Here is a 66306-nt window from a genome sequence, read left to right as displayed (position 1 = left end):
GGCAGAAAAATGGGATATAAATGACTTGGAGGCAAGGTGGGGAGTTTAAGAACAATGTGGCAGATTTTAGTAACTGCTACATCTATTTCTATTCTTTCCATTACTTCTACTAACAACCATCATTTGTTGAAATTCTGCTCTTCATTAGCCACTTCCTAAACATTATCTCCAATGGTGTCAGTGACCCTGAAAGGGAAGTCTTAGTGCTTTTTGTAGATGAGGAAACCAGAATATGGACATTTTTTCAATTACATATTTTTTATTTGTTCTTTTTAGTTATACATGACAGTAGAATGTATTTGGACGTATCATACACACATGGAGTATAACTTTCCATTTTTTTTAAAGAGAGAGAGAGAGAGAGAATTTTTTAATATTTATTTTTCAGTTTTTGGTGGACACAACATCTTTATTTTATTTTTATGTGGTGCTGGGGATCGAACCCAGTGCCCCGCGCATGCCAGGCGAGCGCGTTACCGCTTGAGCCACATCCCCAGGCCCAACTTCCCATTCTTGTGGTTGTATATGATGTGGAGTTATACTGGTCATGTGTTCATATATGAACATGGGAAAGTTACGTCCAATTCGTTTTACTGTCTTTCATATTCTCATCCCCCACTTCCTTTCGTTCCCCTTTGTCTATCCAATGAGCTTCTATCCTGCCCCCCCCACCCCTTATTGTGTATTAGCGTACATAACAGAGGGATTTTTTGGGATTGGCTTATTTCACTTAGCATGACAGTCTCCAAGAACATGAGATTTTAAACAACTTGCCAGAGCAACCAAGTTTCATTGCTAGAATTTAAACACTGTCCTTAAAGGCTAGCAGATGTTCTTACCATGAACTTGTCTTGTAGTCTGGGTTACTCTGTGGAAACCATCAACCAGACCAGAAGAGCTTAGGAGCTGCTGGTCGCTGGGGATAGATAATAGGTCCAATTGGGCTGGTGCCATGTGTCCTTCACAGTTATGTAATGTCAGTCTTTCACAATGTGGGGGTAGAACAAGGTGCAGAAGGGAATGGAGGTAAGAGATTGAGGATCAATGAGAAAGAAAAGAACAGCCCAGATAGCCAGGCCTGGAACACTAGGAGCTGGCTCAGCCTTCTCCTCTTGCACGTAAACAGTTTCCCAGAATGTTAACATCTGACCACACCACTCTGTGACCAGGACAGGTCAACACTAAAGCAACAGCTCTCCAGCATTGATCTGAATGCACGTGAGAAACACAAACAATATCTGTTCAAAATGAAAGTTTAGTCTGGGCTGGGGTAGAGCTCAGTGGTAGAACGCTTGCCTAGTATACACAGGACCTTGGGTCCCATCCCCAGAAGCTGCCCACCACAGAAAACCCTGATTTAGACAAATCATTAGACAAATTAAATCAGCAGAGTGTCATTGAGCAAAGAATCATTTCTTTATCAGGCAGCCTTAGAACCAGAATGTATTCAGAGAAATTCTGGTCTGCAGTGTGGTCTGGCAGCATTTATGCCCAGAAAATGGAAACCGGGTGCAGAACATGGAAGTGAGGTACAGAGGCAGCATGATTGGTGGCTACTTGGCCTGTGCCTTACTTGAATATGATGTCAACAGCCGGTCTCCTGTGATTGACCCAAGCTCAGCTGCTGTGATTTTCAGAGACTCAGCAATTGGTTACCGTTACTGTACACACCTAAGTCAGAATTTTAATTGTTTTACTTACTAAGTGAAGTCACAGTGTGTTAAGTAAGGACATGGAGGACTTTGAAGTCTTAGGCCCTGTAGCTACAGCAAGAATTAAACAAACCTCCAATTCTAGCCAGATTTTCATAAATCTTCACACTTAAGGTCTATTTACCTCAGTTCTTATTTTACCCAGTACAATATTTTAGCTTAAACAAACAAGCAAACAAACAAAACATACAAGTCATGCCAAAAGGCAAGAAAGAAAAGTCTGAAAAGACAAACCAAGAATCAGACCTAGATATGACACAGATGTTGGAATTACCAGACAGGAAATTCTAAATAACTCAGATTAGTACATTCAGGGCTCTCTTGGGAAAACAAGACAACCAACAAGATGGAGCAATGTAAGCAGAGAGGACATTCTAAAATAGAATCAAAGGAAATGTTAGAAATAAACAACAACAACAACAACAACACTGAAACAGAAATGAAGAATGATTATAATGCAATCAATGAACTGGACATAAAGGATCAGTGAACTGGAAGACAGGTGCATAGAAATTTCCCAAACTGCAATTCAAAGAGAAACAAGCAAAAAAGAACAATGAAACAAAGTGTAGCATACATGAAATTGTTTTTTTTTAATTGATTTTTTAAAAAAATAAATGACAACAGAATGCATCCCAATTCTTATTACATGTATAGAGCACATTTTTTCATGAAATTGGACTACCAGAAGGAGAAAAAAAGAAATGAACTAAAATAATTATTTGGAATAATAATAACCATAACTTTCTGAAACACAGACTTCGGACTACAGATCCAGGAGGCTCAGATAACTCTGAATGGCAGAATCAGCAGCAAAAACACAAAAGATAAAAACTCCCCAAACTGCACCTGGGCATGTTCTATTCTAATTGCAGAAATCTGAAAACCTGGAAAAAAGCCAGAGAGCAGAACATGTTTGACCTCTTAGGTGATGAACCGACCTTGATCACACCCTCAGCCACTTAGGCACCACCTTCCTCCTTTCAGTTCCTGGCAACTCTAGCCTTGTGGTCATTCAGGCCAAAAAACCTCAGCCCCTCCCTTTTTCATACTTGATATCCAACCTGGTACCTGTTCAGAGCGCATCCACACCTAGCCGTGACCTCAACCTCCCCCAGTTCTGCCCCGTGCAAGCCACCTGGGTGCTTCCCTGCACTACTGCATGGCCTCCGAGTGTCTCTGTTTCTACCTCTTTTTTATTTATTCTTTTCACAGCACCCCGAGTGACCCTTTGAAAATATCACTCTGATCAAGTCACTGTACTGTTTAAAGACTGGCAATGGGTCCATATTTCACACAGTAAAAACATGGCATCCTCTCCATGGGCTTTTGAAGCACTCCGATATCTCTTCTTTATGCTTCTTCTTGCATCTCTGAATCTTCTCTATGTCACCCACTGGGCTCCAGCCAGGCATGGCTCCTTGCTGTCCCTTGAATAAATCAGCCATTCTGGTACCTTAAGGCCCTGGTACACACACTCTGCCTCGCCTGGAATGCTCTTCCCTCTGACCTATTAGTGGCCTCCTTCTTCCCCTCTTCCAAGTCTTAACTGAAATGTCCCCTTCTCAGTGAGGTCTACTCTGACCACCTGTTTTATGTCACCATCTCTCCCTTCCTCACCAAGGGTCCCAAATCCTCAGGATACCCCCCCCAAAGCTTTTTTCCGCATGTTGCTGTGTATCTTCTAATTTACTATAAAATTCTTTTAGCTGTTGCTGGAAAAGGAAATTTATCCTTTCTGCACCATAGACTTTTTTTTTTTTTTTAAATTGCAACTTGTGCCAGATTTTTTAAAAGTTCTATTTTGGGCTCACAAAATGGCATCCCTCTGCATCACAGTTGTATGTGCTCTGATGCACAGCAGACAAAATGTCCAGATAATGACTCCATAAAGCATGGAACTTGTGGTTCTGTGGACACAATCCCTGTTTTTGTAAACAAATGACACAACAGTGCCCGAGAAGACCATATTTGGGGGCATGATGATAAACTACTGACAAATGTCACCCATTAAGGCTCTTCTTGTATCCTCAAGGACAGGAACATAGAGATTTAATACATCAACATTCTTCAAAGAAAACAGAATTGTTTTAAACAGACACATAAATCAAAACTAGACACAGCCCAAGTCCCACTCTTAGGCTAGGTCAGGACTCTTGGAGAGAGATTCCAGGGTGTGGAGGCTGGTGTAGGTCAGTGATATCCAACTGGCAAAGATTATTGGAGTGAAATAAGGTGTCAGGCTTAATGAAGAAAAGTGTACCAGAAAAAAAAAATTGTCTTCTTTGTCCCCCAATCACGAGGCATTTCTAACTGTCACTGTACTTGCAGGTGATGGTTCTAGAGAGTCAGGTCTTGATTTAGGTATTCAACACATCTTTGACATTCGGTGGATGTTGGAGGGTTTCTCTGTGCCCACTCTTCTGCAATTGCTAAAGAAGGAATGAGGTTTACTTATTGAAAAGGTGGTATAATGAGCACAGAGGGCCTGCACAACTCTGAACAGTCACAAGTAAGTATGGACAGGCGAATCTCCTTCTTACCGGGACCTTCTTAATTCCCAGCTTGCTGACATGTGGATTTCTAAACCAACCCCATATTCAGTGTGTGAACATTGGCCATCTTGGAAGGAAGTCAAAAGAATTGTTGCCCCAGAATTTCAGGGCAAGTCCAGAAGGAGACCCAGCAATGGTTAGAAGCTACGACCCCACAGCTAAAATGTCTGTGTGACCTCCCAGGGAGATGACTAAGGACATCTACATTTACCTGCAGGGCTTATTCTGCTGCCTCTTAAACAGTCATCATACGTATGTCATAGTTGCAGCTCTCAGCACAGGCAGCTTAAAAAAAAAAAAAGTAGGTGAACTGCAAAACTTAATCTGCAATTCATCAATTCATCGTTTGGACCTGAAATAACTCTTCTCCACCGACAGCATGCTGTAGCAATTGATGGCCTTTCCTCTTTGGCCCTCCAAATGCCAACAAAGGTAAAATAACCAGGGATACAAATATCGGAAAATAGTCACTTCAAGTGACTCCACTTGAAATCAGAAGCAAAGTAAAATATTTTATTGGGACTTTATTATCAGAAGTAAAATCAGTTAAGAAAATACGCTTATATTAGTTTAAACTTTACTTTTTGACTTATAAAAATGACAAATCTGCATGGTTCCATCTCATATTTAACATGATTTTGATTAGGCTGTGAGTCTGCACCAATACTTAGAATGAACCAAGAATTAATCAAGTGTCATTTGAATTTGAAAGCTACAATTTTTCCCCCCTGTGGACAAAGCTTTAGGAGAATACGATATGAAAACATGAAGGCCTTTTGATTTTTTACAGCACCTTCATAAATAAGGTCTTCTTGCCTAAACTTTAGATATTTTGCCTAAACTTTTCCCAGATTATCTTCTTGACATACATAGCCCCCAACATTCTGCTTTACTTTCTTTTCTTCAAATGTTTACTGATGTAGCCAGATCTTTATTTGCCAGAACTTTGTGTAATTTGAGGACTTCCTCCCTTTTGGTAACATTGAATAGACATTTTCTTTACACCTTGAGAGTTAGGAACATATCTACACAGTAAATAAAGATGTTTGTGGAACCTGGAAAGACTTGTTTGAATGAGGACTAATATCCTGAGAGGCCCTTCAAACAAAAACCAGATTCTCATCCATTTAAATTATAAGAAAAGGGTAGAAGGCAATGCAATTCAACTCTAACAACTAAAAAAAAAAGTTTAGTTTAGTTTCAGAAATCTTAAACATTGAAACTTTTTTTTTTTTTAAGGAATCTTTAATTAGAGAAAATTCAGCATAGGCTTAGTGATCCAGAAAGAGCCCTTTTAAGGACTGTACAAGCCAGCTGGACATTGGCCTTAGAGGTTAATGAATCAATTTTTTATTATGTGCAGTTCATTTGAAAAACATATTTTCCTCTTCTTCTTGAAAGTGCTCTTTCAATGGGATATACTTAGACATGTCACTTCAGAGCTGGGGATGTGGCTCAGTGGGAGAGTGAGGCCCTGGGTTCCATCTCAACCACCCCAGCACTAAGGGAAAAAAAAGTTACTCCATAGAGCTGTTTGAGCCTTTTATGAAAGCAATTTTCAAAGCCACATTGCCAAGTCTCTTGATTTGTAAATAGTCTATGCATTTTTATATTTTAAAGATTCTTCCTTGGTCCCATCTGACATTTTAGCTGAAAGTTCAAAATACAAAAAAAAAAAAAAAAAAAAAACTTGCAGAAAATTAATACTATGAATACTTATATCCCCTAGCTCTGTTTACCAATAATTTTGCTGCATTTTCTTTGTCTCTACATATTTACTTTTCCCTCTGAATCATTTAGAAGTAAATTGTAAATATGTCTCTCCTGATGTTTCAGCATGCATCTCCTAAGAATAAGGACGTTCTCATATGTGACCATGATGTCATTATCACAACAAAGAAATTCAACACCAACACTAAAAATTTGTGTAATTTATAGTCCATAATCAAATTTCAGCAATTATCTCAATGTTGTCCTTTATGGATGTTTTTCTTCTCTGCTCTGATCTGGGGTCCAGTCAGAGAAGGTGCTTGCATAGGCTTGCCATGTTTCTTTCACTCCTTTATTTTAGAACAGTTTCTCCACCATTTTTGATCTCTATTGCATTTGCGTTTTGAAGAGCATAGACCAAATATTTTGTGGAATGTTACACCATGTGGATCTGTCCAGCCTCAGGCTAGACCTTCTTTGGCAAGAAAACTATATAAATATTGGGTGTCCACTGCAGGGCATCTGGAAGCATATGCTCTCCACGCACACCTGTGCTGGTGATGTTAGGAGTCTTTTTTTTTTCTCCCAAAAAGCAGACCCTGAGACAAAGAGTTTAGTACAAGTGGTTTATTTGGGACATGATCTCAGGAAGCACGTGGGAGTGAGGAAGCAGGGCAGGAAGTGGAAAAGTCCACTTGAGATGGGGTGACTGCTATGAGCACGTGGGGCCAGCCCAGCTGGGGACTCTGAGCAACTGAGCCACACCACCGTCAGAGTGACCTTGCTGATGATGTAGGACAGATGAGGCTGGACACCCGAGGAATTGAGGCTCATACTGAATAAAATCCTCTGGACCACTGCAGCCAACAATCTGCTTCCTGCTAATTCCTTGGGTGCCCAGCACTAACTGTCCTACATCATTTGGTGACCCAGATGGGATGGTGGAGGTGAAGATGGCTTTTCTGCCTTTCTTGTCTAGGGGTCTGGCTTTTCTGGGACAGTAGAGGACAACACTTCTCTTTGGTGTGACACAGGTGACTCTTTGCCTGCAGGTGAAGTGACTTACCCAGTGCCCTGGAGTGGCTGCCCCAGCACAAGGGAGCCCAGGAGGAACAGGAAGCAAGACTAGGGAACTTGGAGCACCGCCCGACTGAGCAGGTAAGACCCAGGTCCATTAGTGGTAGCCCACCCGACTTCCCCATAGAGGCCTAAGCCGGTGGAAGATAGGCTCGATCACCCTTTGAGGGTCCTGAGTAACTTCCAAAAGGAGTTGGAGCAGAAAAGGACCCAGGGAGTCGCCTGAGTAGTCTCTGTTTGGGGTCAGCCTGCAGAAGGGAAACCATGACTCCTTCTTTGGTTTTGGAATTTGTGGAATTTTGGGGATTTGGGCAGTATAGAAATTTTGCTCTGATCACGTCTGTGTGAAGGTGTGTGAAACGTGTGAAGAGACAGATGAAGGAAGGGCTCCAACCTGACCCGAGGGCCAAGCGAGTGTGAAGTTTCAATCTGTGGTTCTGTGGTGCCACGTACAGTCTGTGGTGGACCCCACCAATCAACGTCCAGGTGAAAGCTCCAGGTTGGGGGTTGATGCCAACCCTCAAGGCTGAGAGGACCTTAAGTCCCTGGGAGGGGAATGGCCCAAGAGGGCCAGAGTGAGTCTTGTCCTAATTGTGAGACTCCATGCAGGGTGGAACATGGGAGGCGCACAAAGGAAACTGAGTCCCTTAAACCCCTTGGAATGTATGTTGAGAAACTTTAAGAAAGGTTTTAATGGAGACTGTGGAATGAAACTCACTCCGCAAAGGTTGCATACTCTCTGTGAATTAGAATGGCCCATCGTAGGTGTGGGCTGGCCACCAGAAGGATCTTTAGATAAGCCTATCAATGCTGAGATCTTGGGCTGGGGATGTGGCTCAAGCGGTAGTGCGCTCACCTGGCATGCGTGCGGCCCAGGTTCCATCCTCAGCACCACATACAAACAAAGATGTTGTGTCCGCCGGTAATTAAAATATTTTTATTAAAAAAAATTCTCTCTCTCACTCTCTCTTTAAAAAAAAAATGCTGAGATCTTTTAAATAGTTGTTGGAACCCCCAGACTAGCTCCCTTACATTGATTGCTCCCACGAGATAGTACAGAAACAGCCCCCTTGGTTAAGAGTCTGTCTAGATGGACAGTCCAGGTTGATGTTAGCTTGGACTATAGCGGTCTGTAAGACCTCCCCAAAATGCAACTAAGCAGAGAATACCTGACAAAGAAAAGGAACCAGTTTTGCCCAGTGAGCCAGAAGAGAACCCATCAACTTACATGCCACACTACGGGACCTTTCCAGGACCACCAAGACAACAGGCTGGCCCCTCAGACCCTTTGTCCCCAAAGACAGCAGATGATGGCCTTTTGACACAGGCTACTCCTTCCTCCTTGATGTCCGTAGGGCCAGAGTCTTCCCCAGGGCCAAAGATTCCTCCTCTGCCCCCCAAGACCAAGATGGGAACCTGTCCCAAGACCAGAGTCACGACCCAGTTAAGAGCTCTCCAGATGCTCCTACGAGACACAAGAGGACCTGCCAATGTTGACCAGGAGGGAAATGTCTGCGGAGGACAATGCATTTTTGTGTACCAGCCTTTCATCATCACTGATCTCTTGAATTGGAAAAATCATACTTGCTCCTACACAGAGAAGCCCCAGGCCATGATTGATCTGTGCAATCCATTGTCCAAACACATCAGCCTACCTGGGCTGACCGCTGCCAGCTCCTTCTGATTATTCAATATGGAGGAGCATAGATGGGTGATCCAAGCAGTTCCATGTGAGGCCTTCCAACTCTTCACTCCCTTTGATCCCGAGGCACCAGACATCAACAGATAATCAAGGCTGCCTTTGTGGGACAGGTTCAGGGTGACATTTGCTGAAAACTACAAAAACTAGAGGGTTTTTCTGGGAAGAATGCCAGTGAGCTGGTTGAAGTGGCCACCACAGTGTTTGTCAACCAAGACCAAGAGGCCCAGCAAGAAGCAGACCAAAAGATGAAGAAGAGGATGGGTCTCTCCTTGCACTTGCCCTTACTGCAAACCTGAGAGCCACCCAAGCCGGGGGAGGGGGTGTCCCACCAGGACAAAGCCAAAACAAATATCAAAATTGGGGCCAGATGCAGGGTGGGAGGAAGGTCTGGATGGAGGGACCACCTCACCAGGGGAATAGGCTGAGACTAAACCAATGTGCCTGCTGCCATCTAGAGAGCCACTGGGAAAATGAATGCCCCAACTGAAGGGAGACAACTGGTTGCTACTACTCCTTACCAGGATGAGAGGCAAAGCCATTCAAGGGTAATACCAGGCCTAAATCTGTCCCCCATGAAGCTCAACACCGCAGACACCCCATGATAAAATCACCCGAGGAAAGATTTTGTGGGACTGGCAGCCATGGAAAATTATGATGAGTGCTAGGACTGACTGGGCTCCATCCCTCTGGGGTACGAATGCTTATAGGGGGCCAACCTATGGAGAGTGAGGCCCTCCATTCTGTGGTGACCCAACCTGTGGGCCTACTTTCAAAGAAGCAGACCACAGTTGTGGGATCCCTGGGCAACAAAGCTTGTCATCCTTTCCTGTTGTCTCAGTGTTGCAATTTAGCAGGTCACGAAGTGGTCCATGAGTTCCTGTACCCGGTGCCGCTGATGGGTTGAGACCTGCTAGGAAAGCTCTGAGCCCAGATAATTTTTGATGCAAAAGGCCAGGCAGCCTTACCATTGGGAAAACCTGAGCAAGAATTTTAACCCTCACAATTCCCTAGGAAGAAGAGTGGTGCCTCCTCAACCTTGTACAGACACCATAACATGGACCAGAGCTCCCTTGCCAAGTACTGGGAGTATGGGCAGAGGACAATCCACCTGGACTAGCCCAGAACATTCCCCCAGTGGTGGTGAATTTAAAACCAGGAGCCATACTGGTACACCTGAGATACTACCATATTCCTCATAAGACACAAGTTGGAATTCTCAGGCCTTGCCAATCACTAGCCAATCAACCTTTTGTGCCTGTCCAGAAACCAGGAACTGATGATTACTGGCCAGTCCCAAGATTTATACGCAGTAAGTCAAGCCACAGTCACCTTATATCCTGTGGTCCCCAATCCACAAACTCTCCTAAGTCTTCCCTAGCTGAAGCAACCTATTTCACATGCCTGGACCTTAAAGATGCCTTCTCTGCATTCAACTGGCACCACAGAGTCACCACCCTTTGCCTTCCAATGGGAAGACGCCAATGAGAACAGAGGCCAGTGGACCTGGAATAGGCTATGACAAGTTTTCAAAAACTCACCAACCACCTTTGGGATAGCGCTGGCCTCTGACTTTCCTGAAAAGCAATGTGCGTATACATGGCTGCCATACATAGACGATCCGTTGCTACCCAGAACAACCAGAGAGGACTGCATGAAAGGGACACAGCTGCTTCTCACTCTCCTATATAAGCCTGGATACAAAGTTTCAAAGAAGGAAGCCCAGATCTTGTCAAGAAAAAGTCAAGTACCTTGGTTTCTATCTGACTTAGGGTCAATGGCAACTGGGCCCCAAGAGGAAATAGGCGATCTGCTAAATTCTGGTCCCTTCAACCTGCTGTCAAATCAAAGAGTTCTTAGTACTGCTGGATTCTGTCACATATGGATCCCCAACTTTTTATTTATGGCAAAACCCCTCTCTGAAGCCACAAAGAGGGGAGAATGGGAGCCTCTGATGTGGGGGCCCAGTGCAACAAAAGGCCTTTGAGGATATTAAACAAGCCCTCACCAGTGCACCTGGACTAGGGAATCCCTGACCTCCCAAAGCCCTTTTCTCTGTATGTCCATGAGCAGTCTGAAATAGCTGTAGGAGTCCTGACTCAAATGCCAGGGACGTGGCATGGTCCAGTGGAATATCTTTCTAAACAGCTGGACTCTGTAGCCCAAGGTTGGCCATCTTGTTTATGGGCCTTTGCAGCCAGAGCCCTTCTGATGTTGGAAGCTGATAAACTGGCTATGGGACAAAAACTGATTGTCAGAGTTCCTCATTCAATTTTGGCATTGTTAGAGTATAAAGGATAATATTGGCTGACTAATGAGAGGATGGTCAAATACCAGGGCTTGCTATGTGAAAATCTATATATCCGTGGTGAAGTTGTCCCAATTCTAGACCTAGCAACTCTGCTGCCTGTGGAACTGAACAACCTGATCACAACTGTATTGAGGTCAGTGCAATAGGCCTCCAGCAGACCAGACCTGGCAGATCACCCCCTCAAGGACTCTGATGCAGAGTACTTCACAAATGAAAGCAGTTTCATAAAGGATGGGATATGTCTTGCTAGATATGCAGTGGTCACTCTGGACTCCATTGTTGAGGCAGAACATATTGCTCTGACCTGAGCACTCCAATTGGCAGCAGGAATCTCTGAAAATATCTACACAGACTAAAAATATGGTTTCACCACCCTTAATGTTCATGGGGCCTTATATAAAGAGAAGGGGCTGATTAACTCAGGAGGGAAAGGCCCAAAATATAGACAGGAAATTCCTAATCTTCTAGGTACAGTACGGGCACTCAGAAATGTGCAGTTATAAGTGCCAGACCACCAAAGGGGAAACACCATGGTTGCTCAGGGCAACCCAAAGAGCAGACAAAAAGGCCAGCTTAGCTGCCTGCAGGAAACAGGAAGGAAATCTAGTCTCAGGCTTAAATGCCATTTCTTCTGTCTGACCCTCGAAGAAAATGGAAACCCAAATACTCCCAACATGGAAGTAATTGGTTTAAGACTGAAAAAGAAAGATATCTCCCAGGCAGATGGTAGAGATTTTCGCAAGCATCTCCTGGGTGTTCTGTGAACAATGTGAGATTTGTGCCCACAACAACCCCTTGCCAGGGGCCAAGGCTTCCACCAGAAATCCAAATTACAGGAGGATCACCTTGTGAGGACCTGGAAGTAGACTTCACTGAACTGGTTTTTGTGTGCTTACTCTGGCTGGGTTGAAGCCTTTCCAACCTGCACAGAGAAGGCTAGAGATTTTTCCCAGATTTGGCATCCCAATAACCATTGGCTCAGACAATGGGCCAGATTTCGTGGAAGAGGTGATACAATTATTGGCCAAGAGTTTAAATATCAGATGGCAATTGGGTCGTGGCTCAGGAGTCGTGCACTTACTTGGTATGTGTGAGGCACTGAGTTCAATTCTCAGCACCACATATAAATATATAAAATAAAAGTCTACCAATTAATTAAAAAATAGATCAGATGGAAGCCACATACTGGCCATAGGTCACAGAGTTCTGGTAAAGTTGAAAAGATAAATTGGACTTTAAAGGCTCAACTGGGTAAACTGTGTCAGAAAACTCACCTGCATTGGGATGAACTCCTCCCTATTGCACTGTTAAGAATTAGATCCACTCCCACTAGGAGTACTGAATTCTCTCCTTATGAGATAATGTGTGGGAGCCCCCCCCCCCCGCCCCACATACCAGGGGATTACAGGGAGACTTAAGAGACAAAGGAGAATTAACATTGAGACAACAGCTTCTGGCTTTAGGGAAAACCTTACAGACTCTCAATCAATGAATCAGGGGAAGATTGCTAGTAAGTTTGACCACAGATGCACACTCCTTCAAGCCTGGAGATTTGGTCTGAATCAAAGAATGAAACGCTCAGCCCCTGAAACCTCTTTGGAAAGGTCTTTTCACTGTTATTTTATCTACCCCAACTGCAGGAAAAGTTCCGAGTTGGTCCCTGGATTCATAACACCAGGCTCAAGCCCGCAGCTGTGGACTGAGTTGCTCTCCAGACCCTGCTGCATCCCTGAAGCTGACCATCCAGAGGAAGGAAGCTCTGGAGAAGCTTGAGGATCAGAAGGACAACAGCCCTGTTCTAGTCACTCCGCAAGCTGACTAGACTGCGCACGGTCGAAGCTCGAGAAGACCACAACCCTGCTTTGGCCACTCAGAGGCTGGCTGATCAACACACAGAGGAAGATAGACTTACCATCAGGACAAATAGACTCTTTCAGCCGCCAAGATAGTTCTTATACTGAAATTCATTGACACCCCTTACTTCTATCCCTATATATAGTTTTCTGCTACAGGTTTGATAACAGTGACTCCTACTGACTGGACTCTTGGTAACAAAATTTTATTTGTCCTTTTTTACCTTGCTTTATAGGTTTACTCGGGTTTGTTTGGTGTTCTTAGTTTGGCTTTGTTAACTTACACTGTTTAGCCTATCCTAACCAAAATGTTGGTCTACCATTTAGTTTGGTTTCCTTTGATAATCTTAGGAAGCTCTACCCCACTCCTGCCCCAAGAGTGGAAATCATGTGAACCATGTGTCAAATCAATCTATTATAATGAAGGGGTGATTCAAACTATATATTTAGGATCTGCCCCACCAGAAAGATGCTATAAGAGGATGACTGTTTGTCTCTGGGAAAGAAAAAGAGTCTACATGGCTTGGATTGAATCCCAATATAAGGGGGATATAATTTGCCCAGGGAATTTCCCCCCTACCAATGGAATTTGGTATTGCTGGCCGCTGGATCCTCAGCCTCTGACATGGGAAAACTTTATAAAAAGTGATTCAAGTTCGATTGCTCTAAGACCCACCGTAAGTCCTAGCCCTGCTGCTAAACTATATGGGGGATTAAGTCCAAATCTCAACCTTCCTTCTTTGGGGAAAAATCTCTTTCTGGACCTAGCAGAAAGAATAGCTAAAAGCCTTGGGGTTAAAAACTGTTGGGTGTGTGGAGGGGCCCTGATGAGTGAAGAATGGCCCTGGACCGGAACAAGTCTAGATGCTTACTCCTTACTACTGTGGAATAAGACTCATGTGGAACTAAAAATTGAAAGGCCCCAGGGCTGGGTCCTCACTTCAGAAGTACTTGGTAAGGAATGTATTGGAAGGTTTGGACCTCACCATACCCAGTGGGTAGGTGAAACCCCGTGTAACAGAATATTGTTCTGGAATTCCACCTGGTGGCCTAAAAAACCTACTTGGTTTTGGGCAGATAAACCACATTGGCTGGGGATTAGCGGTCTTATATGCAAAAAGCCCTTAAAGAAAAGAGTTCTTTTTAACTGTACCAGTTCAGACACTAACCAAATCAGTTCTTTTCGGAGCATCCCTGAGATCCACAAATTCTGGAGCAATCCAGCCTCCTCTAATTGGAAAGCACCTGATGGACTATTTTGGATCTGTGGAAAAAAGGCCTATACCCACCTCCCAACAAACTGGAGGGGAACCTGCACTATTGGTACTATTAAACCTGGATTTTTCCTATTGCCAAATACAACTGGAAAAGACCTAGGGATCCCCTTGTATGAGGACCTAGGGCCAAGGAAAAAGAGGTCCATTGGGAAAGGACTTGATCTAGGAGGTCAACAAACTTGGGCTGAGGATGACTGGCCACCTCAGAGAATTATTGCCACTTATGGTCCCGCTACCTGGGCACAGGATGGCAGTTGGGGCTATAGAACTCCTATTTACATGCTAAACAGGATCATTCGCCTACAAGCTGTACTAGAAATTATTACTAATCAGACTGCCACAGCCTTTGACCTCCTAGCCACACAACAAACACAGATGAGAGCAGCTATCTATCAAAACCGCTTGGCATTAGATTACCTACTGGCTGAGGAAGGGGGAGTGTGTGGAAAGTTCAACAGCTCAGACTGTTGCATCCAAATAGATGACAATGGACAGGCAGTCAAAGACATAGCCAGCAACATAAGAAAACTAGCACATGTGCCAGTTCAAACCTGGAAGGGTTTTAAAGCTTGGGATCCAAGCTCACTGTTTGGAGGATGGTTTTCAACTCTTGGTGGATTTAAAAGCTTAATTGGTATAGTAGGTCTTCTGCTATTAACTTGTTTATTGCTCCCATGTTTGGCTCCCCTGTGCATTAAAACTATTGGGTCTACTATGGAAGCAGCTATTGAAAGAAGGACAACAAATAAGATTTTGGCATTATATAAGACTTTAAGGCAAGAAGGTGATAATGATGCTCTTTAATTTAAAAAATTAAATTGTGGAGCACAATATTAAAGGGGGGGATTGTTGTGACACCCCCCCCCCCACTAAAAATCTCAATTAAGCTTCTCTAGAGACCCTCACCACAATTGTTCTGTTTTTTTTTTTTTTTTTTTTTTTTTCTCTTTTGTGGTGCTAGAGATTGAACCCAGGGCCTTGTGCATGTGAGGCAAGCACTTTACCAACTGAACTACATCCTCAGCCCACAACTGTTCTTATTAACAGAATTGCAGCAAAAATCTCTGTTAAAAAATTCCATACGGGTTAGGACTTCCTATTTTTTGTGAGGACAAAGTTGTTCTGTCTTGCAAAGCTAAGTTTGGCTGAAGACTTGATGAGGTTACTTCTGCTTTTGTGATAAACCTGTAAAACCTGTCTAATCTAAAAAAAAAAAAAACTGGGACGAAAAACACTTTCTGTGAATTAAAATTTTATGTAGATTCCTACAAATATGTAAACCTCCAAGCCCCCACTCCCCACCCCCAACTGGGTATGAAGTTCCAAGAATTTCCAGACTCGGGGTCCAGAGGACTTTCCTGCACACGGGCCTCACTCTGAATCACTGTATCCAATAAACCTGCTTCTTGCTGATTCCTCCGGTGTCCAGTTTCATCTGTCCTACATCACCCAGAGGCACGGAAGTCATGGGATTTATCCAATAACACTCACTGGTCGAACCACATGCTCCCATCTCCAGAGAGTTTCTTCAGGAACAGAGATGCAGAAGTTGTCTGCCTATTCTGGAACAGTCTGGAGAGGCCCTGTGTGATGGAACAAGGGAAATTGGAGGAGGATCCAAGGGTCTGCTATGCTCAACTTGGTCTCTTGGGAAAGGTGGTGTCTACTAGGTCTCTCCATTGCAAAGGTAACATTTACCTTTGTGATTGAGAAGTCATTCTCAAAGATGAAGCTTGAGATCAAATGAGCATCTTATTCCCCAAAGACACTTTAAAAAAATGATTTAGTATGACTCACCCAGAACTCCTCTTAACATGAAGAATCTGCTGTGGTTTCCATATGGTTTGAGAGTGTTCCCCAAGAGTTCAGGCCCTTGAAGCTAGGTCCCAGTGTGATGATATCATGGTAGGACCTTTAAGAGCTGGGATCTCATGGAAGGTGATTAGGTCATTAGGGCTATGCTCTCAGAGGAGGTTAATATAGACATAGATTGTTATAAAGACCAAGCCTCAGCCCTGAATGCTTCTGGCTTCCTGCCTCTTGGTGTGATGTCCTGCTCTCATATGTTCCTGCCTTGATGCCATCTGCCATGTTGCCAAAAGGCCTTTACCAGAGGCTAAAGCAATGGGGCTACCTGATCTTGGACTTGCAGCTTCCAAACCAGTGAGCTATTTAAATAAGCCCCCTTTCTTTATAAAGTACCCAGCTCCCCATATTCTGTCATAGCAACAGAAAATGAACTAATTACAGGAGCAATCTCTATTTCTGGTCCCTGAGCTCCAATAGCCTATAATTAATGGAGTTTAATGATACCTGGCCCCTGAATTCTTTGAGTGAGCCTCATTCTGCCCCTTGCTGTCCTCTTATGTCTTCAGGTCCACAGGGACTTGTCCTTAGTGGTTTCCTGCTATTATAGTCTGACTCAAGACAGGAACTGCTTCCAGAATTCTTGTAAATACTCCCCTTCAATCTCATCTCCTCTACTCTTAGGGTTGGTTCTAACCACCTCTCTGCCAAAGTAGATGAAAAGGAGAGGCTCAGGGCTCAAAGTCAGAGCAAAGAGACTTGCTTTCTCATAGCCAAGAGCATCAAGAGCCTCATTTCCAGCTCAGAAGAGCTAAGAGACCCCTCCCTGAGGGGAAGTATCTGCACTTAATGGAGATTCCCACCTGCAGCACCATGGCTTCCCAGACTGCAGGACTTGGCCAGCCTCATCCTTCCCTGATGTGGAAGCTCCTGGGTCCCACTCATGTCCTAGGCTCTTCATTTCTAGGGTCCCTTTTCCCTAGATCCTTCAGGAATGGCTTCATCAGGGGCCCAGAGACCAAGACAGCCCAAGGCGTCTATTCTGTAGGGTTGTGTGTCTGGGGTCTGCAGAGGAGACTGTAGCTTCCATTCCAGAGAAGCTTACGCAGCTCCCACGGCCTGATTCCTTCCCCTCCCATTCTACCTTGTGTTTCTCACCCTAAGCAATATATTATTTACTTTTGAAGAAAACAAGAACAGCAAGCGTAAGCCCATCCAAGTGAGAAAAGGCAGCTCTGCCAAGGTGGGAAGAGGCTTCCTGGGAGAAGATGAGGGAGCTGCCTCAAGGTCAGACTGTATCAGCCCTGAGGTTCAAGAGTCTTTCTCGAGATAAACCCAGGGCACAGCAGTCAGCCTCTCTGTCCCTCTTGCTTCTAAGCTCCCAGTAGAGAAGCCTTGCTGTGGCGTGGAAGGGATGTCCTCAGCTGACCCAACAGGGGGAAGTAGAGGGGAAGGCGGGAGCAACATCAGGATGCTTAAGTCCAGCCACGGAAGATAAGAACCTTGCCCAGGTGTATTGTCTAGAAGTCTAAAGGGCGGTGCTGGCAGCAGGGCTCCAGAGCAGTGACTGTGCTTGGCCTGCAGGTCTCGGTCTGTAAGTCACAGGCTCCCTCCAGTGGACTCTGTCCCTGGTGAACAGCTGCCATCTTGGGACACCCTTTCCTTCTCCCTGGGGATTCCCTCACCTACCTCCTCTTTCCTGAATCCCATTTCTCCCTGTTTTTGGAGGAAGACAAATTCTCTCATTTGAAAGGAGTGCATTCTCCAGTGGCTTCTTGGTAAAGGGGATTTTTTTTGGGAAACTTGCTCATTGGAAAATGTCAAGCATCAGGAAGACAATTTCCTTTAGGATTCTGAAGGTGCCACTCCCTGGTTGGTCCAGTTTAGCCCATCAGAAGCCTGAAGCTAAGTGAGTCCCTCTACTTTCTGGGTGACCTATTCTTTTTGTTCCTGGAAGCCTGTAGAATATTCTCTTTTATGCCAGGATTTTATTTTATTTATTTATTTATTTATTATTATTTTTTGTATTTTAATTTTATTTTTTTTTATTAGCTACACTATGCCAGGATTTTAAAGCAATGATTGTGCCCTCGGATTCTCTGCTCCTTCTAGAAATTTCTGGTATTTGACGTTGGACTATTTGGCTAGTTCTCTAATTTTCTTTGACTTTTGGTCCAGTTTTAAAGATTTCTTATTCTTTTTGCTCTGGTCTCTGAGGGAGTCCTTGACTTTATTTTTTAAATCTCCTATCAAGTATTTGCTTATTTAAAACATGAGAATATTAGCTTCTTATTGCGCTACGACAACCTCCACAAACTTAGAGACAAAACACAGCACAAATTATCTTACATCCAAAGTCAGCTTCCCAGGCCTGAAAGTGCTGGCTGGCCAGGGCTCCTTCCAGGGAGAAGTTGCTCCTTGTCCTCCCAGGTTCTGGTGTCCACTGTGTTCCTTGTTTGTGCCCCTTACCCCGTGTCCAAAGCCAGCAAGGGAGCGACTTTCTGCTCTCTGGGTTCTTGCATCATATCTCTCTGTGCCTAACACTCTTGTCCCTTTTTGAGGATGCTGGTGATGTGTGAGGCTTACCTGGCAACCCAGCAGGGCCATCTCATCATTCAAAACTCCTCAACTTAATCACTTCTGCTCAGCGCTTTTCTAGGTAACATACTTGCGGGTTCCAGAGATTAGGACATGGCATTGGGGCAGTGGTGGGTGGGGGTGTTATTCTGCCTAGCACAGCCAGTGAGCTTTTCCTCCTGGCCAGACTCCCTAGAGAGTCTGTGTAGGGAAGTGATAGGCTGGATGGCCACCAACTTTCCGAGATCTGTGTGGGATAAGAGGGCTCACAGGGAGGAGTGTCCCAGCATCCAGTATTTGGGCCATGCAGTCATTTGGTCTCTGGGTGCAGTACTGTGTCTAGTTTTCTCCAACTCTGGGACCCTCTGTTTTTACTTTTCCAAAGAATAAAATTTCAGACACCTGCCATTTCCTAGTGGCATAGAGAGAAGAGAAATGGGGCTCACAAAATCCTTCTTGGTCCAGTGGTCCATTTGGGAGTCTTTTTAAGGTCGGGGTAAAAGGACAGTGTAGGCAATGGATAATTGGGCCAGGAAGATGGAGTTCAAAAGGAAATAAAATGCTGATACGTCCAGAGCACTTCCCCCTCCTCCAACCTGTTGCCAAGGTGACCTGCCTCCAGGGAGCTGTTCCTCACAGCAAGGGATTGTTAATGAGTGCCTCCCTGCCCCACCTCCCCCATGGTTCCCTACCCTTCTGAGCAGTTCCTCTCTGGGCTTTTGGTCACTAGTCACATAGGCAAGATAAGAAGAGGAGGGCGCATGAGGAAAAAGGAAATCTGAAATGAAATAAAACCAGCTCTGGTCCCCTTGCCCTGGGTAAAGTCTGTGTCTGTTCTATCCTTTAAATAAAACTTCTTTTCTGAGGTTGCCTTGGTGTTTCTTGGGTGTTCAATCTTCAACACAAGGGCAACGGGGACCCGGATCCTGATTTATTCTCAACACGGGTATCATCTCTGGTCTCCTTTTGAGGTTTCTAATATACAAACCAGATTGGTTCTCAATGTTCCGTGGACAGCTCGAGCTTGCCGTGATTCTTGGGTTGGTTACTCAGATACCTCTCAGCTTCTACAATTTTATTGTGGTTATTTTTTCCCCTTACCTCTCCACATTTGTGGTCTTGTGTCTTTAAAAAAACTGGATTAGGCTGGGAGTGGTGGCGCATGCCTAGAATCCCAATGGCTCAGGAGGCTGAGACAGGAGGATCCTGAGTTCAAAGCCAGCCTCAGCAATTTCACAGGGTCCTAAGCAACTTATCGAGACCCTGTCTCTAAATAAAACATAAAAAGGCCTGGAGATGTGGGACAGTGGTTAAGCACCCTTGGGTTCAATCCCTGATACAAAATAAACAAACAAACAAAACTACTATAAATTCAGTGTCATTTTAGGCAGGCATGAAATTATAGGGACCTATGTGTATCTGTTTTTATCTCAATCCTTAAAAAGCATTTTGTTTGATTTGGTTAAGTTCTTTGGACCAGGCACTGTGTTATTTCTGATCCAAGTGGCCTGGCACCAAATCCAACGCTCTTTCTGAGTAAAAGTTGTTGTGTCTGGTTCTATATGTCCTGCCGGCCTGCCCAGCTACCTGGCTGCATCTCCACTCCTGACAGATGCTGTAGCTCCTTCAGGACTGATTTTGACACCATCTCCCACAGCAGGAAGCACTGGCCAGTGTCTTTCCTAACATGACCTTGAATACCCGCCCCCCTCCAACCCCCAGCTTCCCAGGAATGGAAGTGCATAGGCCACAGGCAGGACTTCCAGGAACCTGAGGCCACTAAGGCCACTAAGCTCATAGTCTCAGCTGGTGACATAAGGAAAGTTGAGCTTCTTGTTCTAATGGTCTTCCTTATACTCTGGATTTGGGAGTCTAACCTAGTATTGCCTGCCTCTTACCTTCTCCTCCTTTCTCTCCCACATTTGGATGTCATGTCACCTCTGTGGCCCTATTTCCTTCCTCTGCCCTTTTCTTTGGTTGCTTTTGTAGTACTTCCAAGTCCTACATCCCAGATCTTGGGCTCCAAATGGACCTAAGTTCTCATTTAAGTTACCCCATTTCTAACGGTGTTACATGTACTAACCCATTTAATCTTCACAATAAAATGATGATTGTTCCTGTTTCGAGGCACAGAGAGGCTAAGTAAACTTATTAGTCCCACAGCTAATAAGGCAGAGCCCAGACTTCAACGTGAGCAATCTGTCTCCAAAATACATCTTTCCTCACTATGCCATAGACCACATTTGTGTACCAAATACTCTTTTCTGAGAAAAGTATGCAAGTTTGTGTGTGTGTGTGTGTATGTGTGTGTGTCTCAGAGCAGGTGTTGACTGTGTGCATGGAGGATAGCAATGGGGAATGGCAGAGTGCTGAAGCCCAGCAGGTTTGTGATGGAGACGGTGCCCAGCAGAGAGATACAGGGAGAAGGGCCTGACGTGCATGTTGACATGGAGGGCCTGCAGGCCCACTCTATGCTAGGCCCCACAGACGATGGGAAAATATAAGACATGGCTGGTGTCATGGTGTGTGCAGATGGAAGGTTTGTAAATGTTCTACCTTAAATGCTTTTGACTTTAGCAATACAGGTCAGTGGTAATTCCCAGGACACAGGCATCTACTGATCCATAGATTCTCCATTGCCCAGGTGGGAAGGTCCCCAGCTGCTCATTTATTTCATAGCTACTATTCTAGTCCAGCATCCCCACCACCAGGAGTGAGAGAAGATCAAGATATGCGTTTATATAAAACTTCTTGGGTTATCTAGGTCACTATTTTCCTCATTGAAAGTTGAAGTGCTATTTCATGATTTTTATGAATACTAATTGTTGAAAAACACTTGAACAAAGCATGTACTTTTAAGGGTTGAAAAAATAGAAAATTTTAATAGTAAAAATATGAGTTTTAAAAAAACATTTATAGTAAAACATATTTAATAAACACAACTTTTAAAAAGTATATAAAAGTAGGAAGATAGATCATCTATGACCCAAATCAATCACAGTTGATATTTTGTTGTTTCTTACTAGATTTAGTTTTTATCCTAAACTTTGATTATTTGGTGGTTTGTTTTAAATAGTTATGCTAATGCTGTAAACAGAAATTTGTAACCTTTTTTTTATGTAGCATTATTCCTAACCTCTAAAACATCATTCATAATTATCATATAATTTTACATTTAATGTACCACTCTTTAATTCTTCCCCCAAAGTTAGATTTTTGGAGGATTTCCTATTTTCCAGAATATTAGACCATGCTGTAATACACATTTGCAAAGAATTTTCTCTTATATTCTTACTTGTTTTCATAGTACAGATTCTTGGAAATGGACTTATTTGATTGAAGGGTATAACTACATATACTTGTGAAGTTCCTGACACATTAGTTTGAAAAAAATTCTCAATGAAAAGGTGGCCCGATTGACACTTCCAGTGAGGACTGTAAATTTCACAAATGGGCCTGATGAACACCAAATGTAGGAAATGCCCTCATCCAGTGTCACCCTCAAAGTACTCAGTGGGCCTGAGGCTTAGGTTGACAGCTATATCTTGACAATAAAAACACTCTTGTCCATATTCAGATGATTCCAGGCTATGGAAAAAGAAAAAAAACCAAAGTGAGTCAAGTTATAAAATTGCCTTGATTAATAACCCATCATCCAAGTAGCAACTTAAACATTTAGCATATTCAAAACATGATAGGAGCTGGGCATGGTGGTGCATGTCTGTAATCTCAGCATCTCAGGAGGCTGAGGTAGGAGGATCGTGAGTTCAAAGCCAGGTTCAGCAAAAGCGAAGTGCTAAGCAACTCGGTAAGATCCTGTCTCTAAATAAAATACAAAATAGGGCTGGGGATATGGCTCAGTGGTAGAGTGCCCCTGAATTCAATCCCCGGTAGCCCCCACCCCCACTGCAAAAAAAAGTTAGGATAGGAAAATATCTATTTGAAACTGCTCCAGAGAGATGTTGACATTATATGTTGTTAAAATGTGAGATTCCTTGTTCAAGATTTCTCTTCACTCTTGACTTGTTGAATAGGTTTAGTAGTTTACCATAAGTAAATTATCAGTATTTTAGCAGATGAAGTTGAATAGTTTCAATAGGATGAGACATTTCCCCTCTTCTCAAACCACTTGTTAGTGTCCTCAGTATAAAGAAGTATTATTACTTGAATATAACAATAGTGAGATAAAGTCCTGAGCCTTCCATTATCTCATAAGCATGACAATTCTTAATAACAGTAAAATATCATCATGCTTTTGGTTATCTCTACATAGAGAAATGAAATGCACTCATTCAAAACTCTTAGGCTATTTTTACCATACAATATAGTGCATTGATTTGACAGTTGTTGACTTAATTCATTCCATTGAGGCCAGTCAACAAATGACTGGAATATCAAAAAAAAAAAAATTGAGATTTTAGAGTTTGAGGAAAAATAAGGGCAGTAGAAATGGGGGTAAATGAGGGATTGCAGAGACCTTCCCCCAGGATAAAGGGGAAAAGGCTGGCGGCCAGCACTACCTGGATGATGACGGAGTAGGTGCCACACAGGATCTTGGAAAGCTGAATGGAGATTCTGACGAGGCAGACGATCACCTGAAGCCCACTCAGGGCTATGAGGATGGAAAACAAAATCACGTTCCACTCCACCACGTGCGTGGGCTCCAGACACTGGCTCCACATGCTGGAATCTGTCAGAAAACTGAGAGAGAGGAGGGAATGGCCAACCAGAGCCTGGGCTTGGGCTTACATTGGATCCGAGGCTGAAATTACAGCCACTCATATGTTTGGGAAGTTAGTACCTTATCATTAAACTGTAACAACTATAACATCATATTAGCGTGTAGTAATATGAATTAATATATTTGAAAAGTCATTCAGGTGCATCTATTGAACACTGTATGCTTAGTTACTGAGTTAGACCCTTAGTTTAAGCATGGTGTCTGCCTGGGAGGCACTCTTAGTTGATCAGGAGGTAAGACAAACCCCAGACAGGTCAACCACAGCGGAAGGCAGCAGAAGGTTGCAGATTCCAAGAAGGGGAGTTGAGAAGTCAGTCAGGGATGGAGACTTGTTCTGGACATAAAATCACATTTATGGCAAAAGGATAAAAATTGCGCTAGAAATTCCTTGACACTGTCCAAGCCCTTTCAATAAAGGCAACCACGTGAGCCAGCATCGGGATGACAGGAAGGCCCGTGAGAACCCAGCATGCAGGCCCCACTCCACTGCGCTGGCTCGGCAGGTCCGGAGGAACCGAGTTCCAGTTCTAAGTCTCCCAGGGTGATGCTGCTGTTCTCAGCTCTGGTCCCCATAAAGAACCTCTTTTTTTTTTTTTTTTTTTTTGCAACATTGCTGTCCCAGCTGAAGGAGACTCAGATTATGGGATGGGAGCACAATGGCCCACATTTCAATCCGTCCAGTTTAGCACAAGGATATGAGATCAAACCACTCCCAGGACAAACCAGAAGCTACTCTGGACCAACCCAGTTGGCAGGCTCACCCTGGCTCTCTCATGGTCGTGGGAACTTCTAAGGGCCAGACTGTATGTTCAGCAACACTGAAATGGAGAACTGGGCTCCCCAAAACCTGCCCCTACAAAAATAATTGTCGCATTCACAGGGGCAAAATGCTTGGCAGGGTGGCTTTTCTCAGAGCTGTAGCCGGCAGCCCATGTCCTGGCCTTGAGGCTGTGGGCACCAGGGTCAGGGGTGGGAAGGGGTGGATTCCTACTCTGGTGACCACGCACCCCACCTTGACCTCTCCTCTGTTTTTCTTCCTCTGTGCTCCATTCCTCTCCTACTCCTTCCTCTGAACTCTTTCCTCTTCCTTTATTTCCTTCTCTCCTATGCTCTGGAAGCTCAGAAGCACTCTGAGAATTTCTCGATATTGCTAAGGGTCCTCATCCCCAGCCATAAAGAGTCAGCACCTGAGATTGCAGGGCCCTGGGAAGGGACTTTACCCCTCTGACCACCAGAGTCTTATCTGGATGATGGGTTAAAATAGCCCATGATTGGGGCTGGGGATGTGGCTCAAGCGGTAGCGCGCTTGCCTGGCATGCGCGGGGTGCTGAGTTCGATCCTCAGCACCACATAAAAATAAAATAAAGATGTTGTGTCCACCGAAAACTGAAAAATAAATATTAAAAAATTCTCTCTCTCTCTTCTCTTTCTCTATCTTTAAAAAAAATAGCACATGATTGTGAATATTTGGTGAGACGTGTGTAGAAATGTTTTGGAACCTGTAAGGCATAATACAGAAGTGATTTTCGGCAACCCTTGTACTTGACCCATCCCATTCCCTGTCACAGCCCAGCTCCCTCTCAGCCAGCCATGAGGGAGGCAGGTCCCTCCTGATCCCTTCTCTAGACTCTTCCCCTTGCACGTTGTGCACAGATCATTCAGCATTTAAAACCCAGTCAGAAGAGGGTCTCTCTCACCCAGGCTATGGTAAGGTTTATTCCTCTTATAAATTGCAGCAACAGGGTGGGGGGAAATAGAGAAGCTGTCTCAGAATTGACTTTAGGTGTGGGAACTCCACCTAGATGTTCATTCTATAAATCTATGTCTGCATCTGTGTCTGAATCTGCTTCCATTTCCTAACCAGACTGCCGTCTAAGGGCCCTGATTCTCTGAACAGCCAGGTCTAGACCTAAGGCAGTTCCCAGTGTCATGAACAGATTAACAAATGTTTGTTGATTGAAAACTGACTCAGGATCCTCACTAATCATTTTATAGTGACTGGAACTGCTAGCTAGCTGGCAGATGGGGAATTCAAGGGACATAAAGGAGTCTGCAGAGTAATGATATTAATAATATTAAATCTTGGAGCTGGGCACAGTGGTGCACGCCTGTAATACCAGCAGCTCAGGAGGCTGAGGCAGGAGGATCATGAGTTCAAAGCCAGCCTCAGCAAAAGAAAGGCGCTAAGCAACTCCGTGAGATCCTGTCTCTAAATTAAATATAAAATAGGGCTGGGGATGTGACTCAGTGGTCAGGTGCCCCTGAGTTCAATCCTGGTACACCCCCCCAAAAAATAAAAATAAAAAAATAAATAAAACTTGTCATACCATGAGCATTTATTACATCTTATTTGTGCATCACATCCATTATAATTCTCAGCTCTAAAAGGTGGATATGATTATTTTCCCCAACTTAAGAGGCTCAGAGACAGCCATATATTTGTCTAATATCATACAGCATAGAAAGAGGGGTTTGGAGACTTAAGTCCAAACCTATAAGCATCAAAGACCTGTGTGCTTCAAGGGCAAACTTTACCCTAAGGCTTCCATCTCAGTAGACTCTTCTGTCAGTTCTGTGAATTCTAGAAGGGAGGGAACCTCTGTAATTTAGCTGTGATTCTCTAACACTCATCCCAAGTTCTAAACATAATAGATGCTCAATAAATATTTGCTGCATAAATGAAATACTAATATTCATCATTTTGATATTAATCCTTTCTCTACCCTGCATTTACCAAACCTTGGAAACTTCTCTAGGAGACCAGAGACTTAGCTTTCCTGCATGGTCTGCAAACAATTTTTCACCTCTAAACACTTTTATGTAGTCAGAGTCAGGTGAAGACCAACATTCAAGGTATCTGAACAAAGTGACGGAGAGACTTGTGGAAGGGAAAGTGGCTTTGGTTTGGGGGTAGGAAAAAGTTGGTATAAAAAAGGTCTTTGTCCACTCGGGAATTTCTATGTTGAGATCTTCTTTCCTGAGCCCCTTCGGTACCACAGGAGTGTCACCTCCAATGCACTAGAAGGCCTGAGGTTATTGTCTGTGTTCTCCTGACTTGAGGAGAGCCCTGTCTACTAAAAGAGGTCAGCAGTGCCATGCAGGCCCAGGTTGCATGTGAGACCTCACACAGACAAAGCCCTGGAACAGACAGTGGAGCCAGTCATAGGGCCTGGGGAAGAAAATGCAGCCTCCCCAGGGAGCGGTATATGCTCCCCACTGTATTCCATTCTATTCTGAGCACAGGATAAAGACAAGGAGATGCACTGGGCTTCTCCTGCATCCCTTTCTGGGCTCTGCTTCCTCCCGAGCTATGTCTGCAGGTAGCTGAGTAAGGCCAGCTCAAGGCCAGTGCAGGCATTCTGAGATACAGGGTGGGGGTGCTCAAGCCACCAGCCTTCTGAGCAAGGGCATCTCTCTGGATCTTTCTTCATCACCAGCTGGGGAAGCCTCTGGATGCCTCCACAGCCTCCTGTCCCGAGTCGTGATCCTGGATCTGACTGCACCTCTCTGCTCGTCCAGCCTGGTTCTATCTCCATGTCCCCTGCTGCTATAGCTCAGAGTGGCACTCTCCAAGGGCACCACGATTCCTATCCTGCCACTGCAGCAGACCATGTCCAAACTGGCTACAAAAGAAGACTGAGTCACTGAAACCCGACAGATCCCAGCTCCGTTAGTTGCCAGATAATCACGAGGTTTTAATCTGAACTATGGGAAAAACGTAACTTTCAATGATGGCTTGCCTCAAAATATTGAGTACATATCACATTCAGAAACCAGAGAAGATTACCAAAGGTGTGTGTCCATGTGGAACCCCAGGGCAATCGTGGACGATGGAACTGAGCATGAGGACAGAGTTTCTGATTTTCTGAGCTCCTTGGTTTAGGGAATGAGTCCTTACCGTCCTGAGGTGTCTTCAAAGGCATATTCCCAGCCATCGAGGGTGCGGCAGTATGGGCCCTGGAGGAGACCCAGAGCAGATATGACCAGGCTGTATCCAGAGAAAGCAATTCCCAGAGCAGAAAAGATAATCGACAACATGGTCTAAATAAGATACAGAAGAAGATTAGAGAATGAGCAAAACAAGGAGGCCCTTTATTCATAGTACCCTTTGGGACCCGCCCCTGCTTGTCTGAACCCAAGGTAGCCCATGTAATTCCAAATGCCATATAAAAATGGGAGAATTTGGGGCTGGGGTGGTAGCTCAGTGGCAGAGCACTTGCCTCTCATGTGTGAGGCTCTGGGTTTGATCCTCAGCACCACATGAAAATAAAGACACTTGGCCTATCTATGACTACAATTAAAAAAAAATGGAAAAATTTGATCCAAACCTGTCTGATCATAAAATACATTTCCAAATGATTTTTTTTGTTATCATTCAGAGGGTATCAGATCATTTACTAAATTTCTTCTATTTTTCTGGAAGTCTGCCATCAAAATAATGATGACCTTTTATAGAATCGTGGTGAAGGGGCGTGATCCATCAGCCTGTAGCTATTTGTTGGACCTGTTATTTTCTAGGTAGGGCAGCTTCTCTAAGAATAAGCTCTGACTTCTGTTTCCCTTGTGAAGATGGTGTTTTAAAATCTTCACATGTAAGAATGTAACGGGGGTTTGCTAGGTGTTCATGTTCAAGTTCACACAGAATGGAAAGGACCTGAAGGGCTTCTCTGTGTGGGGAGCAGGAGCAACGGCACAGGCAGATGTGAGAGAGTGGGCAGGCTGCTCTGACCTGAGAAGGGCTCATTCAGAGGCTTGAGGGAGCAGCTCTGAAGACCAGATGGACATGGGGTTAATGTTGGGGAGATAGGCTCCACAGACCCTATTCAACCCTCAAGGAACTTGGGAAGCAGCATGGATCTAGGCTAGAGATTGCTTGCATACCAGATCGAGGAGTCTGGACCTCTTCATCCTTGGCAGGGGCATGCCCTGCTCCAACATTTTATTAAAAAAATGTTTACATCCACAGCAAAAGTTGAAAACATAAAACCACAAAGCCCTCTGTACTCTTTATCTAAACTCACCCATCACAAACATCTTCCCATGCTGTGCCCTTGCTCTATGTGCATGTGTCTTTGCACATGTGTGTACACATATGTTCGTACCCACACACACTATTGTTTTGTTGAACCATTTGAAAGTGGATCTGCAGACGTTATGATCTTTCACCCCTAAATACACAGCATCATCTTTCCTAAGGTTAAAAGCCTTCCATTATTTTGGAACTCTTTTTAATGGATCCAATGAAGGTTTATGTGCAAGGTTATGTCTCTCTACACTAGTCTGACTTTGTTTCTCATAGTATCTGATTTTTTGAAGAATTCTACCAGTCATCTTGTGAAGGTCCCATATTCTGGGATTTCCTGCCTATTTCTTCACGTTTGGGTGCAGACGTCTAGGCAGGAACACCGGAGTGGTGAGGTGCACTGTGAGCCTCTCCTGCTCTGAAGCTGAGCATGTTCCCTTGGCTAAAGGTGCCCCTTGGACCTCTCTCCTATAGGTACATTTTCCATTTTGAAATTAGTAAATAACTGGTGAGGGAGCCCTTTGAGACAGGGTCAAAGTCTGTTTCCTAACATTTCAAGTGATAGACCTGGCATCCACTGATGACCTCAATGGTCACCAGTGAACACACAGGGTATTGCAATGAACTGCTTTATTGATTCTATCATTTCTCTGAATTTTAGGTGACCCTTTTTTACTCAGAAGGACTTCCATTTCCCATTTCTCTCTCCTCTGCTTCTCTCTTTCAATATTATTGTGGACTCATTGATTTTATAATCCAATGTGCAATAATCCATAGCTGCTACTACTTTCTCAGATGCCCAGAGGGTCCAAATTTGGCCACAGGAACCCCCTTTGGGTCAACTCCTTGGCCTACTCCTATCATTCTTGAACAATTCCTTGCTTCCTGGTGCCCCAGGTTCATTTGGAACTTAGCCAGCCCCAGACTTTGAATAGGCTGTTTTTCTAACAAATCTTGGAACTGATTTTTGAGCAAGGAAATAATGTGACCCAATGTGCTTCTGGAGGCATGCTCTGGCAGTGGTGGCACAGAGCTGGAAGTGAAGAGCCCACAGGTGAGGGCCCCGCTGGAAATGACTTGGAGTTGAGGTGACAGACAGTCACTGGAGAAAAACACATTAGGGAGAAACGAGACAGGAGATGGAATTATTTAAAAAAAAAAATCCAGAGTTGAAATTTAGATGAAAAGGGGAAAAAAACAAGGATGCCAAGAAGTATAGTTTGGTTTGGGAGAAAAACTAATTTATTTCAGAAATGTTGATTGGAAGGGGAGAGGAAGACAGGAAGGCAGTGACATGCAGATAAATCTAGAAGCTGAGACCAGAAGGCGGAGGACACACCTGCAACTTTAGGAATAAAAATGATGCCAAGTTGCAATCCTTTGTTCAAAATTATGTCACTGGCTATAACATCAGACTATTCCTAGCAGCCTTTTGTGCTGGAGATGCTAATTGGAAGTCAACATAAATTGGACATGTTGATTTTGGTTCTGTACTTAATGATACATACATTTGTTTCCTAAAATTTCCTTGACTAGCATGGCTTACGCGTTTACCTCAATCTATTGCTTCACCCAAACAATTCTGAAAGCTCTTCTGTAATTGTAATATAAGTAGCTATGGGACAGAGATGTCTAAGTGTATTGGTTGAGAAAACACACACACACACACACACACACACACACACACACACACCCCTCAGGAACATAGTGCTAAATTAAGTAATTAATTCTCCAAAGGCCAAGAAATTTGGCCAAACCATCTTGGCTATAAATCCAAATCTGCTGGGGAGATTTTTAAAGAAATCACGCCTATGTTGTATCTCAAACCAACTAAATGAGAGACCTGGGGTGGGGCGGGGGTGGAATTCAGGTACTAGGTTTTTTGCATGTTCCGGGTGGTCGCAATGGGAGCCTCTGCTGCAGAGTGCCCAGGAGAGTCTGATCAGGCTCCTCCTAGTCAACCAACACCAAGTTCACTTGGACCCACAGGTGCCTCCTCTGTAAGACAGCAGCCACGACAATCTACCCACTGGGCAAATGTGAAAGAACTAGAAATTGTCTATAAATGTGATTTTAGGAAGGAGAGGAAGAGGAGATGGTGGGGAAGCCAGAGCCCAGGTGTGCCTGATGAGCTTGGGCTTAGGAGACTGGGTGGAACTATTCTCTCTGATTCTATTTTAATTATTTTTAAAGTTTTAAACCCAGCAACATGGATGAATATACAAATCATTAAGTCAATAAGAGAATCCATATAAAAAGAAAAATACTATAAGATTCATTTTATATAAGATACTAACCAATCTATAATGACAGAGTAGATCAAAGGTTACTTTTGGGGGGTTAATGGAAATGTTCCATATGTTATTATTGCAATAGCTTCATGGTGCATCCAACAGCCCAAACTCATAGAATGCTGCACTTTCGGTGGATGCCATTTATCATATGTAACTTGGTCCTGAATGAAGTTGGCATGGAAAAAAAATAGACTCCTGGAAACCCAGTGAGGAAAAAATAGTGCTCTTTCCTAATTCCATGTGCCTTTCAATTCTGGGATTCTAGAAAAGTACCATCAGAACAAAGGCAGAGGAAATAGGTAAGCAAAGTGGAAGACATCTCGAGTACTCTCAGTCTGAACCAAGGACCAAGAGTGTGAGATGACGTCAGTATGCTATGGACTGACAGGAAAGGAAGCTGGAACCCACCCACCCCCCATCCCCTGAGCTGCTGCTCTTACCATGTATTTTTTGGTGCAATTTTCACTCTGGCAACACTTATAGCGGCTCTCATTGTCCAGGACAAGAAGAACCACAGCTACCATCAGCATCTGTGGGAGGAGGAGAAAATGTCAGAAATGGACACTCATTGACACTCATGGTTCTGAGCAGAGGACCTGGATTCGAAGCACTGAGTCTGGAGTCAGGTGGACTTGGGTTCAAATCCCAGCTCTGCTGCTTTCTAGCTGTGTGAACTTGAGAGTCATTCTCTAAAATGTAGGGTTCAGAACTCACCCTGCTGAGTTATTATCAGGCACTATATAGCGCTTTGAGTTCAGTGCTGGATTCATAGTGATTGATCAATACTGGCTATTACTCTCAAGGTTTGCAATAGTCAAAGCTAATGGATAAGGAGGAGTAGGCGGTACAGCCGTGAGCACCCCACTTTGGGCAGCAAATCTGCATTTTCTCTGCCTCAGTTGTGGAGGATGAAGGAAAATCCTTCACCAGAGTTTGCAGCCTGCCACTCTCTCCACTAACTGCCCTTGGGAATGGAGGTGAGAGGAAGGGTTAGTCTGAAACTTTATCTCTTTAAAGGAAGCTCAGTTTCCCATGCAATCAAAAATTTCCAGTGTGTTTTGTCTGTTTTAGGCCAACGTGATGGGATAATTCAATGTTTTCTGCTTCTTTTCTTGGTATCTTAGGCAAAGGACTCAAGCTCTGGAAAGGACGTGGATTTCGTTACTCTGAATTTCTGGCCTAAGAGAGGTATGAACCAGAGCTTATGGGAAATTCCCCACCCATCCTTTGCTCTCACTGTTGAGCACTAAATCCTAAGGTGAGGTCACTGTCACTCTACCATTGGCAACACCTCCAGTGTCCAACACCTTCAGCTTTCCTTTCTTTGTCTGTCCCTTTAACTGTTTAATCTGTATTTCTCAACCTTCTCTTAACAAGGACTCAGAACTGCAGGAAATCATGACATTACAATAATATTTTGCAGCAATCCTTAGAAAATGAAAAATAAAAAAAATGGGTTCTTCTTCCAGTTTTTAATCTTACCTGGAATACAAGTCAAGGAGTCCTATATTTTTTCTCCTTCCAACAATTTAATTATTACAGATTCTTATAGATTCTGGTTTAATCTTATTTGTGTGTATTTTCCATTCATTACAGATACTTATTGAGGAAACAATGTTAAGATAAAGCTGAAGTAACAGTAACCAGTATCATTATAGTATTGGTACTCATAATTAGCCTTAGACCCTAGAGTCCTGTTGCTTAGCTGTTGACTGTTGAAAGAGAGGCTGCCTTTATTTTGTTAATACCACATGGTGGAGGACTCACAAGCAATGGAGGAAAATTACCCACAATTCCGCCCATCTTCATGTTTCCATATATTTATTTCCAGAGTTTTTTCATTTCCATGTTTTCTATAGTTGTAATAACAAATGTATCTAACTTTGTTGCATCTTTGTTCACTTAACATAAAATAATATACATTTTCGATGTTGTTATATTTTCATAATTACAATCTTTATCACTGTATGAAGGGAGTGTACCATAATTTATTTAGACCCTTTTCTGCTAAGATGTTTTTTAAAATAATGCTATAACAACCATGGTTCATATAACTCTTTCCTTGTTTTGGATTATTTCCTCAGAATGAATGATGAGATTTAGGATTATCAAATTGAGAGACAACAGCATTTTCATGGACCTTGATGTTTTGCACCAAACTCTTCTCCAAAGGATTTGCTTTTATTGGCAGTGCCACTGACATTAGTTGTATACCCATTATGTGGCAACATCCATAGCATTGGGTATTGATACTTAAAAGTCTGCCAATTTAATATGCAAAACCAAAATGAAATCAAAAGTAAATGAAAACTGCTTTCCAACAATAGCTATTCAAATGTTGTAATAAGTAAATTCCTCCAAATACAGATAGATATAATGCCTTTTCTTCCACGTTATTGGAAGTCTCAGGAGATTACAGTGCACAATGTATTGTTTTCAGGAATGGGACCACCAGGAAGAGCGTCTTTTCCTCTGAGTTGCCAACATGAATTACTATCAGCTCATTTATTTTTGAAGAACACAAAGCCATCAGGAAAACATTCACGGATTCTTTCCAGTGATAATTTTGAATTCCTATTTAAGAACATCCTCCATCATTGGAGAGATGATTTGGACTCCTTACTGATAATGTGGCCCATTTTTAAATAAATATTTATAATTATGACAGTCACTGGCTACATACTACATGTCAGTCTCTGTCCAGGGCACTTTATCTGATTTTATTTAATCCCTACAATCACCCTGGGAAGTAAACATCATTATTCACATTTTGAAAATGTGGACACGGAGGCTTTAAGTATCTTGCCAAAGGTCTCCTGACACAAATGACAGAGCCTAGATTTGAAAGAAAGTTTGTCTGAATCTCCAAGTCTCTGATTTTTCCATGCTGTTTTAGTACCCCTGCCCCCAGGCTAAAGAAATCCTGCGTGCAGACAGAAAATCCATTCTAGAAAAGAGTAATGCCACTGGAAATTAAGTAGCTTAAATTGATACACCGGCTTCATGATTTTTTTCAGCATAATATTTTTATAGGCCAGTGTCCCAAAAACTTTACTTGGACTAGTTTTCTGTATTGCTAAAGCCACATTGCTGAATAAGTTTGTCCAAAACAAAGCTACGCCCCAAATCTTAAAGGACTCATAGCCCCTCCATCCCCTCCCACCTTCCAAATCTGAAAGTCAAGATTCATAGAACGCTTTTCATCACTTTGACTGTGTACAAGGCCATGCTTACTAACGGATCCCCATTCTGCAATCTCAAGTCTCCAAAATCACACTTACCATGACACCCGAGAAACAGATTCCTTCAAAATACCACACGTAGTTGGTAAGCTTATTGCTGGCTGCGTAGGAGACCTGCCCATTGGGGAAATACAGTAATATGTTCACAATGATGCTCCAAAGTGCAAGTGGAATTAGCAGGCAGCTCAGGCAGCCCCCGCACTTCCGAGACCCCATTGTGTCCTGCTTACAGCTCGCAGAGTCCAAGAGAGAATTGCATACGCCGGTGGTCCTTTTTCCTGTCTGTCTTTTTCTTTTTCTTTCCTTTTTTCTTTTTTTTTTTTTTTAAATTACCTGCCACTTTCTGGGTCAGAGCCCTTCACTTCAGATTCATGAGGAGCCAGGGCTTGGAGTACAACTGCAGCCCAGAACAATCCGTGTGAGTACTGGTTTACTATTTGGAGAACAATAGACAATGATCAAGGGCTGAGGAGCTGAGCTGGTCTTCATCCTGTGCCAGAGGAATGTGCTGTTTGACACTGCTTTGGAGAATAAGTCATTTTCCCCTGGATTAGAGCACTGCAGACTTAACCCTGAGCAAGCCTGGAGAAGGAAGTTGGGGGAGGCAGCTGGAATTGAGTCTGGCAAATGTCATCCAGCAGTGGAGACAAGGTTCAAGAGAAACCACCCAGGAGGCTTGGGTTAGAGCATGGCCTCTTCATCCCTTTTCATCTCTCTCCCTTTCACCAAGGCTCTTGATGATTTTCTGTAGCTATTATTAGGGGTCATTCATACTGAGAGGGGTGCAAGGGGACTAAGGGACAGGGGAGGGGGAAAGCCAGTGTCCCAACTGATGACTTGACTGTCCAAGTTCAGCACCGCCTTCCTCCCAAAGCGCCCGTCCATCACCTCTGCCTCTCTGAAAAAGTCACAGCAGGCACAAATGCATACGTTTCCTGCTGTTAAGGAAAGGGAGATGAATGAAGGTGGTTTAGGACTCTGTGACCTTTTAATGAAGATCAGGAATTCTCTCTTTCAAATGACTGCCTTAAATGCAAAGAGCCACGGATGCCCTCTAATTATGATGACGTGAGAAGAAATTACTGCAGCAGGTTAAAGACCGAGTGGACAGTGGTGGATGCAAATCCAACAATTGCTGGACCAGTTCCTCCCCTTTCTGCTGGATCGGCTTGACTTCTCCTAAATCTCAACTTCTCAAATGTGAAATGGGGATTAAAAAAAAAATAGTACCTTGCCCAGAAAGATAATGTGAAGATGTTTAAACAAGATTATGTGCACAAAACAGTTCCAGCTGCACATATAGACAGACAGACAGCCAGCTATCAATGGGAGCCATTAGTAATCATCTTTTATTTTTTATTTTTTTAGTGCTGGGGATTGAACACACTTGCTAGGCTTGTGCTTTATCACAAGGCTACATTTCCAGTCTAGGGGTCATCATTAATAAAACAAAGAGTTATTAAAGGAATATAATTATCAAAATAGTACAGAGATTAGAAGAAAGTTTGCTTATTTACTCTTCTGTATACTCATGGAGTTCTGAATCATGGTCCTAAATCCAGACCCCATTATAGTCCTCTTTATAGTCTTCCTGAAACTGTTAATACACTTCAACATATATGCTTTTAATTTGGGGAAACAAAAATTTATTTTTATGAGAATCATTTTCAGATTACATGATTATAAAAAAGCTTTATTATACTTTTTTAGAAAATTGAGATATGTGGAAGCACTTCTGGATTGAAAGGAAACAAAAGTAGAAACCAGTGGTCTTGCACTATGATGGTCAGAGAGATCTTAGCACCCCCTTATGTGCGTGTGTGTGTGTATGCCTGTGTGTGTGTGTGTGTGTGTGTATGTGTTTTCTCTAGCATTTTTGATCCAAGTGCATCACAGTTCTGGACAATAGATCTCCCTCCCAAAGACATAGAAGCAGCCTAAAGTCACATTTATGGGCGTTCTTGCAATGATTGGAAAGAAAAGCATCACTTTTGATTGAATATTAATTGAGCACCTACCATCTGCCAGGTACTGTTCTAAGAGCAGAGAAAAGATCTGTGAATAAGAGTCCCAATCTCGGTCTCTGTGGAGTACTCAATGGAGCACCTTAGGTGGCGATAAGTCTGGCTCAAATAAATCAAGAAAGGGAACTTGAGGCACCAGAGAATAAAGGTAGGGATATAATTTCAAACATGGTGATCAGGGAAGACCTTAATGACAATGTGACATTTGAGCAAAGATCTGAAGGAGGTAGAGGGTGGGAGCTGCTCAGAGAACTAGGGGGAAAGCATTCCAGACGGTGAGAACAGGAAGTGTTAGGAGACCTGGAGGTCGAAGTAAGCCACAGCAATGAGATCACTGGGGCTAGAGCCAAGAGAGGGAGATAAGAGGAGTTAAATATAAAAGATGACTTCTGAGCAGAACAATGATTTGGTGTTAACAGACTCACTCTGGCTGAAGGGCTGTGAACAGATAATATAGGCTGTCCATCAAAGAAAGGAGATGAGTTCTGACAGTGTCTTAACCATCCAGTCAGTAGCTGAAGGTGGCAGACCATGAATCCAGCAGCGGAGCTGCTGAGGACAGGCTGGACTTCGGAGGTAGAGCTGACAGAATTTGGTAACAGATGGGATGTGGGTGTAAGAGAAAGACAGGTGTCAAAGACGACTATCTGGTTGGGGCCTGAGCAGCTGGAGCCATGAGGCTGTGATGAACAGAAATGAGCAAAAGAGCCATAGTAGGTTGGGGAGGGAAGATGGCGTGCTCCGTTTCAAACATGCAAAGTTTTCAGACACCGGTAAAAAATCCCAGTGCAGATGCCTGATAGGCAGTTGGATATATAAAAACAAGTTCAGGCAAGAGGATGAAGTTCAGGCAAGAAGCCTGGGATGAAGTGTACCCAGGACAGTCTCCAGTGGTGTGAATGGTATGTGTCGACAGGAAAGACGACTAAGGACCCACTCCTGGAAAGTCCAGAGCTGAGCTTGGGGACATGAGAGGAAGCCAGCAAAGAGCCTGAGAAGTGACCAGGGAGTTACAAGAAACACCAGGAGCCCATCCTGGAAGTTGAGGTTCCTGGAAGAGGGAGTGGACCCTCTGAGTTAACTGCTGCCAGTCAGACCAGTGGTGTCGGGGACTGAGCCCTGCCGAGTCAGTGGTGGCCTTGGTAAGAGGAGCTTTCATGATGGAGAGAAGAGACTCAGCTAGTGTGGGGTTGTGAGAGAATGGAGGAGAGGAACTGGAGAGGAGAGGTGACACATAATAATGGAGCCATCGCCAGAGGGAACGTGGGAATCAAGGAAGACTTTCGGGTGGGAGGTGGGGCCAGACAGTGCGGAGAGGAAGAGGAGTGCTGGGGTGTGTCCTTGAGTCAGGGAGAGGCGGGGAGCAGGGCTTAGGTGGCAGCAGGGGCAGGTCACTCCGGCAACAGAAAGGAAGACAGAGCACATGGGCCTGGAGGTCATGAGTGGGAAACTCTGATGACTTCTGCTTCCTCAGTGAACCAGCTCATCAGCCGAGATGAGGATGGGCCGTGTACTAGCTGAGACCAAAAGACCTGACAAAAGTCACGTAGAGGAGAAAACTTTATTTGGCTCGTAGTATCAGAAGTTCATTGCCAGGTTCGTGACTCCATGGCTCGGGGCCTGAGGTGAGGCAGAACTTCTGGTGGAAGGGCATGGTGGAGGAGAGTAGCTCAGGACATGGCCACAGAGAGAGCTCCACTCACCAAAGATAAAATATAAACTCCAAAGGCCTGGCCCAGTGACCTCCTCCAGCTACATCCTACCTGCCTACAGTTAATCCACATAAGTGGATTAATCCACAGATTAGGTTATACCCCTCATGATCAAATCACTTTGTCTCTGAAAAAGCTCGCATCCTCTCAACCATGAGCTTCTAGGGGACACATCATATCCCAACCAGAACAGGAAGGATGTTGAAAGCTTAGAGAGAGAATTTCAGACAGTTGGCTTAGAAAGGAGGGCGATGAGTGGACTAGGGCAGTGGGGCAGGCGCTCCAGTACGTGACCATGGATTGAGGATGAGGCCAGGCAGCTTGGGTGCTCTTCCCTGGGAGCTCTAGCTGCAAGGCATAGGCAGAGTGGGAAGAGAGCCGGACTCAACCAGGACTCGCAACTTGCTAGGCAAGAACCACGTAGACAGAGTGGGGAAGAGGATCAGGAATAGACGCAAAGAGCGGTTCTAGTGATGGGCTGGGAACACTGTGAGAGAGTGGGAGGAACAGGAAAAGAGCAGCAGGATTTTTAAATTGTGCGTCCCAGTGTAACAGGGGGGCTGTTGGTTTGGGGTGACAGAGCAAGAGTGGGCTCTAGGAAGACGACTGAGAGCGGGATGCTGAATTTGAGGCCCTAGAGTCATTTCGGGAACTGGTGAAAACGAGGCCTTGGAGGGCTGACATGGACTGGAGCATGTTCCCTCCAAATTCCCCACCTGGAATCCTGCTCTCATGGAGCCTCTAACCAGCACTGAAGGAAGGAGCGAGAAAGGAGAGAACAGGACGATCACAGAAGAGGGCCACTGGCTACCAAGATCCCAGGAGCTGCTGGGTTGTACAAACCAGTTTGCAAGGGTCTAAGAAGGTTCAATCAGGTGAGATGTCTTTCGAAGTGCTGATTGCCAACACTGGGTACTTTGGAGAAGTGTAAGCATACATTTCTCAATGCTTATGGAGACTGGAGTCTTAGAGGTTTTCCCACCTTGCGGAAAGGCCATGGCTTGTGGGAATTGTCCATGTCAGTGAGGACAGCTGTCATTCTCAGTCAGGGCCTCAAAATAACCATGTCCAACATCTCTTGAGAATCCTCTAAGTGAGTCAGTGAGCCAGAAGCTTTTGCAAGTATTAAAAACAAACAAAAATCCCCCCTAAGAAATTCTTACAGTGACACTGAGGTGGAAGACATGGTTAGGCCCATCTTACGTGAACACAAAAGCATGGATCTAAGGAAAGTTTTAAAAACGTACTCAAGAGCTAGAAATGAAGCCCCAGACCTTCATACAACTTGAACTCTTCCATCACGTCCTTCCTTGCTTAATATATTTCTGTGTATGGATCCTCCTTCTTCATTACAATTAGTTTTCAAGTGCGGAGCGACTTCTTAGTAGTGGCTCCCTGTGGCACTGTTTGGAAGGGATGAGGACTTCAGGGGGAGGGACATACAGGCCAGAGAGATTACCTAGATAGATTAGTGATGTCTGTGATGGAGACGGGGTCAGGGAAGGGCGTCGTGCCTGGCCAGTGTTTCCCAGTCTCGGTCACTCCCAAAATAGTGTCTCTAATGATGGTTTCAGTTCATCGGTAGTTATGAAAACTTGAGGGGACACGAATGACCAGTTGTCATTTGGGAGACTGTCCAGAAACAGCAACAGGAGTGAACAAAGAATGCATAACTGGCTGGAACATTTGATAAGATTATGAAAAAGGAAATTGGAACAAGTTCCTTGTCTTTGGTTATCCCATCAGTGAAAATATCTAATGAAATCTCCCCAGAGAACTAAAAAATGTACTCCATTTTATTTCTAAGAAAACGTTTTTAACTTGCCTCGGAAAGAATCTGTCTGATCATAAATGACATCCTTTTGAAGCTATTTGCCTCCCGTAAGCTCCCGATTTTCTTGCCAAGGAATTTCTTACTAAATCAGGACTTTCTTGCTGATCCCCAGCAACAGGGAAGGGTCACGGGGAGGCTGTGTTCATTGGCTGCTTGTGGCCTTGGCTTCCTGTTCTCCATAGCGGAGCTGAGGAAATCCGCAGGATGCCTGCTCTTGGGCTGGGTGACTCAGGAGGAAACACTCCACCTAAAATAGTCTTGGCGCACAACATCTGAGTCACCTCAGAGTCAGAGTTGATGTGTGATCCTGGAATTTGTCCCACAGGTGATGGGAAGGGGGGATTGGAAGAAGCATCTGAAATCAATGTATTGACAAGAAAAGTTTGCCACGAAGACTAAACAGCAGAGAAGGTGACTATTCTGGAGTAATCTCATCCTGAGAGTTCAAAATAAATGAATGGTGATTTCCTACATCGTCTAAGGGCACACAGTCCTGGTCAGGGTCCAGGTTAGAGACCCACTGGGAGTAAATATTTGCTTAAAAACACATTAGAAAAAACAGCAGGAGAACAGCTGTGTAAACAGATGTGGGCCCTTTGGACAAAGCCTTCCTGAGTTCTGTGTTTATGATTCTTCTCTAGAATTATCTGGCCCAAACGCCAACAACGCCAGCAGGCTCTGGGTTGATCTCCAGCTAATGGTGAACATGGAGCTTTTTGCCCACGGAGAGGAGGAAATGCGTAAGCAATTCCTACCCAAGCTCCCCAGCAGCCGTATGCCGGGGGCACGTCCACCTGGATCACTGTCATGCCCCCGGACGTCAAAGTCCATTGAGTTCTTTGAGCTTCTCACAGTGAGAGCATGAGAAGCTGATTTTGGTCTTTATTCTGAAGATACATGTTGGGCATCGACAACCAAGGGGAAGAGCACCACTCCTGGCCTCAGGATGCCCAGAGTCGAGTTGAGGATAACAATGTGTTTAGCAGCAGATTTGCAATACAAAATGTTGAGCCTCCAACCGATTTAACCTTGGCTTCTTGAAGGGAAGCTGGGGTTCAGGGGGGATTTCTCACAAGGTTGGAACAGAAATGAATCTTCAAGTTAAGATGCTTGTGACAGGGCAACCAGGGACTCGATCCAAGTGAAATGTGCCATGGTAGATGAAATGTAGGATATGAAACTTGAAAGTGGTAGAAGGACGTTGTGAATTGGGGTCTAACAATGGTGCTATGAAGAAGATTGTTTTAATATTTAGGAGACACATACACCTTACTCTTAGGAAAATAAGGAGGAGGAAGAGAATAATGATAGATCCATAAATAAAGCAAATGTCCCAAAATATTAATCATTGCTGAATTTGAATTTGGAGGTCCATTGTACCAATTTTTTAACTTTTATGAATTTGGAAAATTTCTCATAAAAGATCATTGAAGAAGGTGCCTAGGTAGCCACTTACTTGTGTGAACAGCAATGCTGCCCAAAATTTGAAGGGTATTTTCATCTTGGGAATTCCAAGTAGGAGCTGGGGTTGGATGTGGGGAGTTGACAACCAAGGGGTGCCTAGAACTTTCAGGGGAGGTAGAAATACTTTATCCAGTATTTTTATATGTTCCTTAAGCAATTAAAATATATGCAAAATGTTTTTTAAAAAAATTCTAATTTAGAAAAATATACTACACACTATTTTTTATTTTAATTAAGAATACCTGGGGCTGGGGTGTGGCTCAGTGGCAGAGTGCTTGCCTAGCATGTATGAGGCACTGGATTCAATCCCCAGCACCACATAAAAAATAAATAAATAAAATAAAGGTATTGTGTTCATCTACAACTTAAAAGAATTCCTCGTTTAGAAAGAATTTAAGAGAGCAGAATTTTTTTTTTCTAGGAAGTGACATTTTTTATAAGATATGCTTATACAGGGGCATATAGATCTATCAAACAAAAAACCATAACTGTAGCATTTGATGAGAAAAGACTGGATATCAACCTTTCCATGAATAAGAAACTGGTTAAATAGATTGTGGCATAATCTGTATAATGGAATACTATGATGATACTAAAAATGATAAATCTTCACATGCTGATACGCAGTGATGGCTGAATTTTTTAAAAACCCTGTTTAGAATATATAAAGCAAATCAAGTGACTGTCTGCACTTATACTTACATAGGCATAGGGTTTCTGGAGGACTATGACAAGAAGCTATTTTACTGGTCAGAAGTCATACATTGATTGGAATAGAGAAGATTTAGTATAAAGAATGACTATTTGTATATTTCCAGAAATGGAAATTTCTGAAGAGGAATAAAAAGACTCTGAAGAGTTCCCTAGGGCTGAAAATTCCCCTGTATAAGCATATCTTATAAGAAATGTCACTTCCAAGGAAGGAGTGGCCCGGGAAGGGGTGCTCCCCAGGGCTGGATGCAGACCTCATGGAAACAGCACAGCCTCCCAGGTGGTGAAGGATTTTTCTGGGTTGTCCCAGGTCAGTGCTGATCAGTTGGCAATCTGGGAGTCACAGGCCAGCTTGGGCAGGCCAGAAACCCCATCACTGGGCATCCAGCAGGCTGAGGCTCAGGGCAAGAAAGCATTTCCTGGGAGGTGCTGACTTGGTGGGGAGGCCAATAAGGAGGAGGGCCCTCACTGGACTGCTGGTGAACTGCCAGGGAGCTTCCTGAGGTCTGCCCTGGATCTGCTGCAGGGGAACCAGTCAGGGCACCCCAGACTGGTTCACCCTGCTGGGGTGAACTCTGACTTCAGTCCCTCCACCACCCCCCAACCCACAGCAGCCCAGGAGCAGGAGAGACAGATCACCAGAAAGAGCATCCTCTAGCTCCTCTATTCTCCCTCTACTGCCCTCTACTGGCAAAGCCCAACACTGTGTCCGCTGAAAAAGGCAAGAGGACTCTTATCACAAGCAGAGACTTGGAGGACGGATCTGGCCCCAAAAGGAAATAAATTCATACATGCCTCACGGCTAATAATAATCATATCCATGGAGAACAACTGGTTGATGAGGTTCAGATGTGAGAGAGAAACTTACTTTCCTCTGTAAATCTCTGTGCTGTTTGATTTGAGGGAAGGACATTGGGAAATTTCCTTTATGAATGTAAGTCCACTTCGTGTTGCTATAATAGAATAGTACAGACAAGGTCATTTAAAAAGAAAATAAATTAATTTGGCTCATGGTTCTGGAGGCTGGGAATTCCAGAGGCACAGTGTTGGCATCTTTTTGGTGTCTTATGAGGGCCTTCTTGCTGTGACATTCCCTGGCAGAGGTGCAGGGGAGAGAGCATGAACCTGTGCTGCAGTCAGTGAGGACCCAACCTAATCCTCAAATGCAGATAGCATCGAACTTCACTGCAACACATCAATAGGTATCTGCAAAGACCAGGAGCATCCTTCTATAGGACCACACAGAAAAGCTTGGGTCCTGATGGTATTAGTATAGTTGCTTTTATTCTTTATGATATACATAAAGCAGCCTTGGAATAACAATACTAATATTACTGCTAATCATAAATCTAAGAAGTTTAGATTTTTGGTGACCTCTTCTAAGAATATAAGGACACTAGCAACATGCAGTCTGGTATTGTGTTGGGTACAGAAGAATTATCCAAGGGCTGGGGATGGAGCTCAGGGGTTTCACGTGTGCCTTGCTTGGTGGAGCTCTGGGTTTGATCCGTAGCACCCAAAACACAAAACAGCAAACGTGCAACTCAGTCACTTTTGCACACAGTTCTCTACACATCCTTGGTGACTATGATCCAAGGACAAAAGGGCTGCAAAGAAATCTTGTCATAATTCGATACACTTGTTCATTTCCTTTTATATTCAATTTTAAAGTTTACTTTTAAAGATATTTTATGACATATTTCTAATGAGTCACTTGGTTCGAAAGTCAAAGCAATATAAAAAGATAAATGTGAAGACTTGTCACTCTTGTCCTTTATTTTCACTCTGTTTCTACCCTACTCCATAAGTAGGCATTTCCATTAGTCTTGGTTTTATCTTCTCTGTTACTTTCTTTCCCTTTTTTGGAAAAATAAGCAAATTACATATATACATATATGTAAAGTATATATGTATTTTTTTAAGAGAGAGAGAGAGAGAGAGAGAGAGAGAGAGAGAATTTTTTAACATTTATTTTTTAGTTTTCAGTGGTCACATCTTTATTTTTATTTTTATGTGGTGCTGAGGATTGAACCCAGCGCCCCGCACATGCCAGGCGAGCGCGCTACCGCTTGAGCCACATCCCCAGCCCACGTGTATATGTTTATATACACATTTTTAAAATTTTCCTCTATTTTTCACACAATGTGCCATATATGTGTCTTGTTTAATTTTTGCTTTGTACTACAGCCTGGGAATCACTCAGCATCAGTTTTTATCCGTCTTTCTTCAGTTGTTTTTTTTTTTTTTTTATGTCTTCATGGTTTCCATCATGTGGCAACACTGCTGTTTGATTCGTTAGTGGTTGCTGGTGTTATTTCTGATATTTTATCTATGATAATAACAGTGAAAGTCTTTGTACAGGTAATCCTTATTTATTTATTTATTTTTTTTTTTTTGTGGAGGTATATCTTCAATGTAATTTCCTAGAAGTGTTTTTTCTGGGCCAAAAGGTAAACAACGCCATCATAATAGTCAGCTATTGCCTAATTCTCTCCACCAAGGTTTGTACCGTTTTGCATTTCCATAAGTGTGTTTGTCAGTTCATGTTTCTCCAACAGCCTTGCCAAGATGGTGTCATCAAGCTTTTGAATTATTGCCAGTCTGGTAGGTGAGAAATGATATCTCTATGTGGTTTTAACTAGCATTGCTCTTACTATGAGTAATGTTGAATGCTGTTTTACATGACTAAGGGCCCCCTGTGAATCTCTTTCAGTAATCTGTTTATGATTATGTCTATTGTCCTCCATCATGTAGATTTTTTTAGTTTTATTCTTTTTTCTTTTTTGTTTAGGGAATCTTTATATATTAAAGTGATCTGTTTTTTGTCTGCAGTATAAGTTGCAAATATTTTCCATTAGTTTTCATTGGTCTTTTGTCTTAGGACATTGTAGGCCTTGCTGAAAAAAAAATGCCTTTATTTTTATGTTGTCAAGTTTATCAGGATTTTCTACTATTGCTTTAGGAGCCTTCTTTATAACTTTAAAAATCCTTTTAAACCCACTTACAAAGAATTCATTTGTATTTTCTTTTAGTACTTTTACTCCTTCCTTATTTTTACATTTAGACTGCTGATTCACTTAGAATTTGATCTGGAATATGGTATCATATAGCGATCTGATATATTTTTTCGAAATGGCTATACCATTTTGTTAAAATTAATATTTTCCTAGTGACCTTTAAACTTCCATATGTCAAAAATAAAATCAGATTGAGTTAGACGAATTTAAAGAGTTTATTGTGCATGCAGAAGAATGGTTCGCCAACCAAGAGACTTAGAACAGAGAAGCCAAGGTGGTGTATGCAGTGTGAAGGGGGACATGAGATCAGCAGTTATACACTAGCACTCTTTTTTAGGGAGTAGAGCCCTGTAACCTGATTTACCTATTGCTGGTTGGTCTAATTTCACAGAATCACACTGATGAAGACATAAAGCTCATGTCTTGTGCAGAGATTAGTGTTGGAGGAAAATCAGGATGACTGAGTTGGAGTTATATGGTTATGGGCAGTTGCCCTTGGGACACATCTAATGGCAGCCTCCACTTTTATTTTTCTTCAACACTTACACACTTGAAGTGTCTCACCTCTTCCACTTGTCTGTCTACTCCTGCTACATAGTTTTAAATCCTATGCAAGTACTGCTTCTCCATTCCTCTTGAAAGTAATTTTATAGAGTGCAGTGTCCTTGGGACCTGGTGACTAATTGAATGTGGAGACTGAAAGGGTGGGAAATTGTGCAGGCTAATTCCTGGAATTCTTTCCTAGATGCCCTGAGTGGAAGGAGGCTATCTATTAAAAGGTGCCAGGGACAGAGTGTACGAAAGGATCAGCACCAGAGTGTGCCCTGGAGGAGGAAACCACGTAGGATTAGAACAGTTCACAGGATGTGTATTGGTTTCTCATAGCTGCTGTAAGAAAGAACACAAAGTAGGAGGCTCAAAACAGCAATGATTTAGTGTCTCACAGTTTAGGAGATGAGAGGCCCAAATGCAAGGGGACTGGTGGCTTGGTTCTTGTGGAGGTCCTGAAAGGGGCTCTCTTCTGTGCCCATCTCCTGGCCTGGGTGGCTGCCAGCAATCCTCAGCATTCCTTGGTTGGAGCGCATCCCTCCCTCCCCTACTTCGGTTATCACATGGCCTTCATCTCTGTGTCTTCACTTGGCCTGCTTTTAAAAAATTGAGTTCTTAGCACATGCTGATTGCACAAAATGAATGGGTGTCATTGTGACATCTCAGTGCATGCATGGATTGTGTCCATCCACCCTCTAACCACTCTTACCATCCCTCCCACCTCCTCTTCTTCTCCTTGCCCTGCCCTAAAAATTCCCCTTCTGCTTTCATGTCATCTTTCAGATTCTACAGATGAGGGAAAATACATGATATGAGTCTTTCTTATTTTGGCTCTTTTTGCTTAACATCATGACCTCTAGTTCCATCCATTTATCATCAAATAACATAATGTCATTTTTCTTTATGCCTGAATAATACAAATATAAGTAAATATAAATACAAATATAAATACAAATATAAATCAGCTTTTTGGCTCCTGTGACTAAAAGATCTGACCAGAACAATCACAGAGGAGGAAAAGTTTATTTAGGGCTCATGGTTTCAGAAATCCATATACAGCCAGTTCCATCATGGTGGAAGTGTATGGCAGAGGGAAGCAGCTCACATGATAATCAGGAAGGAGAGAGAGAGAGAGAGAGAGAGAGAGAGAGAGAGAGAGAGAGAGAGAGAGGCTGACTCCACTTTCCAGATACAAATATACACCTCAAAGGCACACCCACAATGGCCCACATCCTCTAGCCACACCCTACCTGCCTTCAATCACCACTCAATGAATCCCATCAGGTGATTAATTCACTAATTGGGTTAAAGTTCCTACAACCCAATCCTTTCCTCTCTGAACTCTCTTGCATTGTTTCACACATGAGTTTTCAGGGACACTTCACATTCAAACCATAGCAATACTCCATTATGTGTATAGACCACATTTTCTTGAACCATTCATTTACTGATGGACATATAGGCTGCTTCCATAACTTGGCTATTGTGAGTAGTGTCATGATAAATGTGCTATGTAGGTACCTCTATAGTATATCCACAGATTCCTCTGAGGACAAACCCAGGAGAAGTGTAGCTGAATCATTTTATTTTTAGCTTTTTGAGGAAACTTCATATTGTTTTCCACAGTGGTTGCCCTAAGTTGCATTCCCAACAGTGTATGAGGGTACCTTTTTCTCCACATCTTCACCAGCATTTGTTATTTTTTATTTTCTTGGTAAGAGGCATACTGACTGAGGTGAGATGAAAACTCAATGGTTTTGATTTGCATTTCCCTGATGGTTAAAGATGTTGAACATTTTTTTTCATGCATTTATGGGCCATTTGTACTACTTCCTTTGAAAAGTGTTTGTTCAGGTCATTTTGCCCATGTTTGATTGGATTAATTGGGGGTTAATTTTTTCAAGTTCTCTATATATTCTGGATATTAATCCTCTGTCAGATGAATGGCAGGAAAGATTTCCTTCCATTCTATAAACTGTCTCTCTATTCTGTAGATTATTTTCTTGCTATGCAGAAGCTTTTTAGTTTACTATAACCCCATTTGTTGTCTCCTGTTATTAATTCCTATGCACTTGGAGTCCTACTCACAAAATCATGGACAATACCAATGTCTTGAAGGGTTTCCCCATGTTTTCCTCTAGTAGTTTCAGCTTCAGGTCTTATAGTAAGTTTTTTCATCCATTTTGAGTTGACTTTTGTATAGGGTGAGAGATAAAGGTCCAATTTCAATCTTCTATAGATGGATGTCCAGTTTTCCCAGCACCATTTGTTAAAGAGGCTGTTTTTTCTCCAACAAAATTTTTTGGTTCCTTTGTTGAGAATCCAGTGGCTTTCAATTAATGGGTTTATTCTTGGGTCTCCTATTCTATTCTATTGTTCTTCATTTTATTTTATGCCAATACCATGGTATGTTGTTACAGTGGCTCTACAGGATATTTTCAAGTCAAGTATTTTGATGCCTCCTGCATTATTCTTTTTGTTCAGGATAGCTTTGGCTCTTCAGGGTCTTTTGTGCTTCCATATGAATTGTGGAATTGTTTTTTAGTTCTGTAAAGAATGTCATTGGTATTTTGATGGGGACTGCATTGAATCTGTAGGTCACTGTCAGCAGCATGGCCATCTTAACTATGTTAACTCTCCCAATCCAGGAACAGAGAAAGCTTTTCCATCTTACAATGTCTTCTTCAGTTTCTCCCTCCAGGATATTAAAATTTTCATTGTATAAGTCTTCCATTTCATTGGTTAGGTTTATTCTGAGGTATCCAATTTTCTTTTGAGGCTACTGGGAATGGGATGGCTTTTCCAATTTCTCTTTCTCTGACTTAATTATTGGTGTTTAGGAAAGCTACCAATATTTGTATGTTAATTTTGTTTCCTGCTACTTTTCTAAGTTTGCTTATCAATTCTTAAAGATTTTCGGTGGAATTTTTAGGGATTTCTAGGCACAGAATCATGGCGTCTGCAAACAGAGATAATTAGGCTTCCTTCTTGCCTAGTCATATCCTTTTTTAATTTCCGTCCCTTATCTGTTAGTTCTGGCTAAAGTTCTCAGTATTACACTGAATAAGAGTGGTGAGAGGGGACACCGTTGTCTTTATAGAAATTGTTATCAGTTTCCCCCTCATTTAGTATGATATTGGTTATGGGTTTCTGGTATAGAGCCTTTGTTATGTTGAGATACAATCCTTCAATACCTCATTTATTCAGGGTTTTTTTTTTTTTTTTTTTCCCATGAAGGCCTGTGAGTTTTATCAAAGGCTTTTTCTGCATCTGTTGAGATGATCATGTGATTTTTATCCTTGATTTTGTTTCTGTGATGGTAGAACATTTGTCGATTTGCATATTCACATGGTCTTCTTATAAGTACAGCATTCATTGAATTTAGGGCCTGTGTTTGGCAGCTTTTTGTCACTGTGACAAAATACCTTGGGAAAATCAACTTTGGAGAAAAGCTTTATTTTGACTCAGTTTTACAGGTCCCAGTCCATGGCCAGCTGGCTCTATTGCCTTGAACCTGAGGTGAGGCATAAGATCATGGCGGAAGGACATTGGAGAAGGGATGCTGCTCAGCTCTTGGCTGCCAGAAAGGAGAGAGGGATGGAGAGAGATGGAGAGCGAGAGGAAGGGGATGGGGACAAGACACACTCTTCAAGGCACTGCCCCAGAGGCCTTCCTCCAAGGAGGCTCCACCTCTTTGTAGATTCTACCTCTTCCCCAAAATGCCATCAGATTCTTAGTCCATCAATGGATTAATCCACTGATGAGGTCAGAGCCCTCCCTCATGATCCAGCCGTTTTCCCATGGCCCCACCTCTGGACATTGCTGGGTTGGGGACCAATCCTTCAACACAGGAGTCTCTGGGAGACATTCTGGATCCAACCCATAATAGGGCCCACTCTCATCCATCAAACTAATCATCTTAGCTATGCATATCTGGGAGGACCTGTTTAGTAAGTAAGCTCACCTTCAGAGGTTCTAGTTAGATGTCAATTTGGGGGACACTCTTCAAACTATTGTAAGATAGGAAAGAATCTAGTGGGGGGAAAGTTGTCTCCAAAGGGAGACATCTACAAGGGTCACCAGGTCCAGGTCAGGAGCCTGATGGAGAATTGTCCCACCACTGTTCATGCCCCCACCCCTCACCAGTTCCTTTCAGCTGCCCAGATAGCAGAGCATGTCCCAACCTGTCCTTGTTGCTCTTTGGGGAGCATCTGTTCTTCAATTCTCATTTTGGAGCCCGCAAGGGTGCTTCACATCTACTTCAGAAAGAAGTGAATCCAGAGTCTCTGGCCAGGCTTGCTATGTAACAGGTTCCTAACATTTGTTCAATGAATGAATGTATTTTCAGGTAAAGGACACTATGCAGCTATATTATTTTATAAGTTGTTTTTTCTGTTGTCACCATTTTTTTTTCTTCTTAATAAACCAATCAGTTTACTTCCTGGGCCCTTCCTGCACACATGACAATATTTGAAGTTCTGTTCTCAGCCCCCTGGAGTATGCACTCTCAAATTCGGTATTTCAGTGTCAAGGTCTCACCACTAAGATGTATGTGAAAGTTAACTTGCCCTCCCCTAGTCTGGCCTTTCTCATGCATCTTGGAGTAAATTACAGGTGACATAATGAGTGCTGAGTTAGAAAGTTTAATTTGTTTAGCATTGACATGGTATTACTATGTTCCAGCTTCTGTCTTAAGCATCCTACTGATATGAACTCATTTAGGCCTCACATGAACTTTGTGAAGTAGGTACTATTATTACCCCATTTGATGGGAAGGGAAACTGAAGCACAGAGAGATTAAATCGATTGGCTGAAATCACAGGCCTGGTTGAGTTAGCTGGGACCCACACTTGGCCATGCGATTCTGGGTGGGGTATGGGCGTGGGGATGCCTCTCAACACACCTTTCATGGAATGCACTGGCCCTTTCCAAGCCTTCTTCTGCCATGGGAGATGAAGAGATCAGCCTGCCTGCCTGTTCATGGTACCCCACTGCATGCTCCACAGGTGCTCTGAGCTGTTCCCAGCACAACATTCTACCCATCATTCAGTTCAAACTCAGAAAATCACAGCAAAAGGACTCTATTTGAGCTCTTGGGAATTGCAGTGCTGGAAACAGGTTCAGATAGCTCTGAATCAGGGTCCCCAAGAATGCAGAAGACGCGGGTGCATGTTAGGTTAGCTGCACAGAGCAGCAAAGCTTCCTTGTGAGAAATGTGTATTGAATGGAGAAGGAACATTGCAATCTGCCAGGAGTTATGTGACCGTGAGAAGGCAGAGAAGAGAATGTATATTAGTTAAAAAACACCCATAAACATGAGTCTGATGACCTCTTGCGTGCATCTCGAGTCTCTGGGCAGAGTGTCTGTTCCAGCGGCAGCAGTCACAGGGTCACCAAAGTTCACCCTCCCAGGAAGCAGCTGGAATCATGTGTAAGTCCTTCTCCCTGAGTGGCCTCCTGGCCTCATGTCGAAAGTCTCTCTCATTGTGTTGGAATCCTAGTTTCCCCGCCATGTTCACAGTGCACAACTCTATATCTCACTCAATGACATCACACCAGTCCAGATCAGAGCAGAAAAGCATTCCCTAAAGTCACCATGATGCAGAAGGGCATACTTCTGCTTAAAATAGTGACCACTCCCTTTACATGACTAACCAGAACTCTTAATTTAAATCCTGGCAACTTTTCCTCTTTCTCAATAAAATTGCATGGACCCTTGTGCTTTTTATTTATTTAACAAAAACTCATTACAACAGGGCAAAGGGGAGGGAGGGGAAGGGAGGGGGCAGGGGGATGGGAAGAGGGTGGAATGAGATGGACATCATTCCCTAGGTACATGTATGAAGACATGAATGGTGTGACTCTACTTTGTGTACAGCCGGAGACATGAAAAATTGTGCCCCATTTGTGTCCTATGAATCAAAATGCATCTGCTGTCATGTCTAACAAATTAGAACAAATAAATTATTTAATTTATAAAAACTCATTACAGCACTTGTTTTTCCACAACTGAGGAGTCATTGTGCCCCGTAGACCCAGCCCTAGATGGGTACTTTCCTAGGGCTTGTCATGATAGTCATTGATTAGGACAGATAATAGGGTACTGCAGTACTGTTTTTGTGATAACTTGTATTCCAAGTTGTTTTAAGAATGTGATAGGGTTTATATATCTGAGTCATCGTGGTTTTGCAATAAGGTGGTGGAAAAACTAACAGCAGTCCGCAGAAACTGTAATTCACAGAACAGCAGTTTCTACAGATTCAAAAGCATCATGTCTCTTCTCCACTGGGCATTTGGTTCCGTCGGTAGGTTATGGTTTACAAAGTGCTTTGCCAACACAACCTCACTGAAGGAACAACCCTGCAGATACACAGGAAGGTCCTTCTCATCTCCAAGGACACATGCAACAAAGCCCAGATGGAAGGGGCCGCCGACTTGCCCACAGCTTCTTGGTGGATGAGGGCACAGCGGCCTCTGCAGTCTACTCTCACTCCAGCTCTCCAGGGACCTCACAGCTGCTGGCCAAGGAACAGGACTGGTACTGAAAGGGACCAGGGGTATCTCTGGGGGCTGGAAGTATGATTTTTAGCACTGATTGGTGGAGGTGACGCCCTTCTCTCAGTGGTAGTTTCTAAGAAACTTCTAGCTCATGTAGGTGTAGGAGGGGAAGTCTTTATCAGCGACTTCTTCAGTCACCTGTGGTCCAAGCACATTTCTGCCCACTCTCCATAGTTGGCAAGTCCCAACCCCGGCTGCACACTAGTTCCTGATTAAAAATCCTGATGCTTGAGGTACACTCCAGGGCCTGGCACTTGCTAGGCAAGCACTCTACCTCTGAGCTACCCCTCAGCCCCTGGATTCATCATTTTAAAACTAGGCAGCTGAGTCAAACAGGCAGCCAGGGTTAAGATCCAGAGAATTAGAGAAGTACCACAAATCTCATCTGTTCGAAGCCCACAGCCTTTTATTAAAGGGGCCAACTCCTGATTTGAAACATAACAAAAATGCATTCGAGGTCAGATTGATCTACAAATTTGGGGCTCATTATGATTGTTACAATAAAATTCAACTTACAAAGATTTCTTCCCAGCACTGTACTTTGCCAGCGTTTTCTAACTTAAACCTCCCTTAGGATAGATATTCTTTCCAACTCGCAGGTAAGGAAGCCAAGATACCAGAGCGATGCCCAAGATCACACACAGATACGTGACGGAACTGGGATTCAAAACCAAGTGGCCTTGACTCTAACACCTGACACCAAATTCCTGAGCAAACTGCCTTCTCAGTGAGTTGCTGATTTCATGTTTGGTTGTTGGTATCCGTGCTTTTATGCCTCTCAGACTCAAGGGTGGCAACAGACATTGGCTCAAGTCTTCCTCCTCTCTGCTCTTAAAAACATCCTGTGGTTTTCTATCTGTTCAAGGAGCCTCCTGAGTAGAGAAGCTGGCTCTGCTGTCTACACAGTACCTTCCATACCCAGAAAAATGCCTGACATCAGTGGAGCTCACTCTAAGCCAAAAGAGCTACTAATTTACACGGTGTTACTCTGATGTATTAATAAATGCTTCCAGAAACTGATTCTGTGGTGATCACCTAGGAATAGAACATTTCAACAACTAGACCTCCCCAGTGAGTGGCAGGCCAAACTTTCCCAGGAGATCCTAAAATAATTAAACAGTTCCATAAAAAAATTGTAGACATTTGAGCTGGAATTTAGAGAAAAATGTTAGGGCCATAGAGTAGTCCTGTTTGAAATTCAAAACGTGGGTCCTCCCTCTTCCTTTTCTTCTTTTCAGAAAACAAGTTGGCATCCCAGGCAGTGAAGGAGGAAATGAAGCCAAACTCAGGGTCAGTGGCCGGGAGCAGTGCTCCAGACCTCCCACAAGCCTGCAAAAGATGATATTACGTAGTTGCAAATTTTCAGAAATAAAATTGATTTTTAACATTTATTTTAGAATTTATGACTGGTCCAGAGCTGTCTTTACTTCTCTAGGCCACACGGTGTCGCTGTTGAGGACCTGTTGGTTCATGGTAAAATCCTCTGCTCTGAGCAGCCTGGAGTCAAGGGGTCCTTCATGACATACAGGGGCTTCCCTCTCAGCTCTGTCAGGTGCTCCAACATGGCAGCCCTTTCAACCTAGCTCTTTCAGTCTTTCGCACCTGCAGCTGGCCCCAGAAGCTCTGGGTTGCAATGGATTCTCCTTTTTACAGAACTCCCTCCCATCCTCTTGTGATGACCAAGGGCTGGTAGCAGTGTCGTTTCCACATCCACTCCCCAGCTCTCAAAACTCCAAGGGTCTTCTTAATACCGCCTCCCTCTAGACAATCTAGGACCACCTTTTGTCCTTGTATTCTCTGGTTTGACTGATTTGTATCCTCTTAAGGAAAAACTTCACACACTGGTCCATGAAGGCTTTTTCTATACTGGCCTATGAGGAAAAGTGACTTAGCACCTCTCCCACTAAAAAGTGAAGAGTTATAAGTTCTTGTCTCATGGAAGGCTAAGATAAAATAATGCTGAATATCTTTTCATTCTATCATTTTTATTTTTCAGCTAGGTTATAGATCTGTAATATAGTATTTTTGAGATTGCAAATACATCCAATCCCCTTTGGAGTATTTTATCCTTCCATTTACCCTACCCAGGCCCTGCCTATGTTTTCACCATCCTCTGTGTAAATGTCTGGTCTAATGCCATGTGCACTGGGAAGGGAGTGAACTTGACCCAGCCAGGGGTAGACCAGGGCCTTCATTCTTGTCTGTGCTCTTTTGTAGAGTGATCCTGCATCTTCATTTCTAGGAATATCACCAGGCTGGGAAGGCCACAGCATTGCCCAGAGGCTGGATGGGAACTGGAAATGAGTGGAGTGGGTATGGTCAACGCAGCCCCTCAGCGTCCTCTCTGGTTTTCTGCATTCTAACTTGGAACACACATGCTTCTGACCAAGGACCACTTAATTCAAACTGCAGCTGGAACCACTGTATTCTGCTCCCTATTTCCCACGTCCCCCTCTCTCCATCTCAGGAAGAAAGTATTCCCACAGAGTATACTCACAGTGACCATGTATTACAGCTTAAGCTGCCTGAGATTCAGTTTTTCTTTCCTTTTCAGAACTACCCTCCAGCATTTCATGTGATTCTGGTGAGTTTGCCAATAGTGGTGGCCTGTCCCTGCTTCCCACTGGATTAGAGACATGTCCCATGCCTGGATAGTCAAAATATCCCCACTCCAGGGCTGTAGTGAGTTGGTCTTGTGATCTGGGTCAGTGCATATGTGCTGCTGTAACAATCCCAGAGCAGATAATTTATAGACTATAGAAACTGATTTCTTTCAGTATGGGGTCTGGAAAGTTAAAGATCAGGGTTCTAGAATTTTGTGTCTGATGAGGGTCTTCTTGCTTCACTCTCAACAGGCAGAAGGGCAAAACATGGCCTAAGCTTTCTTTCAAAAGAGACACTAGGGCCCTGAGATTCTCCATCTGTATATAAGCCAGACTGCATCTGGCACCAGCCATGTGAAAGAGTCAAGCACAAAAGATTCTCTTCAACATCCTTCCACTTTGATTCCAGAGGCCACCCGAGCTGTGCTGCCTCAGAGGTTGGCGCTGATGAGTTTGATGGCAATACAAACCCAAGCACGGACACACTTTCTTCTAGCTGCATCCATATCAGGTAAAAAGGAACGTTCCATAAATGGGAAAGAAACCAACGTTTGCTTCTTATGTTCTTTGTGTCACTGTGTGTGTTGATGCTGTAAATAGCCAGGCTCCAGGCATGGTGGCCTCCTGTGGAGTCCCCTCTTACCTTGCAGCAGGGTTAGTCTGTGTGATAACAGAAGACTGTAGAATGAAGGATGGGTGACCTCCAGGGTGGTGTAAAAGACAGCAGCTTCCATCTTGGGCTGTCTCTCGGCCCCTCTCCCTCCACTCCAGGAGAGGCCGAGGGCCTTGTGAGAAGCCCTGCAGAGAGGCTCACAGTGTCCAGAGCTGGGGTGTCTTATCAACAATCATGCTAGTGATCTGGCAAGTAGATTCCAACCCAACTTCATCCAGCTTCAGCAGACCCAGTTGATACCTCTTGAGAGACCCTCAGCCAGAACCTAAACTCCTCCTAGATTTCCTACCCACCCAAACTGTGAAGTGAAAAATCAGGTTGCTGCTGGCTGTGGTATAATTCCAATGACTTAGGAGGCTGAAGCAGGAGGTCACAAATTCGAGGCCAGCCTTAGCAATTTAGTGAAACTCTGTCTCAAAAAATAAAAAGACTGGGGACTGTCCCTCTAAAGTAAAGAACCTCTGATTTAAACAAACAAACAAACAAACACTTGCCACATTACAATGAATACACATACTTTTCCAATGTCACCCTCAACAACTTTGAGTGATAATATTGCTCTATTTCCTCAAATCTAAGATGCCTCCATTTCAACATACCCATTTATTTTAGGAATCACTTAAAAAGGAAAGAAAAATGCTGCCAACTGAACCATGACCTGCCTTCAATTTTAAGATGTACTCTAATTTCAGGTACATCGCAGGGCAACAATAACACACATCTTAGGAGAGATGAGACGTACTTCTGCATTTTGTTACAGGGTCTTCTTCTGTGCTGAGGAAATGAAGTTTTCTTCTTCAGTGCCACTGTTCCGTTTGGTGTGGATTCCGAAGACGTCTGGGTCTTGTTTTGCATAGAGAGGACTCGTGTCCAGATGGCCAGATACAACTTTCTGACTACAACTGGACTCCGAATAAATCTTGAACTTAACTATAAATACAAACAGGAAATTGTTTGAAGACACAAATTCTTGGAATTCTCACTTTGCTGAAAGGAGGCCGCCTTCTGGATTCATCACCAGCACTGGGTTCTACATTTCCCCCTTCTTCAGTGCTGATTCACTTCGCATTTGGCTCCTGAAAACCAGCCCCAGGCTCTCAGTCTCTGCTTAGCTGACAGTCACCGTGTCTGCTCTGGGCTGGACCGTGTCGCTCCCACCAGGCAAATGAGAGAAGAGAAGCTGAAAGATAGTAGGAAAACCCGCTTCAAGGTAATGAAACAAGACCAAGGAAAAGGCTGAGTCCCACCTGGCCACTTTCACCAGAACCTTGGGCCTTCTGTGAGGAGCGGTGGTGGGGCCTGGCCCAGTCCCTAGAGGACTGTGACAGCAAAGAAGACAGCCAAGTCCTCTGAGAATTTTCAGAGGCCTCTAAAGGTGCCTTTCCATGAATAACATACTGTCTTTCAACTGGGAACACTGAGTGTTTTGTAAATATTATCTCATTAGTCCTCATAACACCAGCCATTTTCAAACAAATGAGTTAATGTTTGCAGAAAGTCCTGGAGATCTAAAGATTGTACACACGGTATGAACTTACAGCATTGTCCTGAAGCCTCAGCAGCTGTCACAGAGTTGGTCTGTGACAACATCAGACCTTCCATGTCATGAAGGTGGAGGCAGGAAGCCCAGAGACAGGTGTGACGAAGGCATCATTGGCTCTGAGAGTGAGTGGATCTGCAAAGCAGAGGTGCCCAAGGGGATTCCATGGGCATCTCTGATCTATTACTGATGCCTGTCTGGCAGGTGGAGGAGAGAAGCATCCCATGGCCTTATCCAGCTCCCTGGGGAGGAGTTCTGGGAGTGAGGAGTGATGTTTCCCTTGGGTGCAGGACTGCAGGATTAGAAGTACCCACCGTAGGAAGTTACCCTTCCTGAGATCAGCACTTCTCAGTGTGGGTTGTGTGTCTGAATCATCAGAAGAGTTGGTGAGGATGTGGGGAAAAGGCACACTCATACATTGCTGGTGAGACTGCAAATTGGTGCAGCCGATATGGAAAGCAGTATGGAGATTTCTTGGAAAATTGGGAATGGAACCACCATTTGACCCAGCTATCCCACTCCTCGGTCTATACCCAAAGGACTTAAAAACAGCATACTACAGGGACACAGCCACATCAATGTTTATAGCAACACAATTCACAATAGCTAAACTGTGGAACCAACCTAGATGCCCTTCAATAGATGAATGGATTAAAAAATGTGGCATATATACACAATGGAATATTACTCAGCAATAAAAGAGAATAAAATCATGGCATTTTCAGGTAAATGGATGGAGTTAGAGAAGATAATGCTAAGTGAAGTTAGCCAATCTCAAAAAAACCAAATGCCGAGTGTTTTCTCTGATATAAGGAGGCTGATTCATAGTGGGATAGGGAGAGGGAGCATGGGAGGAATAGAAGAACTCTAGATAGGGCAGAGGGATTGGAGGGGAAGGGAGGGGGCATGGGGTTAGAAATTATGGTGGAATGTGATGGTCATTATTATTCAAAGTACCTATATGAGGACATGAATTGGTGTGAATATACTTTGTATACAACCAGAAATATGAAAAATTGTGCTCTATATGTGTAATAAGAACTGTAATGCACTCAGCTATCATATATAAACAAAAAATAAATTAATTAAAAAAAAACACTGCTAGAGAACAGAAAAACTGGATCAGAATTTCAGTGAATGGGGCCTGGCCATCTATATAGTTTTGAAAATGGCCAGGTGATTTTCATTGGCAATTCTACTCTAACTCTAATTGCAATTTAATTGGTAATTTTACATTAACTCTAATTGAGATCCATGGCTGTCTAGGGCTGTAGTTCTCAGCCTTGACTGTAATTGGGATTTCATGGGGGTATATTAAGTGTATATTAAGCTGACGATATCTAGTTCACACCCCATATATCCTGATTTAATTGATCTTGGGCATAGTCAAGGCATTGCAATTTTTTTTTCTCTGATAGAATCTTGCTGTGTTGCCCAGCCTGGTCTCAAACTCATTCAAATAGTCCTCCTGCCTAGGCCTCCCAAGCAACTGTAACTACAATACGTGACACTGTGCCAACTTTGGCATTGGGAATTTTGAAAGCTACAGGGTGGGTTTCTAAATAGAAACTTTATTTTTTAGAACATTTTTAGGCTTACAATAAAATTGAAGAGAAAGCACAGAGAGTTCAGTTCACATACACTTCCTGTCCCCACATACACAGCCTCTCCCACTGTCTACTGGAAAACTTGCAAATATGTGGAAATTAAATAGCACACTTCTGAATAAACCAAAAGGGATTTTTTTTTTTAAATCCTAGGACAAAAAGTGGAAATGCAGTGTATTCCAAGAACTAGAGAATGCAGTAAAAGCAGTTCTAAGGGCGATATTAAGAAAGGCCAAAATGAAGAAAAAAATTTTAAGTTAAATCTAACTTTACACTTAAGGAAATAGAAAAACAACAAACCAAGCCCAAAATTGCAGAGGGAAGGAAATAAAGATTAGAACAGAAACAAATAAGAAAAATAAAAATACAATTGAAAAGATCTATGAAACTAAGAGTTGATTTTTGAAAAAAAAAAATACAATTCATAAAGCTTTAACTAGACTAACCATGAAAAGAGAGAGGAAAAAGAAAGGATAAATGAAGGAGGAGAAATTATGACATTACAAATGATACTACAGAAACATAACTAATTATAAGAAATGATTATGAATACCAAAAAATTGAATAATCTAGAAAAAAACCCAGATCATTTTCTAGAAACACACAACCTACCAAGATTGAATCTTGAAGAAATAGAAAATCTAGCTGGGTGCAGTGGTGCACCCCTGTAATCCCAGCTAATTGGGAGACTGAGGAAGGAGGATCACAAGTTGGAGGCCAGTCTGGGCAACTTAGCAAAACCTTGTCTCAAAACAAAAACTAAAAAGCTCAGTGGTACAGCACTTGTCTAGAAAGTGCAGGGCCATTGGGTTTGATATCCAGTTCTGCAAATAAATAAATGAATGAATGAATAGGCAAGAAAGGAAAAAATAGAAAATCAAAACAGAGCATTAATGAGTAAGTAGATTGAATCAGTAATTAAAAACCCTCCTCCAAAAAAAAAAAAACCCAGAACCTGATGGCTTCACAGATGAAGTCTACCAAGCATTTAAAGAACTCACATCAATATACTCCTCAAACTCTTCCAAAAATTTTAAGAAGAAGAAATACCACCAAACTCATATATTATGAGGCCAGCACTACCTTCATACTAAAGCCAGATATAGACACTGCAAGTAAAAAAAAATATTATAAACCAAATCTACCCCCAAAATAAATGCAAAAATCCTCAACCAAATAACGGCACATGAGAAGGATCATACATCCTGATTAAGTGGGATATATACCTGGATTGCATGTATGATTCAACATATGCCAATCAGCAAATGTTAACAGAATAAAAGATAAAAACCTTGAGATGACCTCAATAGAGGCAGAAAAAGCATTTGACAAAATTCAATGTTCTTTCATTGAATTAAAAACTCTCCACAGATCATATAGAGAAGGTATTTCAAGATGATAAAAGTCATATATGACAAGTTTACATACTCAATGATGAACTTTTTCTCTAAAACCAGAAATAAGACAAGGCTGCTCACTCATGTCATTTCCATTCAACAAAGTGCTGGAAATCCTAGTTGGTACATTTAGGCAAAAATAAGAAATGGAAGGCACTCAAGCAGGGAAGAAAGAAGGTAAATCCCTTTTGCAGATGATGAGAACTTATATACAAACCCAAATACTCCACCATAAAATTATTAGAACTAATACACAGATTCAGTAAAGTTCCAAGACGTAAATCAACATATAAAAATCAGTTGCATTTCTAACCACAAATTATTGGAAAAAGAAATGGATCATTCCATGTTTAAGAGCATCAAAAAGCACAAAATACTTAGGAATAAATTTATCCAAAGATGTGGAAGAGACAGTTATTGGGAACAGTGCTGCAGTGAGCATAGAGATGCAGACACCTCTTTGAGATTTCATTTCCTTTGAGTAAATACCCATAAACAGGATGTTGGATCATATGATGGTTCTACTTTTAATTTTTTGAGGAACCTCCACACTATTTTCCATAATGGCTACACCAATTTACATCCCCCCTGGCAGTGTATATGGGCTTTCTTTTCCTTAAGCCCTTGGCAGCACTTGCTATCTCTCTTTTCTTTTTTTTTTGATAATCATCATTCTTATTGGGGTGAGGTGATTCTCATTGTGCTTCCAATTTGCATTTCCCTGATGGTTAGTGATGTGAGCACCTTCCTCTACTCTTGTGCCATTTGTATATCTCCTTTGGGAAAATGACTATTCAGGCTCTTTGCCCATTTTTAAATCAGCTTTGCTACGGGTATGGAAATAACATAAGTGTCCACTGATGGATGAAAGGATAAAGACAATGTCTCACACACATGCACACACACACACACACACACACAAACAATGGAATCTTAGCCATAAAGAGAAGAAGATCCTGCCATTTGTAATGATATGGATGAATCTGAAGGACATCATGCTAAAATACATAAGTCAAACACAGAAAGAAAAAATACAGTATGATCTCACTTGCGTGTGGAATCTAAAATAGTTTAATTCCAAGCCAGGTGAAGTCTTGTATGCCTTTGGTCCCAGCTACTTGGGAGACAGAGGCAGGAGGATTGCTTGAGCACAGGAGTTCAAGATCAGCCTGGGCAACCTAGTGAGAAATTGTCTCAAAAAAATATACAAAAAGAATAAATGTAGTAAAGAAATATTTAAAACTTAAAGATAAAAGCATTGAATTTGTAGAAGCAGAAACTAGAATGTGGGTTTCTAGGAGTGAGATGGTGGGGAAAATTGGGAGCAGTTGGTCAAAGGATACAAACTCAGCTATTAGATTGTTATAGTTAAAGCTTCGTCCCAGGGTTTCATAAACTGACTTCCAGACCACTCACGTATAACCGAATCAAGCCTTTATTGAAGCACACCGGTGGCAGCTGACCAGAACATAAAGCTGTTCCCCTGATCAGCCCCGAACAATTGCAAGGGCACTCCTTATAAGCCTGAAAACTGCAAAAGGGATGTTTGGGGGCGGGGGGGGGGGGTCTAGCCAATGCAAGCAAGCCAGGTTACAGAAGCGGGACAGTCAGTCAAGTGGAGGGAAGCCTAACCAATTATAGTTAGCCCAGTCACCCCAGTTACAGAAACAGAGCCCCGTTACCCTAGTTACAGAAACAATACCCCATTAGGTAGTTCCGTGTTCTTAAAGGTTTCTATAGCAAAAGGAAAAGAACCTCTTGCCCCAGTCATGACTCTTCTACGTGGCATGGTTGTTTTACAGGATGAAGTCATAAAACAAAATGGAGTCACATTTGCTCCTACTATCACAAGATAAATAAATTCTGAGAATCTAATGGTGACTATAGTTATGTATGTCATATTATATATAACATTATATATATATACACACATGCACACACACACATATATATATATATACACACATATATATCTATATAACTAAAAGTTTGCTAAAAGAGTAGATCTTAAGTGCCCGCACCCCACATACACATGCACAAACACACACACAATACGGTAACCATGTGTGCTAATGGGTATGTTAATTAACTTGATTGTTGTACTCAACTCACAATGGAAACATTCATCAAATTATCCCATTGAACGTCTTGAGTATATACAATTTTTATTTGTCAGTTTTACCTGAATTAAGTTGGAAGGGGAGGAATCCCAGATTGCACGAGTTGGGTTAGGAGGAGGAGAACTATAATATAATCAAACTCTAACTCTGGTTGTTTTTTTTCCTTCATGGCCAAAATAATAATATCTGAAAACTTTAGAATTATAGCCAAATTTCATGTGGGGTTTCATTTAACCCTGGCAAGCAGCCTGGGCAATATTATCATCTTCACGTTACAGATTAGAAAACTGAGGTTCAGAGAGAAAATGGAACTTGCCCAAGATCTTGCCCATGACTCAGACCCAGAGCTCCTGAGTCTCAGAGTCCTCTCTGTGTTCCTTCAGCTGTTCCAACTTCCCAGGTGCCCCAGCCGCTTCAATGTGCTTACCAAGTATGAATTCAGTTGTCATCTAATTCCTTGTTACACTAAAGGAGAAATAATTTCCAACGAACAACAGAGGAGTCTTCAATAAGGCAGAAGGAGAGAGCTACCTACTTTGGGTCTTGGGGACCGTTTGGCTTGTTCTACCTTCAGAACTGTTTCTGAATGCTGATGGGAGGGAGGAAGATTGGAGCTATGAAAAAGTGATGTCCAAGGCGGGTTCAGGGACCCTTCATGGTCCTCCCCACTCTTTCTCCCTAATCTTGAGCCCATTCTGCCACCTGACTCATCCCATAACCACTAACCCTAATGTTTTCAGATGCGTGAGGAGGTCTGGCTGAAGGACACCGATACTTGTCTTCTTATGCGAGTTGATACCCATCATTGCCTCCAGTGTGCTACCTCCCTGGGCCAAAGGAGCTCCCAAACACTCCAGATGACCTGACTCACAGGGCACGTTGACCTTATGGCCAGAGACACTGAAGATTGAGTCATTTTGTTTGCATTTGCAGAAACTGTTGACTAACTTGTCATGTCATTCGACTCTTTCAACATTCAACCTTGTCTGCCCCACATCCACCCCATGTTCTGGCCCCCACCCTTCTATGCCACACACAGAGGATGTGTGGACAATGTACATGGAAGTTACTTTTCAAACTTTGCAGGGATTTGTAAGTGACATATACCATTGCCCCTGCTTCTCACAAGTACACCCATATAGGCACATTGGGACTCAGAAATATGATTGGGTGGGAGAATTGTCTTGACCCTAAAGTATGGGGGAATGAGAGGTCTTTTTAAACATTTTTTAAAATTTGTTTTAGTTAGTTGTACATGACAATAGAATGCATTTGTGCACTTTGATATATTACATAGATGGGATATAATTTCTCATTTTTCTGAGTGTACATGTTGCATAATCATATTGATCATGCAGTCACATATATACATGAAGTAATAATGTCTGTTTCATTATACCATCTTTTCTATCCCCACATCTCCTCCCATCACTTCTCTCTACCGAATCTAAGGTAACTCTATTCTTCTCTGGTGCACCCCCACCTTATTGTGAATTAGTATCCACATATTAGAGAACCCGCCTTTGGTTTTGTGGGATTGGCTTTTTTTGCTTAGCATAATACTCTCCCACTCCAACCATTTACTGACAAGTGCCATAATCTCACTCTTCTTTAAAGCTTTGTAATATTCACTTGAGTATATATGCCACATTTTCTTTATCCATTCATCTATTGAGGGACATCTAGGTTGGTTCCATAGTCTAGCTATTGTGAATTGAGCTGCTATAAACATTGATGTGGCTGCTTCAGTATAGTATACTGATTTTAAGTCCTTTGGGTATTAACCAAGGAGTGGGATAGCTGGATCAGATGGTGGTTCTATTCCCAATTTTCTGAGGAATCTCCTTACTGCTTTCCATAGTGGTTGCCCCAATTTGCAGTCCCACCAGCACTGTATGAGTGTACCTTTTCCCGCACATCCTTGCCAACATTTATTGTTGCCTGTATTCTTGATGATTGCCATTCTGACAGGAGTGAGGTGAAATCTTAGAGGAGTTTTGATTTGCATTTCTCTAATTGCTAGAGATGTTACTTACAGTTCTGAAATTCTATCGTCTCTCCTATTCAGATAAGTCTTTCTTGGAGACCAAGTCAGCTACAATAGAAATTTTTTCCCCAAAAACTGCAACAATGGAGTCAGGATTTCCTCCAATCATGCCAAACTTAGGGAGCATGATTGTTTAAAGGGCACATCTGTTCCCCTGGAGAACTGGAGCAAAATGGGAGGAAACACTGCAGACCGACTGGGGAGCAGAAGACAGTAGCCAACTCTGTGAGGAATTTTCTACTTCCCAGCTAAACTCTGGTTGTCATCCAAGGACACCTCTGAACCCACCCACCTATTGTCATTTAATGAGAGACTATTATGTCCTCAGCTCTGTGCTTCTGTTTCCATCTCCTCTCCTCTCACGCTCTTTCCAGAGATGCAGTCCTAGGGTCTGCTGGTCAAATAACTTGCAAGTTTTAGGTAAAACAGGTTTTGACAGCGATGCTTTTCAGAATGAGTGAAATGTTAATTGGGGCAAATATTCAGAAAGATTTGCACATTCTGCACTATTTCCCAGACTTTTTCAAGGGCATCTTTCAGGTCTTATATCTGATGAGGTCTTTGACGGAGACTGCTTTGTCTTCCTCTGTAAAGGGTTAAATTGTGTCCCCTTCCAAAACAAAAGCAAACAAACAAAAAAACACAACAAAACCAACCAACCAACAAAAACCAGGTTGAATTCCTAACACCTAGTACCCCAGAAATATAGCCTTTACAGAAGTAATCAAGTTAAAATGGAGTCACTAGGGTGCATCCTAATCCAATATGACTGGTGGCCAAATTTGCATACAGAGACAGACCTGCTGCACAGAAGGGAGACAATGTGAAAAGGAACCTGCAGGCAAGAGATATCTGAAGTCTCTAGAGGCTAGGAGAAGGGCCTCCACAGATCCCTCCTGGGAGCACAGACCTGCCACACCATGATTTTGGGTTTCTAGCCTCTTTCTAGCATGAGATAGTACATTTCTGTTGTCCTAATCTAACCTGTGGAGCTTTGTTATTGTAGCCCTAAGAAATCAATACAGCCTTAATATCTGTTCTTCTAGCTGGATGGTAGGCAAGTCAGATTCACGTCTCTTCCCTCTACTGAAAAAAAAAATACAGCCCCCACACACATATGCGAACACATATACATGCATATATGGAAATTTCTACAGCTTTAAACTAACAAAACTACTTATTTTTCTCCTTCTCCATTGTACTAGAAGCACCCATTTTTAGCTAGGCGAAGGCCAACTAGACAAACATTTTCTGTAAAGGGCCAGGGAAGAAATATTTTAGGCTGTGTTACAACTACCTAACGCTACCAGTGTGGCAGAGAAAGAAGACAGGTGACAGGTAAGGAACTGATGTGACCGTGTTCCCATATTGCTTCGTCAATAAAACAGGCAGCTGATGAGTGAGCGTTGGCCCGCAAGCCACACTTTGGTGACCATCCATCACTGAGTACCTACTGAATTCTGGTCGCTGTTTTAGAAGCTGGGCATGAAATAGTCAGCAACATGATCAAGATCTCTTTTTTCACAGGCCTTGGATCGCCTTCACAGCGGTGCCTGCAGCACAGTTTGAGGATTTGTAAAACTCAGTTGATGGGTTGCAAGCCCCTCCAGTGGATAGAGATGAGCCAAGCTAGAGATATGAGCCTGGGGAGCATTCTGGGACCCCCTGGGAGGCTAACTACAGCAACACAGAAGAAACACCATTGACAGCTTCATACCTCGTCAAGGCAAAAACAAATATCATTTGCACCAGGAGATATGGGTGGAATATCATAGAAGCACACTCCCTAAGATCCCCAAACTGGAAGTGTCCCAAGTGTTCATTAACAGAACATGAGACAACATGGATGAACCTCCCAGAGAACCAAAACTATCTGTTGCCCCCAGTCACATGCGTGCACACACACATACACACACACACACACACACAAAAAAAACGTAGGCACTGAAGACTAAAACCAGAAATTGCTCCTCAGCTACATGAAATGATTTTCTCAGTCCATCTCTTCGTTAGCACAGTTTTCCTGATATAGGAGACTCTTGCCCAGGCGAATAACTTCATTATTCACCATTGGAACTTCCTGAAAGGGTCATCTTCTCTTCAGTAGAAAACATCACAGTTCAAATTTGAACCTCTTAAAAAAACAGACACAGAAAAGGACCTGCTTTATGCATAAATTTATGTAAAATTCAAGAACACATCTATGGAGATAGAAAGCAGAGTTATGTTTTACGTGGGTGTGTCATGGTGTGTGGGTTGCACATTACCTGGGAAAGACATGAGGGGGTGGCCAAGGGACTGGAACTATCCCAAATCCTGATCTGGATAGTGGTTATGTGGTGTAAATATATATAAAAATTTACCAAGCTGTATATTTTTATGTGCATTTATGGCATGCAAAAATGTAATGTATTAGGAAGGGTAAAATATGATAAGTTCCAGCAATTATTAGAGAGCTGTGTTGGCTTGAGGATCCTACTTTAGTCATGACTGCCTCCGGTGGAGTGGAGTTGGCTATGTGGGAGATCCCGGCCCACTACTCTGGTTTTGCTTTCAAGCTCTTCTCTGCATGG

General features: G+C 43.0%; 1 protein-coding gene across 2 annotated transcripts; it reads right to left on the bottom strand.

The window, feature by feature from the left end:
• Window positions 1-21447: 21447 nt before the first annotated feature.
• Window positions 21448-34417, bottom strand: Tm4sf18 (transmembrane 4 L six family member 18). Of its 2 annotated transcripts, none has more exons than XM_071615845.1 (5): window positions 33917-34417; window positions 31076-31165; window positions 27217-27275; window positions 23098-23278; window positions 21448-22165 (listed from the first exon to the last, which is right to left on the bottom strand). In XM_071615845.1, the coding sequence occupies exons 1-5, from the start codon at window positions 34091-34093 to the stop codon at window positions 22151-22153; spliced, it is 522 nt and encodes a 173-aa protein (XP_071471946.1). In that variant the 5' UTR covers window positions 34094-34417; the 3' UTR covers window positions 21448-22150. The 2 variants fall into 2 exon arrangements, with proteins under 2 accessions (XP_071471946.1, XP_027789671.1); XM_027933870.2 differs by having other exon boundaries at window positions 27217-27359; window positions 33917-34413.
• Window positions 34418-66306: the final 31889 nt, after the last annotated feature.

Source organism: Marmota flaviventris, chromosome 8 (genome assembly GCF_047511675.1).
Source record: "Marmota flaviventris isolate mMarFla1 chromosome 8, mMarFla1.hap1, whole genome shotgun sequence".
NCBI classification, from domain to species: domain Eukaryota; kingdom Metazoa; phylum Chordata; class Mammalia; order Rodentia; family Sciuridae; genus Marmota; species Marmota flaviventris.
This window is presented reverse-complemented; position numbering and strand designations above follow the sequence as displayed.

Bases quoted from the DNA above. Each gene is read 5' to 3' on its own strand.
- Tm4sf18 (XM_027933870.2), bottom strand. From the start codon at position 34,093: ATGGGGTCTCGGAAGTGCGGGGGCTGCCTGAGCTGCCTGCTAATTCCA. The intron at 27,360-31,075 runs GTAAGAGCAGCA...TATCTTATTTAG, and splicing joins ATTGCACCAAAAAATACATG to ACCATGTTGTCGATTATCTT. The intron at 23,279-27,216 runs GTAAGGACTCAT...CCTCTCTCTCAG, and splicing joins TTTGAAGACACCTCAGGACG to TTTTCTGACAGATTCCAGCA.